Source organism: Tetrao urogallus (assembly GCF_951394365.1).
Source record: "Tetrao urogallus genome assembly, chromosome: 16".
NCBI lineage: Eukaryota > Metazoa > Chordata > Aves > Galliformes > Phasianidae > Tetrao > Tetrao urogallus.
In genome coordinates this window covers 11,422,560-11,486,920 of record NC_136829.1, presented here as the reverse complement: position 1 = coordinate 11,486,920, position 64,361 = coordinate 11,422,560, and the positions used below count along the sequence as shown (strand labels likewise).

The window sequence follows — 64,361 nt, the reverse complement described above, 5'->3', positions numbered from 1 at the left end:
TTACATGAACAGAATTGTTTAGGGGATGCGTTTTTTTAAGTGAGGAGAAAGGCAATTGTTTTGAATAGAGTTGAGTTGCACAAGTATGGAGTGTGTATGTGTCTTAATGTCTCAGTATTGCCTTTGTTAGTCTCTTTATTAGTCCATGCAGTTTGGTGGCCTGGTAAACGCAAGTCTTATTTTTAACAGCTTTTTTTTTTTTTTTTTTTTTTTAATTACAAAACCATAAAGCTTTAATGCTTGCTATTTAATAAGTTACTGTGTTTTCTTCTGTCTCTCTAATTTAGCGGCCATAATTTGCAGTTAATTGAACCATTCCAACCTAATGCTTACCCATATTTCCTAGTTTTGTTTTATTTATTTATTTGAACTTCTTGTTTTTATGATTGAGGACTTTCACTTCTGTCTCATTCATCTGTTTGGAAACTTCTGACCTTACAGCCAAAATTTTACTCATTCTACTCAGTATTCGTTGTGATGCTGAAGTGTAAGATACCTGCAAATGTAAACACTACCACTTTTATTAATAAAAGCAAATACAGTGTTTTAGGGCACATTTGCATCACTGTAGTTGAGGTTGTGTCAGTATTTCCATTATCAAGGGTCTATATCTTGGCACTAAATTGCCCTAAGCTAAATCTTTGCCATACAAGGCTACTGCTCTAGCATGATTCGGTGGGTTGGTTTTTAAGCAGTCTCCAACACAAACTCTTGTTTCTGTTTTAAGTTATTCAACTGTTCCGTTGGATGGGGGTTGGTTTAAAAAAAAAAAAAAAATACTGGTTCAAGATTGTTTTTGGCACTTCTGTAACTCAGAAATGGTTTTGATTTAAAAACATAACCTTTGGCAAGCCAGTAACCTACAATATGGTCTGATCACTTTGGGTATTTTGTAAAAAATAATAATAAATTGTAGAGATGTTGTGGTTTCAAAATCAGCTACTGTCCATTTGCAGTAACTTATTTCAATGCAAGAACTTTTAGCAATCTGTACATCAGTACCCACTCAGCAGCCACTGTGATGCAGCAGGTTAGTGATATCTCCTGAAGGTTCTTAATAATGTGGAGAGATAAATTGACTGCAGACTTATAAAGCAAACAAAAACATTCAGCAGCTTCTGAAAGCATCTCAAACTGGAGCTGTGTGAGTTGTTGGAAGCAGACTTTGATGCAAAAGCAGGACGGCGCATTGGGGCAGTTGCCAGATAGGAGCCCTGGGGCCTATCTTCGTTTGTCTGAGAAGTATTTTGAATCACAGCACTGAGGATAGGATTTAACCTAGAGAATGCCATTAGCTTTGGAGGAGCTGAAGCTAATTCTGTTTCAGTGTGTTGCACGCAATTGATACCGGCAGCATAATTTGCTTTTCCCAGTAAATCTATGCACAGGAATATTAACAACCATGCTTTAAAGTCCGAGCACCTTGTAATTAGTTGTGGCACAGCGCTCCTGTAAGTGATTGGGATGTTTTGTATTGTATTCCATTTTCAGGTGTCAAAAATGATGTACCAGGAAAAACAAAAGTTATAAATATGATTGTGGAGGAAATTGACCGCAGATGAGGAGATAGAACCCGTGCAGTCAGATACCATGCAGTGCCTTGGTGATCCCAGTACAGCTTGGGATTGGTGCTTCACAGTGTCCAAGATGAATAACGACGATGTTGCAGCTGTACAGTGATGTAAGCAAATTCTCTTCTTTCCCCCCAGCCAATCTCATGGGCTGTGTGTGTTCCTAACGGTGCCAGCACTTACAACACCTCTTCTGTGGAACTCAGTGATAGAATTCCCACTAACCACAAGCAGCAGCATCAGGGCTGCAGACTGCTGTCAGTGGAAACTGGAGCAGATCCTCATACCTAAAAAAAAAGGATAGTTTGTGTAACAATAAAAGTACTTACGAGCAAACGTCTGTTTGCAGTCCAAGAGAAGAAGTGAACCCTTCTCCTGCAGCTTGACGATTTCAAAAACTTGTCCACTGGGAAGAATTCTTTCTGAAGAACTTTGAAGTATCTTTGGAAATAAAATAAGCTGCAGAATGGGTTCTGAAGCTCTGCTGGTGAAAGCCTTTCACTGAGAAATCTGCTGACTGACGGGACGGATTCACAGAGGGGACGTGTTCTAATGCTGGTCGTAACCAGTGAGCTCAGTACTGTGAGCAGATGTGTTTTGGTGACTGGATAGAAGTGCTTCGGGTATTTCTGTATTGCAGTGACAGCTGAAATTCCAGCCCTTAGTACTGCCCATTAATTGTTTGCAGTTCTCATGTTATCAGAGGTTGAAGCTGTTTTTTACCCTGACTGTTTCTGTGCTGAGCTGAGCAAAGTGGGTGTAGTTTAATGCACATTTCTGCTGGGGAGAGCAGCTTGGTGAGGCGCTATGATCATTTCTCACTGCATTAAACACATAAAGATGGTAAGGTTTTTTAAAAATAAATTCTGAGTTCTATGAACCTGGCATGGTTCTGAGCAGAAACAGGGAGCTCTTCTGTAGGTTAACAGCACAAACAAGTGCTTATGGATACCTGTGCAACAAGGGTACCTGACCAAGCCCCTAATTTTTATTTCACAGAAAATGTTAAAGTAGGAACAACAGCTTTTCCCTTTTTTTTTTTTTTTTTTTTTTTCCTCTTGGGAATTCTGCCTCAGAAAGCTTTTAATGACAAGAAAAAATAAAGGCTTTAGGCATGGTCCTCAGCCCAGAGGGAACGGTAAAACTTGGAAGGAGAAGATGGGTGCTGGCTCCAGGATGCTTTTATGTAACATAACGTGCTGCCCGTGGTTGAGGTCCCACTAAATGAATGGGAACGAATTAAAATGTGAATGTTTCTCTTCACTTTAACTCACCCAGTTGTGATATTAAATCAGAGGGTAATGCTTTTGTTCATAATCAATTACTAGTCCAGTTTGGATGAAGAACAGGCTTAACCCAGAAGTAGTAAGGTCAGGACTTCCCTCCATGCCATCATTCTGGTGTGCAAACTAGGTAACATTTTAAGTTGTGAATTTTATGTGCATTATTAGCAGTGAAGAATAGTGTTTCTGTTTGTAGCTTTCCCTGTATTTGACATGAATTTGGAATGTTATCATTCTTACAACCTAAATGCTGGGGTGCCAGCAGAGATCATGCAGAGAAAAGAACTGCTGTGTAAGGGTTCTGGATCCCCTCATCAGGTGTGTGAATGGCAGGCTGCTTGGAGAGGGGCTCTGTTCCACTTCACATCTGGTATTTTATTGGTATTCTCATGGCAGTATCAGGAGAGGAGTGCTGTGTTAAAACCAAATGTGTGTCCATATAAAACTTGGAGGTATTAATGAAAGATGTTTTGTACTGACCTAGAGCACAGCATGTCTTTCCTGAAGTGTGTGTGATGATTCACATGTATCTCAGTAGTTTTAATTTTTGCTCACTTTTTACTTGTAGGCATAACATCCAAAATGAAGGTTTGGATGCTAACCTTGAGGTCTGTTTCCCACAGCTTTGCCAGCAGTGCTGGGCTACAAAGGTCCATCTGAAGGCCCAGTGCTGCTGCAGGCAGTGGCTGTTGTCATCTATCTGTGACTTAAAACTGGCGAGCCTGCAACCAATGGTTCTGTCCAACAGGGCACAAGAGTGCTCCCTTTGGATGCAGGGTGTCCCCAAGTAAGGAATGACAGAACGTGCACTTAGGGAACTGGGGGGAGCTGCAGTAGGTGCAGTTTAACGTGTCCATTGACCGGTACGCAAGTGAACAGTGGAACATGCTTTTGAACAGGAAAACATTTCCACTGTTGGCTTATCTTGAAAAGTACTCAGAGCACTGTAAAACTGCTCTCAAGCAGCCCTTGGGATATAAAGAGCTCTAATTTTTAAGCTGAAATTTGAAGGGTATTAGAATGATGTTATGTCTTCAACTTAGCTACCGTGTTCTGTCTCTGGATGCTTCTCTCTTACAGAACAGTTTTGTACTGTTCAGTTCCTGGAATAGCCCTGCTACCAGTGAGTCTCAAGGTCATGCTTGAAGTATCATGCTGCAGACAAAACTCACTGGCCTGACTTGATGCTGCTCTACTTTCCTCCTGAATGGGAAAGTTAATGCCTTATCTCATGTTAACTGTATTGTCTGATTTGCAGAGGGCTAATGCAAAATGCAAGTTCTTTTAGCACCAATCTGTAGGGGGCAAGGAGCAGAGAGAATGAGCATACAGAGAATTCCAGGATGGGTATTTTAAAAAATTGTGGCTATAAGGCAAACGTTTTTGTTGGAGGTCAGCCCTTCAGTCTGGGATATCTCTCTTGTTCCAGGCAGGAAACCAAATGAAATTTGGTGATTTCATACCTGTACCACATGAAGCACTTTAGGTTAGAAATCTCAAAGCCGTTCAGCAATTTGCTCAAAAGACCAGGAACAAAATTGGATAAACGGGTGGGTTCTAAACATCGCCATTAGGTACTTGGTGCACCTGTCAATCCTTCAGAGGAGCAGTTCCCATCCCCACCCCCCAAAAAAGGGTTTCCCCCATTCCTTCACCCACATCTCCCAGTTCCCTCCATGGCCGCAGTGCCGCACTGAGCGCTTATCCAGCTCAGACATCGGCGCTCCGTGCCCCACCGGACCCTCGCTCCTTGAGAACAGCAGCTGAAGGATTTTTCACACAGGAGCCACGGTCAGATGTGTGCTGGGTGGGAAATGCGCTGCGTTTTGCGTGCAGGACAACAAAAGCTGCCGGGGACACCTGGGCTAGCCTGAGTGCTGTTTCTTCTTTGTATGCTGTGGTGGACAGAAATGAGAGAAACACAGATGAGAGCGCACAGTCCAAACCAAGGGCCACTTGTTCCACTGAAGCTCTCAGACTGATTTTCATTATTTCCGAAGCCGTTCTCTCCGCTCCGGCTCTGCCTGCCGCCCGTCGATCCGCAGCACTCCGCCGCTCTCCCGCTCGTGTGGGCGCTGCGTTCCCGCGTGCCGCAGTCCCGCTCTCGGCCCGTTCTCCAGCTGACGGCCCACGCCTCGTCCCGCGGCCCCGACACGGCGACCTCCGCCCTGCAACGAACCGCAACGAACCGCAACGAACCGCTCCGAGCCCCGGCGCCGCCTCTCGGCCCCGCCCCGCAGCCCGGCCCGCCATTCCGCGTCGCTCCGCCCAGGGGCGGCCCGCGGCCTGGTTCCGGCTGTCGTCGCGGTTCTTTGGCCGCGGAGCCATGGAGGATGCGGATTACTTCGAGGGCGGCGCGGCGGAGTGGGGCAACGAAGCGGACGGAGGAGCGGTGAGCGCTGAGGGCGCGGGGCGGCCCGGCGGCGGGCATGAGGCGGCTGGGCGGGCGGAGCCTCGGTGCGGGCCGGGGGGCTCGGAGGGGCGTCGAAAGGAAGGGAACGGCAGCGAGGTGGGCTGGGTTGGTGCCTGCTGTGTTACAGCGTGTCTCTGGGGAACGGGTCGTGTGCTGCGGTGCTGCGTGTGAGCAAAAACGGCCTGCCTATGGAAATAGAGGGGGGGCACCAGAAATAGCGGAGGTGGCTGACGTGTTGTGTTTGCAACCAGCAAGATGATGAGGATGGGGAGGGAGAAGATGATGCTGAAGTCCAGCAGGAGTGCCTGAAGAAGTTTTCAACCCCTGACTACATCATGGAGCCGTCGATATTTAACACGCTGAAAAGGTGAGCGCAGCTCCCTGTGCGGTGCTGCTGTTTTATATGGAAATGTGAGTATTTTGCTTTTTTTTTTTTTTCCCTTTAAACGTAATTTTCTAGCAGCTCTTCTCTGATCTTTCCATCAGGTATTTCCAAGCAGGAGGTTCTCCAGAGAACGTGATCCAACTTCTGTCTGAAAACTACACGGCAGTGGCACAGACGGTGAACCTGCTGGCAGAGTGGCTCATTCAGACAGGTGCAGTGGGTGATGCTCTGTAACTGGGGTCTGTAGGCTGGCTTGCACCGAAAGAATGTGAATTGGTGGTAAACCCGAGACTGGATCGTGTTCCTGTTGTTGTCCTGTACACCACTAAATTCTTCATTACGTGAAAAATATCTTCAGGATGAGCATTACCATTCCTTCCCATCCTCGTGTAACTTCTCAGTGCTGCACCATCCTGGTAATTCCTTTTGTGTTTAGGGTATTTTCGTGTAACACCCAGTAACGACTGTGTGATTACTGGCATTGCTGTTATCCTGATTGCTGAAGCGAGAGAAGATGGATGGTGTAACCTGCTTGTGTTCCTCAGTGCAGACTGCATTTAGGAAAAATGAATGAGAATTTCTGAATCTGGACTTGTGTAACTTGTGGCTTGATAGTAGAGCTGATGGCTCTTTTCCCATCTTTTGCCTAACGATAAATTACTACTAAATTGTTGAGTGCTTCCTGTTCCCATAACAGAATGTTATTGGAAAATGTAAGAGGCTTAGTTGATTGCATCGACTAAGTTTTTTCTTTCCCCCTTCTCTACAGGTGTTGAGCCAGTGCAAGTTCAGGAGACCGTAGAAAACCACTTAAAGAGCTTACTGATCAAGCACTTTGACCCTCGGAAAGCAGATTCCATCTTTACAGAGGAAGGAGAGGTATGGATGAAAGCTGTGTCGTCATCTTTACATAAGTATCCACTTGTGCCTGGGCAGAAGTCTTTGTGTGGGTGGTGGGTAAAGGTGTCTCCCAAGCTCTTTAGTTAAGAAATAACCACGTTTGGAAAACCATCTGTATTTCAATGGACTCCTGAGAGGTTTTGATAATTTAGGAAACTTATAGGGATATGATAAAGTCCTTTATAGCAACTCATTGGATTCTTAAAAGTAAAATGCTTACTTTAACAATCTTCACAGGTTGAAATTCTTATCGTTTCTGTTGCTTTAATCTTTTCAGACTCCAGCTTGGCTTGAGCAAATGATAGCACATACAACATGGAGAGATCTCTTCTACAAGTTGGCAGAAGCCCATCCAGACTGCTTAATGCTTAATTTTACTGTGAAGGTAATTCACTGAAGTGCAATATGTAAGAATATCCTTAACAGATTTATTGTTCTGGCATCAAATGTGGGCTGTAGTGTTACCTGTAACTCATCTGTGTTCCTGTTGATGCTGCTTATTAAAATGTGGAAGAAATTGCCCTGCAAGTTGTGAATGTCATTTTCTAATTTGATGTTCTGCTTTTGGAGGTTTTTTTGCTCTGCCTGGGGTTTGAAAATTCTGCATCACCTGTTTTCTAAGCAACGTTTTTATATTTACTGGGTTGTAAATTTGCTTTCAGGTAAACCTTTGCTCTGATTTAACAGTGAAACTTTAGTATGCTGCTTAAGAGAAAAACAGCAAGCCTGTCTGTTTCCCTTACTTATTTTCTTTGCTTTTGTGCCATAACAACAGATTTATTTTGTATGTACTGGGAAATACTTGTTTGCAGGGTTTTTTCCCTACCTCTCCTGGACTTTTGCAGATGGCATATATGTGTGTGCATAAAGCCCTGTTACTGGTAATTGTATTTATTACATATGTACAGATCTGTATTTATGAGTACACAATACACCAGTTCTGATCTTGCCTTATGGATGTTGTTGGCACACACAAAGTAAAAGCACGAAATCTCATGTCAGAAGATGGTCTCACCTTATAGGAAGGTATTGTACCTTATGGAAGGTATAATTCCTGTATAATATACCTTATGGAAGGTATAATTCGTGTAGTTTCCTATGCAAACCACAAATATCTATCAATTTGTGCTTTAATGGAACACTTCAGCTTCTTATGTCTCTGAGATAGGGAATGGAAATATTAGAATGTATCTACTTCAGAACAAAGCATGATGGTTTACTTTTTTTTTGTGTGGTCTAAGTAATGAACATGAAGTGCAATAAATGTATGCAGGTGAAAATCTCATATTCTGTGTGTTCTAGACTTGCTGGGATATCTGAAATATTAAGTAATACATGTCTGCTGTGACTTTTTGTTGTTGTTTTGTTACAGCTTATATCTGACGCCGGTTATCAAGGAGAAATAACCAGTGTTTCAACAGCCTGTCAGCAACTGGAGGTGTTTTCCAGAGTTCTGCGTACATCTCTGGCAACAATTTTAGATGGAGGGGAAGAAAACCTTGAAAAGAACCTCCCAGAGTTTGCTGTAAGTCCTTTATTCCTTTTTATGTTTCAAAAAGTAGTTTTTGTTCCTTTCCAATTAGGATGTACAGATCTTTGTGGGATTGTAGGATATCTTGGCATCAAATGAAGTCATGCAGAATCTTACAAAGAACAGTTATATATGAATTCAAAAATAAAAATTGCTTTGGAACGTTTTGGGCTAGGTGTGTGACGTTTCCTATGTTTATCAAATAGATTGTGTAAAGTATGTAGGTCACTCTGAAAGTAACTCCTCTTATTTATTTCCATGGGAACTACCACAGGTACAAAAAGCACAACGACACAATTTGTTAGTGCAAATTCTCAGCCACAAAACACCAATTTTCAGTGCAGCTACCACCTTTAGCTGTGCATTTTTTGCCAGCAGTGACCCAGAGCTGCATGCTGCGCTCCTACAGAGCAGCACCAGCAGAGGTGGTCACTGTCAGCACTGCTGAAAGGCACCACCCACCACATCACTGTGCTCACAGCCCCTGTGTGGTCTCCATAAACATTCAGCAAGCATTGATGAACGCCAGTGGTTGCAGATTTTCCCACACCAAGAGTTCATGGGCACACTTTGCTCCTTACGCACTCCCATGTCAGATGCTGTTCTGTCAGTCTGCCCCTGTGCTGCCATCCATCACACAGCAACAGCATATTTCAGGACCTTGGTGGGAAGGTTCAACCTCACTGCCATGGCACCAACATCTGCCCCTGAGGTGGTGGGCCGACATCATACAGCCACAGAATCATAGGGGTTGGAAGGGACCTCCAGAGATGATGGAGTCCAGCCCCCCTGCCAAAGCAGGTTCCCTACACCAGGTCGCACTGGGGGCATTACTTTCGGAACAGCCCTCATAAAAGCAGTACTGTCTTCTTTTACATTAATGCAAGATCTCGAGGTCAGCCTAATCAGTTCCTTGGCTAATCAAAAGAATTGTTTTATCCTCCATGTCAGTGTGAAAGTTTCTAACTAAATTAACATAGCACGTGTTCTTGAATGTGAGATGGTGTGATGACTTAGATGGTTTCTATTTGGCTTACTTTTTAAATAGTACTGAAGGTTAGCAGGCTAGAATTTCCTCTGGCATCTAACAAATACAAGTTTTCAATGTAACCATGTCTTCTTGTATCAGTGCACAGCAGTAGACAGCTTTTCTGCACTTCCTTCTTGGCCATCGATTGCTTCCCCTTCTCCCTTTTCATTTGAGGAGATTTTGGTGAAAGCCTTGCTATTAAGGCAGCATAATCATAGAGACATATTTCTTGTCTGATAACGTTTTTGATGTGTGTGTTCACAGAAGATGGTGTGCCACGGAGAGCACACGTACCTTTTTGCTCAATCTATGATGTCCATATTGGCTCAAGAAGAGCAGGGAGGGTCTGCTGTCAGGCGGATCGCTCAGGAGGTTCAGCGATATGCTCATGAGAAGTAAGTGCCTGTTGTGTCCATTAGTCCAATATGAGTCACCACGATTTGTAGAACTGCTTCTTTTAGTCATTCACACTTACCTTAGGCCAGCAAAAGGAGAATTCTTAGCTTTTTATTCACGCTGTGGTAGAGTGAAATCACTTGGAATAGAGCACTTTTTTTCTGTAGACTTAAAATCCATAGAATGAGAGACGTTTCACATCAAGTACTGGGAGACCTGAAATGGAGTCATCAGCTCTTGGTGTCCTATTAAAAATAATCATTTTTGTTATCTGATGCACGTTTTAGAATCAAACATGGGAAATACAGGCCCGTTTCTGTAATCAGACACAGTAAAGGATGCGTTGCATCAGATGTGCTCTGTTGTTGAAGCTACAGCCAAGATGTCTAAATGAAAAAAATCAGCTGCTTTGTATGTTTGTGTTGCTCACCTAGAGGCCACGATGCCAGTCAGATCACTTTAGCACTGGGTACTGCAGCCTCCTACCCTCGTGCCTGCCAGGCTCTCGGTGCAATGCTGTCCAAAGGAGCTCTGAATCCAGCAGATATTACTGTCTTGTTCAAAATGTTTACCAGCATGGACCCACCTCCAGTAGAACTGGTCAGTAGCTGTCTCTTCATAACATCTGTAAACTTCTTCTATTACAGTAGCACACAAAATTCTGAGGTCTTGTTGTGCTAAATGTATCAGCACAGAACAGAAGTTACACTCTGGCTCATCCCTCTACCATTTTAAGTGATGTCAAAATGTGGGACTACTCTTTATACTGTATTTTGCATTGGCTCCTTGCATGGTTGTTTTTGTTTTGTTTTTATTTTTAATTATTTCAAGCTGTCTTTTTACATAGAATAAATTAATTTTTGAAACTTCCTGATAGGCTGGAGATAAGGAATTAAATTCCTTCCTTAGAACAAATGAACGACAAAAATCAGCTTTGCAGTTAGTTATGAGCAGTCCTAAATGGCGTGTTTCAGGTTTCTTGCTCCTTGTTCTCACATGAGTTCTGGTAATAAATGATGGTGTTTGGATACTTGAATAATAGTGTGCTTTCTGCAGTGTTTGTAACCTCCTGCTCTTTAGTTTGCTTTTTTTGAGTGTGGTTGTCAAAACTTCAGATCTCTTCAGAAAACCATCTGACTTCCTCTTGAGGAGGAATATTTTTATGTCTTGTTCTCTGGAAGGCGTATCAGATAAAAAATGTACTTTTTTCATAATTCTCAGACTCTGATGAACTGTTCATTTTCTTCAGATCCGAGTGCCTGCCTTTCTGGACCTCTTCATGCAGTCACTGTTTAAACCAGGTGCTAAGATCAACCAGGACCACAAGCATAAATACATTCACATACTGGCATATGCAGCCAGTGTAGTGGAGATGTGGAAAAAGGTAAAGTTCAGTCCTGGTCACGATGTGTTCTTTTCACCCTGCAGTCTAACTGTGCTGAATAAATGCATGGTCATTAACTTGGTCACTTCAAAATGGCTTGGTTTCTTTATTTTAATGAGAAATATTTCAGGATTCATAGGCAAGTTTTTAGAACAAAAATTATCAGTGACCTAGGAATTAAATAAATCAAATATCCTTTTATTTCAGCTCAGTGATACTTTTTTCTTCTAAAGCTTGCTTATGAATCCAACTTTTGAGAAATACAAAGTAATCGTAGGGTTATGGCAAGCTACGCTTCCTTTGCTTAAATAACCAGAAACTCCCTGTATGTTTGTGGGCTTTGTATTCAAACTTTGCATTTTTCAGAACAAGAGAGTGAGCATAAACAAGGATGAGCTGAAATCAACTTCAAAAGCCATTGAAACTGTTCACAATCTGTGTTGCAATGAGAACAAAGGAGCATCAGAGTTGGTTGCAGAGCTAAGCACCCTTTATCAGTGCATCAGGTGAGCAGAGAAACCAGTCCTAACTTCTCTTTGTTGGAAGGAAAGTACCATTTTATGACTAATGCTACAGGGAAGTGCCTTTGTGGGCAGCTCTGTAAGAACATCCTTACTTCAGAACAAGTGAGATGTGGTCTGAAAGCAGCTTTCAAGATTAGACACTGGACTTCTTGAAATCCTTCCTTCATGAAGACATAAATTCTGGCTGACTGACAAATTGCCCCTCTTGCATTGCAGAGCATGTTTGGCTCTGCCACTGGAAAAGGATGACAGACTGTTTTGTCTTCCCAATGAAGCCTTCTTAGCAATAGATACGGCTTCTTAACACTGAAATAGCAGATATTGAACAAACTGGAACAAACTTTGAGTGTATGTTAATTATGTTGACTGCTTTTAGCATTTTGTGCTGAGTAGGAAGTATCTTATAGAAAGAATTTTTCTCCAGCCATTTTTTTTTCCTTCTGTTTTGATGGGACTCATCTTGATGTGATGACAACTTTTCAATCAAAGCTTTTCAAATGTTATTAGTTCTGGCCTAAGGTAGACTATGACATTCTAGCAATCATTAGAATGTACTGGAACATCTTCCAGCGGTGGTTGGTTGTTTGGATGGCCCTTTTCTAAAGTGATCTCTTGCTCTGCAGGTTTCCAGTGGTGGCAATGGGTGTATTAAAGTGGGTGGATTGGACAGTGTCAGAGCCCCGGTACTTCCAGCTGCAGACTGATCACACTCCTGTTCATCTGGCATTATTGGATGAGGTACAAATGTACAAATAAGTCCTGTTGAGAGCAAAAGCAATTTTAATCCTTGTAACTAGAACTATATCCAATTCACGGTCAGTAAACATACAAAGATGGATCTGTTTCTCTTCAGTTATTTGGGTTTGTCAGCTCTGTGTAGTGGAATAATTTTTTATAAAAGAATTTTCCTCTGACAGTGAATATGAATGCAAACTTTTCTACCAGGCCCAGCACGTTGGTTTTTAAAGTGCAGTTTAAAGATGAATTTCTCATCTTGTTTGCAGATCAGTACGTGCCATCAGCTGCTTCATCCACAAGTTTTACAGCTTCTTGTCAAACTCTTTGAAACAGAACATTCACAGCTTGACGTAATGGAGCAGGTGATTCTCAGAGGATTCCTTTTTTATGTTCCTTCATATTATATATGCCTGCTTAGAATAAAGTTGTTATCACAGCAGCTTTAAGAGTTTAATTTAGCAATATGATCACGGTTAGCAAGCATCACAGTAGATATTGAATCCATGAAAAAAGCAATGAAAATAGTCCTGTTTTGAGAGTCCTGACCTGTTGGTTTTCTTCCCACCTCCAACCCTTCCCTCCTTATCAGCTGGAACTGAAGAAGACTCTCTTGGATAGAATGGTGCACTTGCTTAGTCGAGGATACGTCCTGCCTGTGGTCAGCTATATCCGCAAATGCCTGGAGAAGTTAGACACAGATATCTCTCTCATCAGATACTTTGTTACAGAGGTCAGCAGCAAAAACTGTTAACATATAGAAATAAGCTTTAATATTTGATGTATATGTCTGGATGGTAGGTCAGCTTGCCTCAAGTTCAGAAATTCTCAATGGGATGAAAGCAGATTCTGAGCAATACACGTCTACTGAATTCTGATTTCTGAAGGTATTAAAGTAATGGGTGGAGTACCACAAGAATATGTAGTTGGTAACTTGTGTGGAGGAAGAAAGGTCTCAAAAGTGCAGCTACTTGAGTGCCTATGAGAAGACTGTGAATTAAATACTGCCTCTACCACTTGTCTACCTGCAAGAATGATCCCGTTCTGTCTGCATTTCAGGTGCTGGATGTGATTGCTCCTCCTTATACCTCAGATTTCGTACAGCTTTTTCTTCCAATCTTGGAGAATGAAAGTATTGCAGGTACTATTAAAACAGAAGGTGAACATGATCCTGTCACTGAGTTTATAGGTAAGTCATGCTTCTTTGTGTATTTGTTACAATTTGTAAACGACTCTTAGGAGGAGGATTGCTAAAATAGGAATGCCTACCAGATATTTTAAGATTATTTTGTTTTTATGGACCTATGTTTAGCAATTTTCCTTTAATTAGGAATCTGAGTAGTAGTGAGGAGCTTAAAGACAAATGCTGTTTCTGAAGAGGTGCTACTGTCTTAGAGAAAATAAAGGAAGGAAGTGGTCTTTCATAGTACACCCATTTCCTGGACTAAAGTGATCTGGTTCTTAAAATCCTAATTAATAACATAATAGAGAAATCCACATGCAAGCAAATAAATCAGAGTAAAGTACTGAACACTTTATTCCATTTCTTCTTTTAAGCTCACTGCAAATCTAACTTTATCGTGATGAACTAAGCAGTGGAAAAGTCAAGAATGCAGAGCACGTGGTCACTGCTCTGACATATTCTCCACCAGTGAGGTTCTGTAACTGGGCAACCCAGCAACAAAAAAAAAAAAGGAAGAAAGGGCTGAAGGGCATTTGATTTGCGTGGTGACCTTAAGCCTTCTGTCAGAGGATTGTTAATGCAATTTGGAAGATGAAACAATACTGAAGGATTCTCTAATGTTAAATAGCATAAATCTGAATATTCTGAAGAGGGCAGCAGGCGGCAGACTTGTCTCAAAGAATGTTCTTTTCAGCTACTTGCAGAACTTGTCTCTGACTCTTTGTGTAATATATATAAAAACCTGAAGAACGGGGCAGGAAGTTCCACTAAAAACATTTTTCAGATGGTTCTCTGATGATTAAATCTTGAATGCTGTCAGCTTTCATCTTGTGAGCCTAAAAAAGGAAAAAATCTGTGTACTTAGTTCTGTGCTGCAGAGAATCCATAACGCCTCTCCCTCGCCTTTGTGTTATATTAGAATTCTAAATATGCTACACACATACTGCAATGAAAAAAACCCACATTTTAGGTAATACAGATGGAGTTGTAGCAATCAGGGTTAGTTTTGTATTAACACCTGAATCTGATGTGAGTGTGGTATCCTTCAGAATCTATTTTTTGTTAAATAGATGCATTAAATGTTACTGGTAAGTTTCATTACCACATCAGAATTCTGTTGCTGTCTGAAAAATAAGTGTGCAAAAACTTTGTTACTGTGATGTGGCTTGGTTTTTTTTAATATTTATCTCTACTCTGTCCTGGTCGATGCTGAACAGTGGGGGATTAGCCCAAGATTTTAATGTATCTTTAAATAAAGGTCTGTTCTTTTCCAGAGACTTCTTACAGTGTATCAGTCCATTCTTTGTTTCTGCTCATCAACCTGATTTCTCCTGTACATGTAAAGTATTTAAAAGGGGCACAAACAAGCCTGGATGTGCCTTACAAGCACATTTGCTTCCTGAGAAACCTGTTTTCTAAAAGACAAAGGTGAAAGTTTTAGGTCCAACTGTTTTATAAATTAAAAAACCAAATCGCTTTGCTCTTTTCTGCTGTCAGCGATTTATGAATGGAAACTCCAGGCTGCCACGACAGCTTGAGACAGAAGCTGGGTGCACAGATTCTTCACCCCTTTCTACAAGGAGTGCATCTTTCCTTTCTTCAGCTCTTGCCTTGCATCGCTGGCAGGTTTTCTAGGCACAGCTTCAAACCTTCCTTTCTGTGCCTATCTTTGAGTAGATATCTAAGCACTTAAGCTTGCATGAGATCTTCTCTTTCATACTATTTGTGTAGAATCATCATACATATTTGGTTCTTGACTTCCTCTTAGTTGAATTAACAGCTGCAGAACAACTTGCCCTACAAAACTTCATTTTAGACTGTAGCCCTGCCTCATGTATCAACTTAGTGATAACAGCAGTTTGTTCCTGCCTCCATTGCAAATTGGCCAGCTGTTCAAACAAACCATACTTCTTCACATTTCTCAGCCTTCAAGCTTATTATCCCTTCCTCTAAACACTTGAATTCTGCATTCACCTGATACTTGATTAGTTAATACTTAACAGTGCTATTGTCAGTACTGCTACACTCCCTTATTCTGCTGAATGAGACTTAACTTACAATAGGCAATGCAGTTTGGCAGAATTAGTCCTTAGTGGCACTGTGAAGTCACTTTCCTAAGGTAAAGCAAAGAGGCACATGGAACTAACCAGTACACTTCGTGAGATTCTTGGTTGTCTTTTTATCTGGAGTTAAAATGTCTATTCCAATTCTTTAATGCTTTCTGGAATGTGGCCTAACTAGTCTAAAACATGTTCTTAGAGAGAATCAGAACAGCACAACAATCTTAATTTCACCCTTGACTCTAGTAGCCTTATTCATTTGTGGGTCTTCACCACTCTGCCAGCCCTAACTTACCTTCTGGTGATGAACGGACTGCTCTTGCTTTGACAGATAAAGCCAAGGTAAGTTGCAGAAATTGCCCACCGAGAGACAACAGATAACAGAAACTGCTTTGCTTCTTGTCTACACCAGTGAGGTTTGAATGAGGCATAATTCACAGGTTAGTTTGATTTACAGTAGTTCTTGGAGATTGATTACTAAATTGTATTGTACACCATCGGAATGTTTCTTTGTTCCCTGCTATCCCTCAACAGTTTCCTCCTAAGTTGTAGCTCAGGCTCCAGTGTGTGTAATGGAACTTCACTTGAGGTTATTTAATAAAAAAAACCATCATAGTTGCTACATACTGTGGCACTGAGCAGCCCTCCCACAAGTTCAGTTACAGCAGTACTACCTCAGCTAACGACGCTGCCATGTGAGACTTCTTGTCAGGTACAGCAATAAACAAGTATTAATAAACTCTTAAAATTGCATACAATCACATAAGATAATGTTGTCAGTTTATTAAATACAATTAACAATGGCAGTTAGTGACACTTGCTATAGCACTGATTGCCACTTAGTAATTGACTCAGCTTTAGGGAAGAGAATTTTGCAGCCTTTCCTCATATTGGTGAGCAGGAGGAAAGCTCTGGCTTGTAGCAATTTATACTTTGCCTTTCTAGAAGCAAAATATCAAAGCTAGTCATAAATTAAAGCAAGGAATTGGAACAAATGAAAGATTTAAATCCTGCTATCGCTTTGGTTGGATAAAAACAGTAAGACTTACAGCAACATTTTTTTCACTAGTAGACTAAGGAGGATTTAGTTTTTGAGCCTATCATGTCCAGAGTTAAAAGTTTGTTTTTAAATCTCCGTAAAGTATTAAGCAAATATCATACAATTATTTGTTACTTTAGTATAAGCTCTAGATCCAAACACTGTGTGTACTTTTCCTGTCTTAGTACACTATATGTCTTTATAAAAAAGTATATATATATATATACACAGAAAGATTTGGAAGACAGTCTGATTAAAGTACTGTGCAACAAGGCAGACAACCGTTTTCATAGGTGAATTACTTCTTTAATTTTTAAATTCTAAATTATTATCTGAAGGCAGCTTTTATTTATTTTACTTTGAAGACTCAGTGTTGCATTATCTGGGCTAGTTTTGCACAACAGCATGATAGAGCTGCACTGTGAGAGTTTTAGGCTTTTCTTTAAACAGAACAAGGTTGTGCTGGGAAGATTCCAAAGTTACTAAAAAAAAGGTGTACAGTGTAGAGTCAAGGAAGGATAACATCTCCATATGCGCAGTCCTCTTCAACAGCAAGGTTGTACTCTGCTCCTCTTCCACCTTTATATGCACTTGTCACAATTCTGAGCCACCCTCTTTCACCCTGCAGAGAATTAATTTGCATCAGTATAAGCAGAGACATTGTGACTTTGAAAACATAATTATGCTACTGAATCTGTTCTGTTTTCTAAATGGGAATGATCTAGAAATGAATCTCGGAATTCAGTGAAGAAGCATTGCAGTAGGGTCACAGGACAATCCTGTTTGAAGGGGCAATTTGCCATGGTGAAGTTACATCCCCTTTAGATAAATATCCTACATCCCAGACTTGATTTTTACCTACAACCAACCTATTTGCAGCTGCCTGTACAGAAGGCGTGTGCCCAACAAAGGGCAGCATTTGAGATCAAGTAGATGTGAGCTAAGTGACTTTAGCCAAGTATCTCAGTCCTCAGCTTAGGCAGTTCCCATTTTTAATTAACTGAAAATCTAGTTCAGAGAAAGTTTTATTTTCCCTAGCTGCAAACTCCCCTTGCAAGTAGAAAAACTACCTCTCTGCAAGTGGAGAAAACTCCACTGTTCGTCTAAAGTAATTCTGTAAGCATCTTTCTTCCCATGCTTCCTTACCCAGGGTTCACCCCATGAGTTACGAACAATCCAGTATTCTGTTCCATTTTCTACTCCCCAGCCAGCCACAGATACAATGTGATTCACTGTGGGTGAGGGGTTGTACTCGGTATAGAGTCCTCCAGTGTAAGCATCCAGCTTCTCAGTAGCCATTATACCACAGCTGTAATGAAACAGAGCAAGCAGCTTTATACACAGGAATCAGGTTGGAGGCCTGGCTAAAAAACATAACAAAAAAAAAAAACAAAACAAAACCAACAAAAAACACCACCTTTTTTTTTTTTGCATTTTGACTTCAGAGCTCAGTTTATCTACAAACAAGCTGAAGTGTGCATTAGTGCAGAGCTGCTAACATCTGCTGGAGCACAGAAATTCAGTCATTAGACTGAGTTCCAGATATTTCAATCCAAACATTACTAGTACATAAACGTTTTCCTTTTTTCTACCTTTTGGTTTTAATATGTATTATTTATTTACCTAATGGGTCCATTAGCATAGATTTCTGCCATCATTTTTTCCCTTCCGCTGACAGCACCATAGTCAGCAACTTTCCAGAGGGTGTAGTTCTTAATCACGTGGCATTCTCCAAAAGTGACACATGTTCCACACTGGTTAAACTTCTTGCACTCTGCAAAGTGAAAGAAATTATCACAAGAGAATGCTTTTCTTCAAGTGAATTAATGATACCATGCTATTTTTTTTTTTTCTTTTACACTTAATTTGAGGAAGATCCTATAAGGAATAATTACTGATACATATCTCTAATGAACTAATTGTTTTTCTGGAAATTATACTTGGAGCTTCTATCATCACCAGTTACTGTTCTTTTCAGAATAGGCACAAGTGCTTGGATGATGAAGCGTGCTTCTCTACAAAAACAAAAGCCATTCCAGTAATACTAGAACAAACATTTCATTTCTTCTTTTTTTAGGTTGAGGAGATACTCCTAAGTATTTTGGTACATTAGAGATTATGTATCACAGACTTAAGAGATCAAATTTAGACAATTTAGGTGGTTTAGCTTGTTTGGACACGATTTGCGTTATGCTGTCTAGCTAGAGTGGAAGACCCACACAGAAACCTGTTCTGTTAGTCAGGCAGCAGGTACTACACTGAAAGGCAGCAACGAGTAAATGCAAAAGCCAGGAAGTGATCAAGATCTTCTGCATTTGGACAGAAACCCTACCGCAAAGCAAACAGGCATCATACTTTGGTTCTTAGCTTGGTAGTTGTTACAGGTCTCATCTGGAATCCCATGGTCGTGGGCATACATCCAAACACCCGTGTGGTCTCCACCTTCACAGGATCCTGCATTAGCACAGTCAATCACATTCTGCACGGAGAGATAGGCAGAAGGCCATGCACCTTTTCTCTTTATGTTGATTCGATCTGCAATATAAAAAAATAAAAGTATAAGTAAGTAGCAGCAAGTAGTTGTTACTGGAGCGCTTGGGCTTGGGCTGTTAAACACTGCATCCAATGTTAAAACAGCCTCCTTCAGTGAACCTGTAACTACGTGTAAGCAACAGTTTTTGTGGTTGGAAAAGCCTCTATTGCAGAAAGGCACATAGCACGAGGCAGGCTGAGTGGTTGTGGGTTTTCATTACGAGCCTTTTCCATTAAAAACTCAGCAAGAAGATGCAGATAATAAGATCTGTTCAAACCCTTGAAGTGCCCTTGAGCTCTTAATTCAAATCAAAATACAAATCATGAAACCAGCATGCTACTCATAAGCCCATGCAGCACAGCTGTCTGGCTCCAGGAACAGCAGTCACAAGCTTAAAGCAGTTAAAAAACTTTCAGAAGTATACCCACACTGCTGCGAAAACATCTCACCATCTGCTCTCAGGTGGGTATTGCCATCCTGCTGCCTTATTTTTTCTGAAACAGCTGCTTACCTGGCAGAAAGGGTTCCTAATTGATATTTACAAGGTGCTTCTCACAGGGCATTAACAATCTTAACTGACAGAACCGTTCTTCTAACCCTATTAGACATGTGACATTCAGCTACACTTTCACAGAGCTTTGTCTGTATGCTGTGGTAGTCAGTTCATTTGAATTAACAGGGCCCTTCCCATAAGTGGAAACTTTCATTTCCTCATGTCTCAGCACAGCAGGGCCTTTTGCTGCCTTAGCAGGGGGTGCAGCAGGCTGAGCTACCAACAAAGGGATGGGGACACACTGACTGCTTTTGTATTTGCTTCTACTCTCATTGCCCCTCCGAGAAGAATAATAGAATGGGTTGGGTTGGCAGGGACTTTAAAGCCCCAACCCCTGCCATGGGGAGGCTGCTCTCACCAGATCAGCCTGGCCCTGGGAGCCTCCAGGGATGGGGCACCCACAGCTCTGGGCAGCACTGTCACAGCCTCGCCGCTCTGAGTGAAAATTCTTCCCCTAACATCTAACCTGAATCTCCCCTCTTCTAGTTTAAAACCATTCCCCTTGTCCTGTCGCTGTCAGGCCACATAAAATGCAGTCTCCCTCCTGTTTATAAGCTTCCTTCACCAGAATGCTGAATTCCTGCTCTAGATAGCAGCTTGGCAGGCACTACAGATAGAATCCTTCTGCAAACAGCTTTTTAACCACCTCTGTACTCCCCCCTCACGTGATCTTTGGCTGCTCTTGTATCAGCTGTTTTCTAAGCTTAAACTGAACACCCTTTGCTCAGCAAAGAGCTACAGATCACCGAGGGCAAGAGGCTGGTGGTGAGAACACAGCTCTCAGTACCTGCCAGTGCACTGGTGCTGCCGTGGGCCCAGCAGGACCCGCAGTACTGAGGGATGTGCTGGTTGCGGGTGGTGCTGGCGTAGTTGACGCCATTGACGTTCCTCCAGTCCCAGCTCTGCGGGAGCTTGGCGATGTCCAGGTACTCGTGAGGCCGGGGGTAGGTTCTGTATGGAGACAAAGAAGAGCTCTGGTTGCCTGCATCTTCAGGCAAACTAGGGGAATTTTCATGGAAATTAAAGGAATTTAAAGACAAAAGGAAAAAAAAATTAAAACCACAACACGGGAGTTTCCAGCATTTCGTAACGCCCGGCCCGGGGCGCGGGTCACGTGACGGCGGAGCGGTGCCGACCTTTTCCCTCAGCCCCGTGACAGCCGCAGATCGGGCAGCGGATCCCGGAGCCGCGGGTTCGGGGCTGCCCGGAGCCGCTTCCCGACCGTGCCCGGACGATGTCCGCCTCGCCAAGCTGCCGGGCGCCAGGGCTGCGGCAAGACGGCGGCAAGAGGGACCGGGGCAGCTCGGACAGCCCGCAGCCGGGCGGCGGCCCGCGAGAGACGGGAGAACTCACCTCAGCCCCGGCGCCCTGCGCGGGGCCGGTTTGTAGCAGTGCTGCCCTTCCTTGACGTACAGACCGGCCCGGCAGGGGTAGAGGCAGCCGCAGAGCAGCAGCAGGAGGGCCGCGAGGCGCCGCGCCGGACCAGCCATGCCGAGCACCGCAGCACCTCCCTGCCCCGCGCGGCCGCGGCGCCGGCGTTGAAGGGCGGGGCGGAGACCCCAGCGATGGGCTGGGACCGGGCGGGGCGGCTCCGCTCGGCTCTGCGGGCGCGGCCCCGCGGGGAGCGCTTGGAGCGCTTGTGGAGGTGCGAGGGGGTTGTGAGCAGCGCGGCGGGTTGTGAGGCTGCGGCGCTGCGCCGCGCCGGGCCGGGGTAGAGAGTTCCCTCCGGGCTGCCGGGCCAGGCCGCCAGACCGCCCGCTCCGCTTTGTAAGCAGGTTTAGCAGCCCGCAGGCAGCTCCTCCCCGGCTCTCAGCGCGTTTTGTAAGAGGCGCGAGGACGGTGCCTTTAATGGTCAGAGAAACGGAGGCGCTGAGGAGGAAGGGAAAGAAGCCAACAGCGCGGCGAGAGCTGAGCGGGGCTGCGGCAGGACGGGCCGGGTGTCTGAAAGGCAGGTGTGTCTCAGACTGAGCGGTGGCTGCCTGCCCCTCGGCAGCGCAGAGCAGGTCTGAAAGAGCCATGGGAAGGACGGGCTGGCTGGGATAGGGATGAGGTGACTTACAGCGCTGAGGATGTTGTTCGTGGCTCTTCATTTCAAATTTAAAATATATTCTCCGCTACTGTGGAAAAACTGGTTCCTTCTAAGCAAAACTACGTTAAAAAAAAAACGTCCCTGAATGCCTCCCTGCATGTGTATATTTGTTGCTAATGTGTACTGGAGTGGTGAAAAGTGAAAAAATAAGGAAAAAGAAAAAAGAACAAATAAACAATCAAACAACCCAGTAACCACAAATGCAGGTTGCTTGTGGTCCTTCCTTACACCCATCACCAGACTTTGGTATCTCAGGCCCACTCTGATGATGGTGGAAGCAGCGGTCAGGCTGATAACAGGAGCTGTGGGACAGGCTGGTAACAGCTGGGCTCGGTGCCAGGCTGCCCCTAATCTCTGCTGTGCCAAAAGTTGCTCAGAGCCAACCCTTCCCCACGTCTCCTCTCTCCCTTGTGACACATGCTGCTAATCTGCAGCAGCAAATGTCTGTCCCTTAGGAAGTGTACTTGAGAAGCTAACAGGCTCGAGGTTTCTCAGCAATGAAGCATGACAGAGCTGCAAACAAAACCTAGAGAGAAACGTGCTTTTCATACAGGTTTGGTATGAAGGGAGATGTGAGGCCACATAGAAGCGCCGTTAGAGAGGGCCAGAAAAGAGGCATAAAAGCACTTCTACAAAGCACTGGGATTCCTTGTGTCACATGCAATAGTAATAAAGGCTGCATTAGGAATTGCTTCAGAGGAGGCATATGACTCCCAGGAGATATTTTTAGCAAGAGACAAAAAGGAAAGGAAATATGCGAAAACAATGTTTCGTGATTCTATATTGCATATTTCCTTCACTTCCCTTTTTTTTCTTTTTTTTCTTTTTTTTTTTTTTTCTTCTTTTTTTCCCCCTGCTTGTGAAATGCCCTGAAATGCCCTCAGTGAGTGCTGCTGAAATTATGTTGCCAAACATTTTGGACAAAAAATTGGGGTCTTTGGCTTCTCCATAAATCTTAGTTATTGTAAATTAACACATTGGATATGTTAAGTAACATTTATTTGCTGTTAGTTGCTGTCTGACACCTTGTGTCCTTGCAGCCCCCAATCAGAACCCAACAGAAGGGCTGTGGGGGGTCAGGTTCCATGTTGGGAAAAGGCTTCTGCACCAAAGGGTGGTGGGCACAGCCTTGACCTGTTGGAGTTCTTTACTTACAGATCTTTATTTACTTTACGTGTTACTTTATTATGGATCTTGCTTTTAATGACAGTTTATAGCTTGGCAGGGAGTGACAGAGTGTTTCCTAGCTCCTTTTTGTGATGCTGCTGCGTTACTAAACTTTGTCTTGGAAGAAGTTATCTGCTCCTGCATTGGCTGGTGGGAAAGTGGAAGTCATCTGTGGTAGGGAAGTCTGGAATAAGCTGATTTTTCTCTTGTAACAAAATGAAAGCTCATAGATTCCTTATCATTAGTCACCCATAATGTGGTAAAAGTTACTTTCAAAAAGCCTAGTCCTTGCAGTGCCATCTTTTCATGCAAAATAACCAAAAGTGCTTTCCTAATTATAGTTCTTTCTCCTATCCTTAAAAATAACACTAGCAAAGCAGTGTCAGTCATCTGACATAAACAAAGTACTCTGTTTCCAGAAGACAGTCCATCCTGGGCTTCTGTTGCTCAATGATATTGGCCCTGTTTATCAGCAGTCACGTTTCACTCAGGCTTGCATTATTTCCTTAAGTGCAGTGAAGCATTTCACGCTATGGGCGTTACAGCTAATTGCACCAGAACTGGGATTTCACTCCAGCATTTTCCTGGAGAATTCCAATGCTACGCCTCAGATACAAGAAAATAAGAAAAATAATATAAGAAATATTGTCTTTCTTAGTGGTGGGAGAGAGGAGTGGGGACAGAGAAGGCGTCTGTACAAGTTGGTCACTGGTTGACCCAGTTCTCAGATTGGCTGAAAATTATGGATTCCTATTAAATGTTTGAGCAGCACACAGGGAATTGGGAGTGCACGGTTATGTTCAGGTCTTACAAAGTATTTTTTCTTGCTGGCTGTGTCCCTCTTCTTCATGCAGTTGTACACTGCAAATGATGCTTAATAGTGAACTGCAAGTTTGCCAGGCAGCGTGCTAATGTTGTCATTATAGGGAATTATTGCTCAGAAGCTGTTATTGTTTTTATTATGGATGTTGCAGTGTGTGACTTTCATTACGAGTACAGTTTATGTGGTAGAAGCAGAGGTACTTAGTGCTGTTCATTTTTGCTTGTACTCTTCCTACATGAACATGTGTTTCTACATACGATATACATAAAATCATTAAGCACCAATGCGGTGCGCACAGTCTGGAGTCACACTGCTGCACAAAGAACTGGAATTAAGTGTTGTGTGTATGTGACAATTGTCTCTTCCAAACGGTGAGTAGATGCTTTGCCTCCTTGTGAAACATCTGATGAGCCACTTGTGAGGAGTCAGCTACTCCCCTTGCTGGCAGAGTGACAGTCCCAGCAGTATAAAAGGGCCCTGAGGGGCAGACTGTGCTGGGTGTAGCTGATACAGCAGCAGAGCGAGGGCTTCTCCTAGGGACTGCAGCTGGAAAAGCTGTGCTAGGTTGTAGCTACCAACACTTAAGATACACAAAATGCGTGAGATCGTGCACCTTCAGATTGGCCAGTGTGGAAACCAAATTGGAGCTAAGGTATGGTCTTTCAATATTACTTATTAGGAATAAGTGCTATCATTGCTACCGAGTCAAACATCGTTAACAGATGGGGATTTTGAAGGAGGGTCAATTGCTTTGTTGACTCGGGGATAGGATGAAGAAAATGTTAGCCATGAAAGTGAGTATATTGATGAGAACACAGTAAGATGGACCTGCTCTTCATGCGAAGGTTGAAACTCGAAGAGTGAAGCGTCTGCAATGACTGTAGTACAGTGTTTGTAAGCGCTCCAGAGTGTGCTGGGATTGTGTTCCCAGGGGCATTAATCCAGTCTACAAATTACCAGGACAAGTGAAGGAGCCAGTGACTTCAGGACTGCAAATTTGCCATGGCAGTACTTCAGTTCAGGTGCACAGCACCAACTGCCGCATAATGATCATTGGTATGGGATTGTGTTATTCTGCAGAACACCCTGTGCTATCAGTGAGCAATTAGGCTTTCCTAGTCCTGCCTACTAGCCTCCTATGAGAGACAGCTGTGTCATTTGGAGTCCATTTTTGTAGGTTAAACAGTGGTTTAGAGAGGTCAGTCACTGCTAACTTTATGTACCAGGAGGAAAAAAAACTCAAATGTTACTTTTTGCTGTGTGATGTCCTAAACATCCTTTTTTGTTCACTAGTAGGAAGTAATACCAAAAAATAAAAGTAAAAACTAGTGACTGGGGGTGTCTTTGAAGAAGCATGGTAGTTGAAGTGCTGTTCCCTTGTGTTCTTCCTCCATTTCTCGCTCTTGCAAATGTCACCTTGGTTTCTTTTATTCACACGTGAAGCTTGGATGGCCAGGAAATGTAATGCTAGACACAGTTTAAGTGCAACCATTCTGAAGGTTGAAAGGTGAATCATGTTTCTATTGTATTTGCCCTGGGAACCACTTAAGTCTAACAAGACCTATATAGTAGCACACATACATAAACATACCACGCACATGTTGGCAGTGTTGTGTTTGTACAGTTAAAATGAGACTGGATGTTAAACCAAAAGATCTTTAAAGTTAGAATAGCTGGGTCATTATAGTAGCTGGGTGGGTCTACATTGCCTCTATGGCAGCTCCAAGATAAGAGCCCCAGCACAGGACAGCCATATGAATGTCAAGATAAAACATACTTGCTGAGACAGCTTTGCCATGCCGCAGCCCCACTTGTCCATGACAGACACCCCTCCCTGCCCCAACACTGGGTTTTTGTTACGTTCATACCAAATACTGGTGCTATTTAAACTAATTCTGTGTTGCTTAAACTTACAATAGTTTATTGCTAAGGAATGAATTGAGGTCTCCACCTTAAAAGTGCATAGGCAATAATCCAACCAGCATAAATGGGCTACTAAGCATTTCTCCTGAACTTATTAGGTGCAGGGGGGTGATGAGGATCCCTGCTGTGATGGGTACTATTGCATTTCATTCATTTTTTGTACTCAGATTGTTCTTCCACCCTCTACAGCCTAATTAACAAATGGCAAAGCCTTCCTTGCTTCAGGCACAGTTCCCTCCTTGTGTGCAGCCACCGGCACAAGAGCAGCAGAGCTCATGCTGTACACATTGCACTGAAAAAATGAATTAATTATGACTTTGAACCTCTTTCTTTTTCCAGTTCTGGGAGGTGATAAGTGATGAACATGGAATTGATATTGCTGGAAACTACCATGGGAATGCATCGCTGCAGCTTGAGCGAATTAACGTGTACTTCAATGAGGCTTATTGTAAGTGCACAGCGCGCAGGGCGTCAGCAATTTGCAGGGCCAACAGGAAGGTTAAAAGAATCAATAGAATTAAAGAAATCCCCTCCCCAAGACCTGTAGGTGGGTTGAATTTTTTTGAATAGATTATAAGTCTGTCTCTTATTTCTAACAGTAGTTGTTCATTTCCTTTTGTCCTAGCCCATAAATATGTGCCCCGTTCTATCTTGGTGGACTTGGAGCCTGGTACAATGGACAGTGTACGATCTAGCAAAATTGGCCCACTATTTCGACCTGACAATTTTATTCATGGTATGTACATCTTGCTGTTAGCAAACCAACCAAGGCTAATGGTCCAAACTTGCCTTTACCTCTCCTAAAAAAAACCCTACTCTTGTTAATGTGGTTGTTCTTTCTGTAATTCTGCTTACAGGTAATTCAGGTGCTGGAAACAACTGGGCTAAGGGCCATTACACAGAAGGAGCTGAACTGATTGAAAATGTCATGGATGTGGTCAGGAACGAGTGTGAGAGCTGTGACTGCCTGCAGGGATTCCAGCTCATCCATTCTCTTGGTGGTGGTACGGGCTCAGGTATGGGCACACTCCTCATCAACAAAATCAGAGAAGAATATCCCGACAGAATTATGAACACTTTCAGCGTTGTTCCTTCACCCAAAGTATCTGACACAGTTGTAGAGCCCTATAATGCCATCCTCTCCATCCATCAACTAATAGAGAACACAGATGAAACCTTTTGCATCGACAACGAAGCACTATATGATATATGTTTTAGAACTTTAAAGCTCACCAATCCCACCTATGGTGACCTCAATCACTTGGTGTCCCTAACAATGAGCGGTGTTACAACCTCACTCCGTTTTCCTGGTCAGCTGAATGCAGATCTGAGGAAGCTGGCTGTTAACATGGTGCCCTTTCCTCGCCTGCATTTCTTTATGCCAGGCTTTGCTCCTCTAACAGCACGAGGTAGCCAGCAGTACAGAGCCCTCTCAGTGCCAGAGCTTACTCAACAGATGTTTGATGCACGCAACATGATGGCAGCCTGCGACCCCCGTCGTGGGCGTTATTTGACTGTGGCATGCATCTTCAGGGGCCGAATGTCTACCAGAGAAGTGGATGAACAGTTACTGTCTGTCCAGACCAAGAACAGCTCCTACTTTGTGGAGTGGATCCCTAATAATGTCAAAGTGGCTGTGTGTGACATACCACCGCGAGGACTGAAGATGGCAGCTACCTTCATTGGCAATAACACGGCCATTCAGGAGCTCTTCATCAGGGTTTCTGAACAGTTTTCAGCTATGTTCAGAAGAAAAGCGTTTCTCCATTGGTACACTGGAGAAGGCATGGATGAGATGGAGTTTTCTGAAGCAGAGGGAAACACCAATGACCTTGTTTCTGAGTACCAGCAGTACCAAGATGCCACTGCGGATGTTGAGGAATACGAAGAAGTGGAAGCTAGCCCAGAAAAGGAAGCATAAAAACAGTGGCAGTATAAAACATTCTCTAAGTAAGCCTGTTGTCATTCACTAAAGGAAAAGCACCAGCCACAAGCCACGTAACAAAAATAACACCTTCCTTAAGATTATTTTCCTCTCCAAAGTTACAATGCAGTGCTTTTGAAATTAACAGCAGGTATGCTCTACTTTCCTGTCTACACTAAATCACTCCCAGAAATGATCCACTATGAAGACAGGTTCCCTCCTAACAGTCTTGTAAATGTATTCCCTTCTGGAATATTATTGCTAGATATACAATATACAGCCTGTGTGTGTGTATTAGGATCACAAGCAATTGCAAAAGATGTTATAAACTTGTCAGATTTACTTATTTTCAGGTAACCACAGTCCATGTTTTGCTTGTGAACTTGCTGCTGTGTTGGGAACACAAACGTGTAGGGCCTATAAAGGCAGCATGCCATCATGCACTCTAGAGATGCATCTAGAGCTGCAGACAATTTCAGTTCCTTTAGCAGCAGAATGAAGGGGAAAAACAAATGACTAAATATTCACTTTTTTTTAAATTTTGATAAGAGGATATATTTTTATAGTTCTGTCACATTGCTGGCTTGCATTACTGCAGAGCTTGTACTCATTTTGTGGCTTATTTCAATTTCAAACTATAGCTTCAGTTACACTAGCATACCAAGTTGTAAACAGTTTAACAGTTTTGGTGTGGTGTTTTGTTTTTTGTTTCCCTCCTATGTAGTAACTATTGTAAATTTTCTTCCTATCACTCAGTACAGCAACAGATGGAATGGTTTGCAGCTAAATAAGAGAAGTAAGTTCAATGTCAATCACTAAATAAGAAAAATACCTTGAGGAAGAAAAATATGCCTTTCACAGCCATCTACTTAACACTGCATTTATAACATTCCTTGAAATAAAAATATACAGCATTCTGTAAAATAGTTTAACACTTGAAAAATTTAGTAGGCAAAAATCATGGTTTATAATGACTAACATGCACTTAAAAATTCTTACTTGAAAAAAAAAAGAAAAAACACCTTGTTGTTTTACTGTTCTCTCGGAAGAGATTTTGTTATACTCTGAAGAAAGCCATGCCTCATGTTTCAGTCTTTTGTATTATAGTCAGCAGTAGAAGCATCTCAGTAAACACAAATCTGAAGCCAGTCATGGAAGTACGTCATCTTCCTTCCTATGCACAGGGACAACGTTATACTTGCTGTTGAGATACACAGCAGCAGAAATATACTCCATCTTCACTTGGTTAGGGGAAATGACTGTGTTCCCCTCCATTCCTGCTGCTTCCTAGTGAATCCATGCCTGCTCCCTCACAGGGAAAGTGACCAAGTGCTAACAGGGACAGTAATACAGCCCAGAGCCTTCTGCACTTCCCACCCCATACAGGGAGCCACCTCCAACTCCTGATTCATTGATCATGCTTCAGTCTTGGAGATGGATCACATGCAGCACCTCCATGGAGAAGTATTCTACTTTGTTCTGCCTTTAATTTAAGTGACATCAAAATGTCTCCGGCTGAAAAAGTTTATTCTGAGCACAAAAGTATTCATTCATTATGGAAATGAAGTAGGCAAAAAAATGTTAAACAGCACTTACATCTCTCTCTTATTAATAGACCTGAAATATCAGCATGAAAGCCACAAAGAGATCTGCCTTGACAATAAACATCTGTTGCTAACAAATGGTAGAGTGTGATAAAAGTCATCCATTCTAACACACACGAAAGATAAGTGTCTCTGCAAAAGGGAGTACTTTGTTTCCAAAGGAACAACAGTTGCCACACATTCATTTGTTTATTCAGCACTGAAATTTATTAGCTGATTTATGTACATGGGCAAATTTTACTGTTAACGTGTTGATGTTATACTGCAGTCTTGCCTACAGCTTGCAGTTTGCTGTTCATGTTCACAGAGCAGTTCCTACGAGAGATTTAAAATACAAATTACTCGATTTAAGAGAACACATGCAGGCAGACTTCAAGCAGTGCAATGCTTATTCTCAGATCAAGAATAGATCTGTCCAACATTTATGTTATCACTACTTATTTTTTCTGGATGTGTAACGCAATCAATCACTCCTGATCATACTTACAACAACTTTTACAAAACCAAGCATGGCTCCTGCCAGCCTTGTGAGCTGCAGGCCTTGGTACAGAGATGTATTTTATGACACTCTTGTCAGTTACAAGCATCTTACAAAAAGACGTTTCAGCAACAATACTCTCTGCTAGCATAATTGCAGTAATGTTAAGGTACGAACACTGACTTTATGGGGACAGGCTGTTGTCCCATCAGTGTAACAGTCCCCAACACAAAACTGCCCTTGCAAATTACCTGTTATGTAGTGCTTCAGGCAGAGCCCAGAAGAGACCTGAGCTGCTGGCTGCACGTGCAGTGTCACACACAGAGATACAAGCAGCAGGTCTCTTCCACAGCTATCAAGCAGCCTTTGCACAGATAACTTCGAACAAAACCCAAACCTTTCAACGCAGAGCCTAAGTGGCGCACAGCCCCGCGCTCAGAGCGCAGCGATCCCCGCACTGCCACAGAGCAGCCCCAGCCCCGCACACGGAGCCCCGTGCCGCTCCTCCAACCGCGGCACGAGACACGCCGCGCTCACACCTATTGGCCCCGCTATTCCTTCTTGTTCTTCACAGTCTTCACGGTCGCCGTCGCCGCCCTCTCCGCCTCAGCTTTGTACTGAGGCTTCATCGCCGCTCTGACAACCTGAGCGCAGATCTGGGAGTACCGGATGTAGCTGAAAACAGAAGGAGAAAGGAGAGGAGAATCAAGTTGGGAACCTAACGGCACCGGCCCGCCCTCAGCCACCGCCGGCGCTACCTGAGCCCGGCCTGCCGCCAGTACGCCACCATGGCTGCGGATGAACGGACGCTCCGCTGCCCACAAGGTCAGCGCCCACCGGAAGAGGAAAGACCGCCCCGCTGCTTCCTAGGCAATCAGCAACCAAGAGTGATCTTTCTTCCAATCAGAATTCGACTTACCTTAGGAAAGCTGACCAATGGTAACCGGTCGGTTACACTGGTCCCAGTTACCGCTCTCCGGTAGCGACCAATCAGCAGGCTGAACGGGGCGCGCGACTTCCGCCTTTCTTCTCGAGGTGTCTCGCGAGAGGGAATCGACTTTCCGCGGCGGTTGCGCTGGGCGCTCAGCGTGGCTCCGCCCCGCGGTTCTCTGCGTGTTTTACCCGGGGCAGGGTGTGAGTCGGGGTGGCCTCGGCTTCAGCTCCAGATTCGGCCGGTTGGGCCCTGCTTCAGGGATCCAGAAAAGGTCTGCGCGTGGCCTGCAGTGGTTCAGAGCCGGTAACGTGCCGCATTACACGTGGCCGTAAAGTACGTATGTTGGTGACGTGTTAACTCTTCGCTAAGAAGCTCTCGTGTAATCCAAGAATTCAGGCAAGGGCTAAAGGCGTTTTGGGTTTTCTTTTCCCCAAGCTCTATCAGTTGTCTTTCCTTCTTTTTGCTATCACTTCCCAGCATTTTCAGTTTAAGAGTGTGAGGATGAAAGCGATCTGTAAACCTGTGCAGCTACTGATTGCTGCAGTGCAGGCTGCCTTTGTTTGGAGTTTAAGCTGTGCCTGTCCTGATCCGTGCCCTCAGTGTGGGATTCCTTTGGCTATAAGGTGCATTTATTTCACGCACCTGAAGTGCTATGAAATGCTTTCTCCAAACAGATTAACCACAGAAAATACGGCAAACTCGAGGCTATGATCCACTTTTCAGTAAATGATGGGAAAATAGACAATTCCCATATATAATATGCAGATGTTGAAGTAATTAGGGCTAAGGAGATCTTGGATTGTTTGTTTTATTAAATCCTTGTATTTAAGTATTCATACCTCTTCCCTGTGTCTTCTTTCCAAAACCAAACCAGCCTGTGGGACGCCCTGAGGAGCCATGCAGGTCCTGGGCTGACTTGGTTCCTCTTTGCTCACCTCCTTTGGGACCACGGAGTGCTGTCACGTCACTGTGCAGTGATGATTTAACTGATGATAGCAAAGCTTTAAAGCATAGAATAATGTTCTTTATTAGAGATCGCAGCTCAGAGCTGCTGTAATTAACAATCGCATAGTAGTGATAACAGGATAGATTTACAGGGGAAAAAAAAAAAACCAACAGTTTTTCACCAGGTACATTGTCATCTGTCTCCAGAATATCATAAGCCAGTACGAGAAGATGATTACCTTATTAGTGTAATTAATAGGCACAGCAACCAGGAAGGGAGAGTGGGAAGGCAGAACTTCCTGTCCTTACTTGCCAGTTGATGTCTCTGCTGAGATCACACTGCAGTTACACTGACATTCTGAAAGCAGGGTTTCCTTCTGTCTGGACCAACAGTTTAAGCCTTGTGAGCTGCCCAGGTCATAAACATGGCTCAGCAGAACAGAAGTTCTTGCAGCTGAAATGGACACCTGAGTTCCTGCTGTGTGTCCCTATGTTCTCTCTCCCCACCTGGCTGTCTCTCACCTGTTCCTCTTTTTATCAGCTGTTTTGCCCCCCACCTCATCTTCCCTTTCTGTATCTTCATGTGAAATGCCTCTGCAGTTCTGTGCAGTGCACTCAGATTTCAGTCTGTTTGGGAGATGCATGATGTGGGTGCAATTATTTACACATTTAGCTCTATTTACTATTTGTAGGTTTTGAAAGACAAACTGTCAGCGTGAATTAAATCTGTGGGAGAGGTACCATGCTGAGACAGAATGGAAATTACCTTAATGACTGAAATTAAACTCTACAAAAATTGCAGAGTATATATTGATATTTATAAACCTGTAAACAAGGCACCATTGTAGAGTTGTACAAACTGTTTTCAAGCCCTGTTCAAGTTTTGTTTAAATGCTAGAATGTATTTGTAAAGCCTGAATCTCCCTTCAGATAAAATCTTTTAGAGGCGTAGGAAACATAAGTTAAAAAGGAGCACACAAAGGAGGGAGGCTTATAAGGGTACAGTGAGTTTGCAGAGAGAAGAAAGGATATATTAAAAGAGTTAAATACAGAGATCAAGAGAAGCTGAAGAGGTGCGATTAGCAACATCTAGAAACGTGAGAGTGGATACATCAGTGGGAACTGAAGTTGTGAGGTTAGAAATGTCCAAAGGAATTGAGGAAGTGAGGGAAGAAGAATCCTGAAAGGAGACGCTGGAGACATCCGTGAAGGGTGCAGAGATGAGGTTGGAAACATCCTCAGCAGTCGATGAGGGTAACTCAGAGGAGCCCTGAAACATGAAGTAGTTAAAATCAGTGAGATCCAGTGATTCTGAAGAGGTTGAGGTTTGCTCTGAGATGCATGTTGGGGTCGAAAGGATTTCGCAGGAATCATCTAAGGAAGCTGAATGACTGGAGGCATCTAGGGAGGGTGAAGAAGTGAGGCTGGAGAGGTCTAAAGAGGATGAAGAAGTTGGACTGGAGAAGTCTGGAGAAGGTATCGAGGTGAGACTTGAGAGATCTAAGGAGAGTGAGGAACTGTCGCCAGAGAGATTCAGGGAGCCTGAGGAGGTGAGACTTGATAAGTCCAGTGAAATGGAGGAGGTAAAACTGGAGTGCTCCCAGGAATCTGAGGAGGTGATACTGGAGAGCTCTAAGGAGACTGAAGAGGATGTACTGGAGAAGTCTGAAGAGGTTGAAGACGTGAGACTGGAAAGGTCCAGAGAAGATGAAGAAGTGAGACTGGAAAATTCCACAGAGGATGAAGAGCTCAGACTGGAGAGATCCAAAGAATCTGAAAAGGGGATTTTTTTTAAGAGTTCCAAGGAGGCTGAAGTCTTTACACTGGAGGGGTCCAGGGAGGCCAAAAAGTGAGACCAGGAAGGTCCAGGTGAGAGACGAAACTGAAAAGCCAAGTAAATTCACAACATGACCAATTTTAAATTGGAAATATTTTTAACTGAAGATCTCTACTAACATCAGAACAACTTTAAAAGACACAATGAAACTCAAAAAGTATCAGTTTTGAAAATAACTAAACACACAATTCTAGTCCTTACCTCTCTTGATGTTGCTGATTTTGTACAGGAAAGTTGAGTAGTAAAAGCTCGTAGAATTATTTAGAATACTGCTCCTTCATAGGGGAGCAGTACAGAAGTACACATCCATAAGAGTATCTACAGTAGAAGCCATTTTTGTGTCTTGGCATGGCTCTCCCTGTTCAGTGAGATTTTAACATCTGTGACAGCCTGACAAAGAGTACCCTCTGAAGGTCTGCAATAAAACAGTGGCAATGCAATGTAATGGAAATGAAAATGTTTTTGTTTCTCTTTTCCAGATAGCAGAGGATATCCAGACACCGGGCTGCTTACTGCTTATGTACAGAGATGAAAATAAGAAGTGCACAGATGTACATGGTGGCTTCGAGTCAAACCCAGCCTCTCACTGTAAAGGTGTGACTGATTCCTTCCTTCTGATTCATAATGTCTAACTCAAAACTGTGGATCTTCCTGATGATGCTAACAAAGTAGCAAAGGAAGTAACTAATTTTTCTCCACAGCGAGTACAGGATTTATTTTTGAAAGCCAGCAGTATGCTAAACTGATGCTGTGGTAAAGAAATACGCAGTCGTATCAGTTCTGCTTGGTTTTAGGTAATGTGAGGTCTTATTTTATTATTTTAATTTTGTACCTCTGGGCATAAAACTTGAACTGTAACGAGAGTAATTTTTAGGTTGTGGTAAGCTTGAATTGATGAATAACATTACAGAGATAGAATGGAGGCATTAATTAAAAAGGAAATGGAACAGCTGATATTTTAGTTCAAAAAGGTACACCTAATTATAGTACGAGTGGATCAAGAGGCTGATCTGCAGCTGCTGCCTTCTCATGTCAAGACTGTTGTAAAACAGTAGTTGAACCCTGTTGTTTTTCCAGTCATAGGCAGAAGATGGCACAGAGTTCTTCAGAAAGTTATCCCAGGAGTATTTTATGGACCAAGGAAGTGGATATAGCAATAGGAGACTGCCTTTTCTCAGGTGAATACATCCAGGCTTTGCTGTGATTACACAACTGCTGCATGTATAATGGATTTAGCATAATCACCAGCACTCCCACTGAGGTCACCTTTTAGCGGCAGGTGTCTGCTGAACACAGACTGAAGGTGACAGGAATAATGTTTTGCTGTGTAAATATTAAAAGTGGGGGTTTAACACAAGACAAAAATTAACAGAGTTAAAAACAAAACAAAACAAAAAAAGCTGATATGTGCCAATGATGAGATCTGAAATAGTTCATGAATGCACCTGAATGTGTATTCATAGTGTATCTGTAACTTTAGAGCTCGTGCAGCGTGGTTGTAATTTTGTCAGTATCTGTAGATGAGAAGGCAGAGCACACAAATCTTTCCTGATGCATCTTTGTATGCTGTCCTCTGCTCACAGTAAGAAAATAAAACTAAGTAATTCCTTAAAAAAAAAAAAAAGCCCTTGTTGTTTAACAACTGCATTGCTTGGTGACTGACTTTAATCTTATAAAGTTTCTCAAGTACATTGTACAGGAAAGAAAAATAATTGCACAGAAGGAAAATTACAGTAGAAAGAAAAGCCAGTATCAACGTGATTTCCAACAGATTATAAGAGCCATTACCCCTTCACTGCATTCTTTATGCCTTAACTCCATAAGGTTATTGCCTATTTTTCTATGAAATAACACTGTCAAGAAACATGGAATTACGGTTACTATTGTATAAAATATACAGATCAGTAGTCATACTTCCTACCTTTGATAGCTGTGGATTTATCTCCTTTCTCTGCTTGTGTAAGCCGTATTGGGCTATGCTGCTAATGCTCTGCTGTTCTCTCTGCTGATGACCCTAATCTGCTCCACAGCTACTGGAAATCATGGCATGCTGATGACAATAAAGGTCATCTCCTATTAAATCTCCTCTTTGTTTAAGCACAGCACTAAGCACAGAGCACAGCAGAAAACATGCTCCAAAATCAGCTCTAATCTTAAAATAAAGTTGCACTTCTGTGTTGTTTTCTATTACATTTTGAAGGTTATTTGATGAAGCAGATGAGGAAACTTATTTTTAACTTCTGGACATCTGGATTCAAGTTGAAAATATTTTGCAGGGTCTGCCAAGTCTTAGCTGCCCATCTGGGAATAAATAGTCTGTGGAGGAGCCCAGGATCTGCAGAGAAGAATTCAGGTACGTTCAAGGTCTAAGAATGTTGTGCATGATTTTGTACATGTTTTGATGTGCTTGCTAGCTTTTTCTTGAATGTTACGATAAAATAGCACGATAACCTAAAACTTTCTGTCTAAGTCTGTTACAGTGCTGAATCAAACTTTAAAAAGCATGGAGGTGGCAGCCAGGGCTGGGGCGCTTTTTCAGAAGTTTTAAGTCTTACAGGTGCTTCTGTTTCTTTGAAAGGTTAGGCTGACTTAGGATCCTGCTGTAGGGAACCTGGACTCTATGATCTCTGGAGGTCCCTTCCAGCCCCTATGATTCTGTGATCCTAGTTAAATAAGCACCATTATTGCACTTCTCTTTACAGACTAGGAAATAACATCATCTGTGCAATACCACCCTGCTCCATTCCTCCCCTCCTTTCCTCTCCCCTGCCCAGAAGAAATAAGGGGAAATGGTGTAGCTTGCTGAATGTCTCTCAAAACTGAGGATTAAAAAGAGAGAAAATAAAATGGGCGGAATATCAGGCTAAGAAAGTTAAATGCTTTTACTACTTCAGCTAGGTAATTCAAAATACAAGGTGACTCTACAACATGACTGAGTCTCAAGTGCAGGTTCTGGCACACAGTTTTTATAGCAGCAATGCTGAGTCAACAAAAACTTTCAGTGCAGATGGGTGCATGGAAGCTGGGCAGCTACACAGCACAGAGCGGTTACAAACCCAACAGATCTTCTTAAAACACCTTGCAAGTAATATGAAACAAGTTGTTACTTTAGCTGTCTCCAGCATGTGTGAATGAAGAAGTGAAGAACAAGTTAGGTATAATTTACAGTAAAAATCCTTAGGACCAGAAAAGTGCAATTTTCTGTACTAAGTTAACACCAAAATTCCACTACTAGTATCACCAATTCTTATATCATATGTGAGCAAAAATCTTTTACACATTGTTTTTTCAAAACATTTAAAACAATGAATAGCAACAATAGCTAATGATTTCTAACTTAGTTAAAAATTCAAGTGAACAGTGTAATAAGTCATCTTATCATCTTCTCCAGGCCATGAGCTTTGGATCTAAAGCTTACTCACTTCTGTTTCTTAGAAAAGTTATTCAGTTGAGCTTGAAGTTTGTCCGGTTTAACAGCATCTGCAGGTGAGGTGAAGAATGAATCCACTTAGGTAAGCTGAAAGAAGTAAGGATCCAGACCCACTGCTGATTTCTCATCATATTCCTCTATCCCTCTCCCACCCCCTTTCTTTCTTTCTAGCCCTTAAATTTTGTCCCTCCAATTGTAATTCCATTTTCTTTCCCACCTGCCTCATTAGTTCTGACCAGCAGAATGCACAGCTGCTCTGCACAAGCAAACATCACATTCACTGCAGCATCAAAGCATTCAGCCACAGCACCCTGCAATCACCTGAGCATTGCCAGCCATGACACAGCTATGCAGGCAGCTAGCAAAGAAACCATCTGATAGCAGTGCTCACGCTTCCTTCTCTGATGGAACACACGGTGTGTAGTTGCTGCACAGCCCATCACACCAAATCAAACAAAGCTTCTTTAGGTGAAGTCTCCTCTTATGACCTTTGTGAGTAAACAACCAGACTGTCCCATGACTGTACAGACTCAAGCAACCTTCTGCTCTTAACAACAGTATGAAGTTCCATGTAGAGAGACATACTCCTTGACAGTTGAAGTGTACAGATCTCAGTCTAAGTAGAGCAAAAACCTTCCCCTGTGATCTAACAAACTGAAATTTGGTCACTAGTTAATGTGTAAGATTGGTGGAAAAAAAGTGGTTAGTTATAAAAGAGCAAGAAAGACCACAGCAGCTGCAAACAGGTTTGATTTATTGCCACTTACAAATGTATACTGTAAGATACACATCTGAATAAAATAAGCTATTAACCCTGGACCATTCCTTCAGCTCCATGCCCCAACCAGATTAATACTCTAGCAATTAAAAGAAATGAATAGAACACAGTTTGAGGAACGAGGCAGAACGCAGCTAACATTTTATTTAAAATAAAAAACCAAGCACGTACAGAAAGCAATATCCCTTGGAATAATGAGTGCAGGCATATAAATAAAAAAGCATAAAATAAATCATGATCTTCCAAGAAGTTGTTGAATGCTTGCAAAAATTAAGTAGTCTGAAGTTCTTTTTCAGTGCAAGGACAAACTGAATTCGTACTGTGTAGGCCCTTAGTGCACAAAAACTAGGAAAAGATAAAACCGACTTTAAAATGGCAAGTGATGCTGAAGGCTGAACAAATACTTGAAGTCACTTTTAAGCACTGCATTTTTTAATCAGAAGTTACAGTACAGTTTTGCAGAAGTTTCAAACACACTTAAGTTGAAATGCTATTTCAGCTGCAATAATCTTCTGTAAAAGCACAAGAAACCACAATTATTTCAGTTTATAAAGGTATTTTCAAATCATTTGTTTTAGAAAAATATTTAGAATAGTTAAACTTTTAAAAGGTGTATACATACATACCTCTTTTTTTCCCCCCAAACTCATTATTTTGCGTCCCCCTCTAAGTTTCCCACTTAAAATAAGCTGTTTACATAGCAGATACTATTCAATGGGCAGTTGCACATAACAGAAATGGCATGCAACATGAAATATGCTGGAACAGGTGACATTACAGTTCTTAAAGGTTAAGAGAGTATTGAGATTACTTGTAAGCTTAGAATCAAAATTGCAGGAAATGTCACTGGCACCAGAATGAAGCTGACTTGGGGCTGTGTTTTCCCATTATTTTTTCACACCAAAGGAGTCAGATGGGACAGGCAGCCTCTACTGAAGTCAATAGGACCACCAGCAAACTGTGTATTATTTAAGTACAAATGTCAGGGTCTGAGCTTGAAATTCCCACAGCTAATCACTGAAGTCAGTACCGAGAATCTGTAATAAGTACCAGGAAAGAAAAGTGTAGAAAACCTGAGGTTTTCCCTCAAAGAGCCTTATTTTATGAGCAAATAAGCCTAAAATGTAAAGGACCTTCTGGAACTCAGAACACAGTGTTTAAAGGACAAGAAATTGTTGCCCTTTGTTGTGTAACAAGTTACTTCCAGAGCATGATCAAGTTAATGAGTATATTGTTAGTGTTCTTAATATTACTTCCTTCCATGCTCAGGTATCTCTACCCAGCTTCAACACCTTTTAGTCCTTTACACGATGCTTTGAAATTCTGGAGTGAACAGCTGCTATTCTCAGAAGCGCCATCAGCTTATGAAATTTGTAAGGCTCAGTGCATATTGTACCCCTTTGTTTAGTGGGCTCCTAGAAATGGAGTTATTCCATAAGTTTTATCTTAAACTCTATCTCAGATTTCTGCATTTCCAGCCCAGCAGCGTCAAACTTAGGAACAGAATTTAGGTGTTAGCAGATAAGAGACACTTCTGAATGTTTTACCTCTACTGACTGAAAAATAATAGAGTACCAGGTTAGCTCAACTAGTTAAACTAGTTAAAAAGCATATAAAAATATTTTCTACATTCTTTTGTTTTTCAAGCTTCAAGTAATAAACTTTCTGTTAAACCGAGTTGTATCACACAACTGTCAATGCTTAACAAATAGGACAATGCTGGAACAAACCTTCTGTTAATGTTGGGCTTGGTCCCAAGAGGTAGTCCATAAGTCACACAAAAACAAAAGTTCCACAGAAGTCAACCAAACATGCCAGTCTCCTTCAACATATACAGCCTCACCTCTAAACGAGGCCATTTCAGGTCTGAAGTATTATAAGTTAGTGTTCATGTAAATACAGGAATACTAAAAATTATTTCTTCATCTGCAATTGAAGTTCGGTCCAGCTGAACCAATATATTAATTAAGCTTTGCCAATCAGCCTCATTAGTAAGAACTTAGCTTTTCTCCAAATTAAAACTTGAAACATACCTAATACATAGGTATGCCCTTAAATAATATATATTTATGTTTGGAGAGAAGCTTTAGATTGCTAAACCTTGTTAATAACACAAATATATTTACTATCATTTCTCTACAAATGCTGCTGCTGCCATTGAATTCCTCATCGTTCCTCTTGCTGAAGCTGTGAACTCCTCAATTTCAGCATTGAGTCTATTTATTACCCATTCCAATGCTTCACGGCCCTACAGGTTAGAAAAAATAGGTTTTAGTGCATGAATCCTAGCAACGATCCAAGCAAAGGTAAAGAAATACAGAGTTTTGTGACATTCTTTACTTCAGAAACCTGACTAACACAGAAAGATGTGCTGGCTCAAACCAAGAATATTCCTTATGTCAGCAGTGCTGTGTTATGAAGCACAAAGTGGCTTTTTATTCAGTTTGTGTTTTATCATTCTTGAAGCTGAACTCAAAGGGTAAACTCTGAAAAGATTCACAAAGAACAATCCTTCAAACACCACTTCATTGCTCCACATCACTGCTGCAGATGAGTTTTGATGCGTTCCTTCTCAACAGCAAACCTCACAGATGGCATCAGGAGGGCAGCCAAAGAGTGACAGGCTTAAGTGAATGGAAATGCTTTTCCAATGAAGATTCAGAGCACTCGCCAATAGGATTTATTATCCACATTCACAAGGAGAAAAAAAGAGCGAGTTCAAAAGGCTGAGCATTCAGGAATCTACAGTACAGACAGTAGAACTACTTGTATCCTAAGACTGCTGACAAAGCCAAAAAGTAATAGAGAGATTTGTACTGCCATTTAGCCAGTGGTCACACATTACACAGAGGTCATACTTACTTTATTAGCATTGGAAGAAATCGTGTTCGCCATTAATCCCTCTAGGTAACTGCTAAGACTGACACCTTTCACAGATATTATTGCTTCTTGTGTCAAAATGGTTCTGAAATAGAACAGAAAGTGAATTGTGCAGAGTAGTTTAAAGCAGTGCATTGCCCGAAGGCTTCCTGCTCTGCCCCAACAAGGACACTGCCATTGCCTTTGCTGGTAGCACAACAACCCCCTCTCAGTTGCTTCAGTGCACTTAGTTCTACCGTGAAACAAAAGCCAAGAGTCCCCACTAAGTCCAAGTGACTCTTTGTAGCACTCATCTATTTCCAACCCCACTAAGTCCAAGTGACTCTTTGTAGTACTCAGCTATTTCAAACGTCAGCAGCCTGCAGTTAGAGCACACAGAGCAAATGGGAAGATATACTGGAAAAAAACAGTATTAACATATCTCCTGTAACAGTGGGTTTTAGCCTTTCCCATGGCCATAGGCAAAAAGTCTTCACTAATTCTAGAAGTACAGATTCAGCACTCTTTGAAGTTGCCTTAAATAGATAAACAGATAAATAATTGTATGGGAGCTACTGAGTCACGGCCTGAACCTCTGATTGATCACGTGGGGCGAGCCATGAGCCAGCCAGAGGAGCACAGGTGAAGGCAATTCTCCTGTGCTGCTGGAAGGGGTGGAGCCTGGCTGCACCCCTCCTAGACCTATTTAAGAGCTGGCTACCAGTGGGGAAGGATCTCTTCTGGAGATCGCCTCTATTGGTGCTTCGTGGTGAGCCCAGCATAAGGGTAAGCCTTCCATTTTATTCTCTTTTGTTATCATTGTCCACTTTGCCCAACTCTCTTGATTATATTGTGATTGTAACATCTTGATATGCATTGATTATACAATAATGTTCTCCAAAATGATAAAATAGAGGCAGATAAATATGCAGTGTGCAGTTTTGTGCTTGGGCTGATGAAGGGATCAAAACTCAGAGCTGTTAAGTGAAGACACACAGATATGCTCAGCTACATGCAGGACGCAGCAGAACTCCTTGAACAACTGAGCTGAACTGGGCTCCACTGTGCCATGACATTCACGTTCCCCGTAGTGCTCTGCAGAAGCAGTGTAGCTAAAGTGACAGTGTATTATCTCTTTTCAGCCAAGACAGCACAACAGAAGTCACACAAACCCCACTGCATCATCCTCTATAAGGAAGACCAAAGCAATTTACAGAGCCAAAGTCTGCTCTCCCTCGGGCAGTCTCAGAAGGAAGAGGTACTCACTTGTCTGGTTCGTGAGGGTGTGGTTTATAGACAAGCCTCTCATCTACTGACACGAGGTTTGTAAATGAAATCTGCAGAACATAGAACAAGATTACCCCTCAGTAAAAGTATTACAGAAATACTATATAAAACTGCAGATGGAATACCAACACAGATCTGATTTAAACAAGGTTCTTCTTGCAAGTATTAGCATTAAGGTTGTAGAACTCGATAAATAAATCTCCAAGTTCAGCACTTGCTGATCTCATTGTCTTTTCCTGGATTGTTTGGATCATTTATCAGCTACCAACATTTAGCATGCACAAATACCACGTTTATGTCAAGGAATCAGAAAGGTGTGGCAAATGAAATGTAAAGCAGATGTTAAACCATCGGGAAACTGGGACACTGTGCACCAAAGGGCTTGGAGAAAAACATTCCAGAAGAGCAAACAAAACCAAGAGTGGCAGTCTGCTCATCAGTGTGTTCTGTATGCCTTGTGGTTGGACTTGATGACCTTAAAGGTCTTTTCCAACCTGCGTGATTCTAGAATTCTACGATTCAGGTGCTTCACATCTGAGCAGTGCCAAAAACACAGCAGCTCTTTTCTGAGAAAAAGAACTGGTCAGCTATAAGCACATCACTTACACATGTAACACACCGTTCTAATGCAGCTTGCAAATCATTTTAAGGTGCCTTTCGTCTTCAAACTTCTAAGGCACAACTATAAGCTGCAATCTACTTGAACTGCAAAACCAGAGTACTCACGTTACTGGATTTAAGCTCCATTGTTTTTTTCAGTGGGTCAACGATGGAGTGCTCCTGAACGTAGGTCTTCGTTCTAGATGTGCCAATGAGCTGGGAGATGGGCACGAATACACACAATTAATTATGCTGCCATTATTTTTAGTGCTTTTAAATGCACAGGAAGTGGTTACTGTATTAAACAGACACCGATGACTGAGGTTTAGTTAAAAATAAAAGCACTCAGTGAGGCAGATCTCATTTTTACAACTGGAAGCAATGTAAGAGCTTGCCAATTTTTGTCTGTCTGGAATTCAGTACATGTAACACTGTTAAAAACTTCCTCGTGCACAACTGCCTGGACTCGTTACGAGCTCACACAGCTCCATTACAACATCCTCACAGACTTCCCCTCCCTGCGGTCCCTTCCCAGCTGTGCCGCCGCACACGCACCGATTTCACAATGGCTGGGATTCCCCACTCCGTGCTCAGCAGTCTGTGGCTGTGCAGCTTCCCGCTGCTGTCAATGTGTCTGTCCAGGACGTCCACTCCGACCACGCTGGGGTTCATTGGGTTTGGGTATTTCTGCATGGCAGCTGTTGTTACAGTTTCCCAGGGATGACTGCCAAAACACAACCAAAGCACGAGGCTGAGCACCGCAGCGTTGTAACCGGAGTTCTATGCAAGCTGAACCCAACGCAGCAGTCGGGTCGTGCTTTTAAAGCAGTTCAATTTACGTCTCTTAACCGCAAACGTCCTTCTCTAGCAGGAAGCAGCGGTACCGCGGCGGGGCAGCGGCAGGTGGTGCGAACTGAGCACAGGGCACCTGGCTAACGGGGATCCTGAGACCCGTTACCTCCCGGTTTTAACGTGATAAGAACGCGTTCGCCGTGACATAACGCCGGCAGACTTAAACTTCTCGGGTACTTTCCCTAAGAAACGCGGGCTCAGCTGCCGCCAATCGGAGCGGTTTTTAAGCCCCGGATCTCCCGGGAGCGGCCCCAGCACACAGCCCACGAGGGGCACGGAGCGGCCCCTGGAGGAGAGGCGGAGCTGGGACCGGCATCGAGCCGGCCGGGGCAGAGCGGCCCGGAGGCGGGGAAGCTCCTCCAATCCCCGACCGACGGAAAACGACGAAGAGGAGAAAAAGGAGGAAGAAGCCGCCGCCCCGCTCCCTCAGCCACCCGCGCCGGGCACTCACTCGAATACGTGCTCCGAGGTCCAGATCTTCATGGCGGCGGGCGCGGGGCGGCAGTGCCGCGGCTCTCCAGGAGCGGAGCCCCTCCGTCACCCCGCGGTGCCGGGCCGCCGGCGGCAACAGCGCCTGCGCAGCGTGGCCGGGTCGCGGCGGCGCCCAATCCCCGCGCGGCGCAGCGGTGACGCCGAGGTCGCGGAGCCCTTGGAGTCGCGCGGAGGGCGTCGGGCACCTCCCCGCGTCCCGCTCGGTGCGCATGCGCGTGGCACGGCCGCGTCCCGAGCCTCGCCCAGCGGGCGCCGCCGGCACCACGTGGCACCGCGGGGCGCCGCGGGCGTTGCGCTTCCAGCAGCTTCGAAGTGACTTCTCCCGTATCGCCAACCGCAGCGGGCGGGGCGGCAGCTGCCGCGTTTCTTGAGCCGCTTCCACCGGCGATCGGCGGCGTGGCTCAAGAGTACAACGCGGTGCCGTTCGTTAACCGAGAACTGACTTCTGGACGCATCTTAAAGCATTTCAGATCGTGCCGCTGCAGCTCGCTACGGCGCGTGTTTCACAGGCGCTGCCGTTTCCGCCCGGCCGGAATTCAGCAGTTGAAGGCGGCCCCCGCCCCGCGCTCAGTGCCGCCGCCAGAGGGCGCAGCGGAGCCGCGCGGCAGCGCTGTTAGGTAACGGCGCGCGGCCGCCCCGTTTTGTAAGCGCGCGTGCCGCCCGCGAGCGCTTTCATAACGCCGGTACAGAAAGGTCTCTTCAGTGCTTTATGAATCAGCTCCTCAATGCCTTGCAAGTCATCTGTACATCTCTGTCTGGACGAGTTGTACAAATTCTTATAAGTCCCAATCTTTGCAGAAGGGAAGCACAGCAGCATCTCAGTGTGGGTTGGAACCAATTCCAGTTCCAATTCTGAGTTCTGTTCGAGTCGTTTTGGTCGTTCTGGATTTCTGATTGGGATTACAAGGAGACAGGAATGGGGAAATGTTACCATTCCATTATGTGTAACACTCTGCAAGCGTTGTTGCAAATGAGGACACATAGCCAGGTGAGAACTGAGCTCTAAGTACGCCACAAATTAGCATTCAGGTGATTCAGTGGAAAGCAGCCACCTTTTTTTTCTCTTCAGAGAAACCATGGGGTGATGGTTTCTTTTTTCACCTGACATTCCACAGTATTCCAGTGACATTTGTTCTTCCTCCACCGGCACTGACTCAGTATCTGTTAGTATCATGCAATTCAGTTCAACCCAAAATAAAACGCAGACCACTGTAAGACAACCAGGTGTCTGCATTTGTTTCCATATTTTCGCAATTAACCTGGAGTCTTCTTTTACCCTGTAGGATATTCTGTCTGCTCTTTTTCTCTCATGTGAAGAAAAATTGGACGATAGAAATAGCCAACAAATCTCTTTCACTCCCCACGTTCTGGTAAAAATGGCGCCACGCTGCCTATGAAATACAAATCAGAATTGTTACAGGTTATCATTTTACACATTTTCATTATGCTGAGATTAATCAGCACCTAAGAAGAGATGGAACAGCAGTAAGCATGCTAGCTGTCAAGGAAAACAAACAGGAATATATGTTATTATCCAGAAGAAAGGTTGATCTGATTTGTACATTCTGTGTGGAAAATCCACAAGAGGGGGCTCAATTTCCGTAAGGTTCTCCACAGGAAGAATTCATCAGAGGAAAGGACTCACCTCCTCACAAGCAAACTCACCTCCACGTGCCTGCATCCCTAAGCACTGCCCTGAGGAAGGAGGCAGATCTCTGATTCTCACCCCAAGCCCTCTCAGAAGGCTCCCCAGCCTCAAATCCAAAGAATGATTTTCTGCAGAAATAAACTGTTCCCCTGCATCCATATTAAAATGAATGTAACAGAAATTCCTTGCTGGTAACAAAACAGAAAGATACATTCAGTGCTTTTCCAGTACTTCAAAACTATGAGTGAAAACGTAACAGCAATAAAACATCCCCGGATAATAATAAGAGAGATTCCTTTTATATCCTCTGGATAAAGCCTGGTTCATTAGGCAGAAAGTTAAACCTACAAAGAAGAGCCAACTTTCTGCAGGAGCAGTTTGCTGATATTGCTTGTTATAGCAGCATAACTGATAGCCAAAAAATGGAGGAGACAGACACATACAGCCACAAACACTCCCTCTGACAACAGAGTGATCTTAGGCTAGTTTAAATCATTTTGGAAAGTACAGCCCAAGTACCCTGCAGCTGTTCAGCAGGGTTTTACACCACAGAAACCTGCTGCCCCTTCAACACTGGTGTTCCATGCTGCCAAAGAAAGGTGAAAGGAAGGCAATGGGCAGTCTGATTTCTGACACAGGAAACATGAAAGAGCAGTAAACAGACGTGTTTACACATCCAGATCTCCATTGTATCATCAGTGCAGTAGCAAGAGAAGAAGGAGAAGAAACAAGTTTTCAGATAGCATGTATGTAGATAACAATCTTCCAGCATCTTTGCGCATGTTCAGTATCTTCCTTGACCACAAGGACAAGCAGAGATGTGAGACAGGCTGCAGGAATCCTGTCAGACTCCCAAGATTCAGAACCTCTTGTTGCCTGGCCAGAAAGTTTCCAAAGCACCTTTTTATGCCATGATTTTCAATCACATGTAAACCTATTCGATGGAAAGAAAGGACAGAAAAGTGCATTGCTCACTCAGCAGCATCAAACCCAGACGCATGCAATGTCATTCTCTGTGCTCTGTATATGGAGACATGTATACATATTTTTGCAGAAATGAAATGCACTGAAGCACAAACCACAACACACAAGTGTGTCTCACACAGCTTTTCTTGTCTTTTGGGGAAATAAAAGATGACACAACAGGAAGAGTGTCTATAACATAAAAAAGGGAGAAAGAAACTTTGCTTTTGTGACTGAAACCAACAAGGAACTCTGTTCCACAGATTCATATGCAGATCCAGAAATTGTTTTCCAATAGGGATTGTATTACAAGGGTTATTTCTGGTGTTTCTTAATATGTATTATTTGTCTGTAACATCAAGCTTTGTATGACTTATGTAGTAAAATTGTGGCCCTGTTCTGAAGTGTGGTGATACAGGCAGGGTCAGAAAGAGGGATGCAGTTTCTTAACAATACCATTGTACGTTTATTTCCTGTTTCGAAAAGGCCTTCATTTCCTTCTCAGACACATTTATTCTGGTTCCAAAAATCATTTCTAGGCTCTGAAATAGCATATGATCTTGTGAAAGCCATCTGAGATTTATTTGTGGGAAGGAGGGAGTTTGGATCTGGACCGCCTCCATACTGATGTTTCCATTTACTCAAGAAAACAGTCAAATTACTAACACATCAACATTATTTACTAGATGACATAAATTACTTCAACACGTTTTGCAGAGAGTCATTTAATCCCTCTGTATGGCTGACATCAAAGGAGCAGAACAGCAGCACATCCTCTCCCAAGGCAGCAGACCTCTGTCCGTTGTCCATCGCTTACAATGACTGTCAGCATTCTGAAGAGGTGCCTGGCCTGCAGAACAGCCGAGCTCAGCAGTAAGTCACACTGCTTCCCGTGCTCACTTTTTGCACACTAACAAACACTTCTGCTCTGCTCACCTCCTACACAAGCACAACTCACAGCACTGCTGCCTGTGCCAGTGAGTTTATGTCAGGAAACCTAGAAAGGCTAAAAATGATATTTCACTAACACCAAATTTTTATCAAAAAAAAAAATTTAGGTGCTGGGAACATAGTATGAGAAATATGTGACACATACCTATGAAACAACAGCTTCTCTGACTTGCTTAGATCAAAGAATTTGTTTCTGGCTATAGAAACAGTTGCATCCCGTCCGTATCATCAGTGGGAGCAGCAGCTGCCACCAGGTGTTTGACTGAAGAGCAGATACACAGCAGTGCACAGTTTGTGGATGTACCACAGCTCTCCTGTTGTCTAGGAAACAGTCTCTTGGAATCTGTGTAATATGACAATTACCAGCTAGACAATGTTTCTTCTTGCAAGCATCACAAATGTGCATGTGATCAAGTAGGCAGATGATAATCACGTTATCACCCACAACTCATGAGCAAGCACAATAACAGCACAATTAAAGATAGAACGTTTTAAAGTACTTTAAAACTTCAGATTGTTTGGAAATAATCGTGCTTCTTCCCTATATCTCATCCTTGTTTAATTCTAAAGACCACAACATCTCTCATAAAAGCACACCAGGCTATTAAATGTGTGATGAATGCAAACGTCCAATGTGAAACCTCAAAGAACCAGTAGTGATCATGACATATTACATGTTAAATCACAAATATGGAGCTATACGTGTACTGACGGTCTTCAGACGATGCTCTTTTATCCAAAGTCCATATAAAACTCTGGCTCAGACATCTTGTACACGATCAGGTTTAAAGAAACCACAACCTGAAATAAAAGCTGAGAATTCTTCGTACGCTTTCAGTTATACTGAAATGAAGCTGTCCAGGAAGCTGACTGCAACTTAATGCTTCAGCAAAGGCAACAATTAAAGGAATAAATAAGAAATGTAAATGAAACAAGAAGTTAAATCCAAAGCACAAAGCAGCAAACTTACTTTTGTGTGAATGAGCCAACTTCAATGAACGCCATTCACCTCCCAGGAATGTTAAGTTCTCTGTTATCTGCAGTGAGTCCAAGACATAATAACCACAGAGTGAAAAATATAAAGGAATTGCATAAATATTTGTACAAAGCAGGCACAGCAATGACTAGTATTCTCACAGAGCAATCATTTAATTTTTTTTCAAATCTAGTTCTTGCATTGCATTCATTTATATATTTTCTTACTAGCTGCCTCCATTTATTATTTTGCTCTAAACTGAAGATTCTATTAAGAAATCTTTTACATTGCTGCACAAGTAGTTAATGTCCACTTCAGTTCTACAGCACTAAGTCAGTAGGAAATACATTGTTGTCAGCAAGATGATGACAGATAAGGCAAAACTGGAGTTCTTGGCTGATGTCAGTGTGTGGTTTTAATGCTCAGAAAGAAGAATTGCTCTATTATATATTTGGTGGCTAATTCAGGGGATGCAGTACTCTGCAATACATTAAATACTGAAAATCAATAATTACTAGGAACTGAAGTCTATAAACAGGTAAAATGAAGCAAGAAGGAGCTACAGTTGCTTTTCTTTTTAATCAAGATATGAATACCATGTGCCTTCTAAATAAGGGACTCCCAAATGTGCGATGGTATGGGTGCCATAGGAACAGAAAAAACAAATACTGCCTGAACAGCTGAATGCTTCCCTGTGCATATGGGCCCAAACAACCAGCGATGGGATCAGCAGGCTCTGAGTAAAAAATGATATTAATAAGAAACACAAAGCTTCAGTAAACACAGAACCTTGAGACATGCTGAGATAAAGAAGTAAAGACAAAAACAACACACCATAATTCAGTTATTTCCAAATCAGTGTTTGTTGCTGTTATAAACATGTATTTCAGTGTACCACACAGATCTGACTCCCTGCTGAAATGCTCAGAATTTAAGGAGTACTTTCAAAAGGATATGGACACACACATAAGGGATCTGAACAGATTTAAACAAAAACAAGATAACTACAAGTGCCTGAAAGAGAGCCCCTTCTTCAGGAAAGTGAGGGCGAATATTCTTTTCAGTTCAATAGTTACTCCCATGATTATTCAAATAATCATGAGGAACACAGACATGAAAAATGTTCACAATTAGGACTCAGGCAAACCTCAGCTGCTGGATCCCTTCATTTTTCAGAGCCAGAAAGGAATTCCTACCTCACTAGCTGCAGGCCTCAATAGGGCTTTCTGGAACACTTTCACATCTCCCAGGAGGGGATGTTATCAGCGCATGAAACTGGAAGCACAGAGCAAAGACAAGCACTCCACATCTGCTTCTTTCTGTACAACATTTAGTGCTCACTCAGTGCATTACCACTGGTGGGACTGGGTGGTGGCATCCTCCCACCAGGCACTTCCCACATGCTGAGACAAGGGTTGCTTTGCCCTGACCTGCAAGTCCTTGATAAGGGATCAGGATTTACATCTCCTGTGGAAAATGACGTTCTGAGCCAGGAGCCAGGAGCATCAACCAGCTCTACACAGGGCTGAAGCCTATGGAGATCACTGCAGGCCTCTGCACGTCTCAGAGATGGAAGTAACCAGGTGTCTTGTCCCACTCAGCACGGTGTGACATGAAGGTCTTGGTCTTGTAGTTGCGACAGTAGTTGTAACATTCATTAAATAAATTACAGGACTTCTGTTAGTTAATCAGAATAAGTAACATGGAGATCTCCGAGATTGCTTTGTTTTTTGTGGTAAGCAGAGAGATTTAATAAGGAGCAGTTTTTGCAAGATATTGTAGCCCTGAAGGTGCAACATATATGATTTTTTAAAAAATTATTTACATTTTTAAAATTTGCAATGTTATGGACAGTATGGAGTGAAACAGCTGGGGATTTTTTTGGTTTTTTTTTTGGAGGGTGTATGGGAACCACTGAGTCACGGCCTGAACCTCTGATTGATCACCTGAGGCGAGCCATGAGCCAGCCAGAGGAGCACAGGTGAAGGCAATTCTCCTGTGCTGCAGGAAGGGATGGAGTCTGGCTGCACCCCTCCTAGACCTATTTAAGAGCTGGCTGCCAGTGGGGAAGGATCTCTTCTGGAGATTGCCTCTATTGGTGTTTTGTGGTGAGCCCAGCATAAGGGTAAGCCTTCTACTTTATTCTCTTTTGTTATCATAGTCCACTTTGCCCAACTCTCTTGATTATATTGTGATTGTAACATCTTGATATCCATTGATTATACAGGGGGGGGAGGGAAAGTGAGAGGAATACAAGAAATGAACTCACAGTTCCAGTTTGCAAGCCTTTTTTGGGGGAGTTTTGATGGACTGTTTTAACACTTTTTTTTTTTTTTTTTTTTTTTTTAAGCTGAATTCAAGAACACCATCTTCCCTAGTTTGGTTTAGGGACGCAAAAGTGTGTAAGGAGTCAAACTGATGCCAAATTAGAAGTGCTTCATAAAGCATTGCTCCAATTAAATGATATGAATATTGTTGAGGCATCATTGCATCATTGGCCTTGTGAGAAAAATCAGATGAATTTCAAAACCGACATTTTCCATGTTGCTTTTCTGCTTCCCTTGAAGCTCAGCAGAGGCACCTGAATTTTACCAAAGAATTCATTACGGTTACCTGTTTTCATTATATGTGTTCAAATCCTATCTGTAGTTGGTATCTTTTCAGTTTCTCAGTGTTAGGAAATATTCCCATTACAAGCTGTAATAACTGCAAGGAAAAGAGGCAGTATATCACCTTCCTGGTACAGATAATTATGATTAAAGTCAGATAAAAGATAAAGAGATGAAAGATGAAGTTAAAGAAGGGCACACTTAGGCTTCTTGAATTACAGTAATTAAAAAGTATAATTAATATAATTGGCCAGGAAGCTATTTACAACTGACAAGTGAAATGATGAATGACCACAAACTCAAGTAAAAACTTATAATTGTGTCACAGATTTTTAAATGGTTTTATTCCAAAAATTAAGAAATAATGATGCTTGCAGAACACTAGTGAAATATGCAGTATGTATGTGTATATATATGAAGTATGTCAGATGTTATGAATACAGAAAGGTTGAGATTTTCTCAGAGCTCTCTAAGGACTCAAAACCCATTAGGAATAAACCTAAGATCAGGATCTAAGATGGCTTTCCCAAGACAAAAGAATGGTTCAGCAGGGATTAACATTTCAGAATTCACAGTTCCCAGTTCAGCCAACTAAGTCACATTTTCTCACTGGATTTTCCACCTTTCATTTCCATGCACACACACAGGAAGGATGTGTCCTTGCACTCATCATATAGCTTAAGAATCTGCTTTCCCAAAGTAGTGTTACAAATATTGGAAGGCTGGACAGTCCATCTTATTCCAATTTTTTGCACATGCTAAGATTTGGACAGGTTGGTTACTGCCTCAAGGGCACTGTTCATACATTTTGTTTTAATGCTGTTTTTAACATGGGGCAACCTTGAGGTGTTCAGTAAATTGCTGAACACTTCAGAGACTTCGTTGTTACTAAAATTAATCCTGAAATTATAGTTTAATAACATATCTTTACAAACACAATAATTGAAATGTGTAACGTGGACAGCAGCTCAGATGTCTGTTTCCATAACAGCACACAGCACCAGAAAGGCCTGCAATGACACAGGATACTGTTTCTATGGTAATACTGTTTCTTTGCCTCAAGGATGCAAGAAAATCCATGATGAAAAGCAGGAACTTTCTAGGTTAATGGGAATTCCTTGTTTATAGTGATCAGCATCTAGCTCCTTTCTGTCACATCTTTCTTATATCAGCTTGTAACTACTTTTAGGTTGGAGACCCTCTTTAGCTTGTTTTCTTAAAAAGATTCAGGAACATGGGAAAAGCACACAGAATTGAGAGTCCCAGTGTAGCTAGGAACTGCTATTACTTAGAAGGGCACAACTCACTTTTTCTGAAGACTGAAACTCCTAGATAGTCTGCCTGTGTGTACATTCCTACCATGCTGAAATTGTTACCATGCCGCCTTCTCACACTTTTTATGTATTTGTTACACTCTACCTACCTGTCTGAAGTGGTTACAATGCACCATAAATGTGTATTCTGTACCTTTGCCTTTCTTACTTTCCAGCATCAAGTTCCTCCCATCTTCAGCCTCAGCACACCTTGTCCTGTATCCCCTCACCAGGAGGCATCCCCACTCGCACTGACTGGCTGGGCACCAGGCCGAACAGAACTGAATCCATCACAACAGCTCCTACCAGCAGTGCCACCACTCTGGGTTTCTGCACTCTCAGAGTGGATGTGGTGGATCATCTCCCCCGACCTGCTGGCCACTCTTATTAATGAGCCCCGATGGCCTTCTTAGCCACAAGGGCACACTGCTGGCTCGTGCTGCTGGTATCCCAGGTATGTTAGATATTTGCATGTAAAATTTCTCCCAGTTTATTCTTCTGGTGGTCAAATTTACAGAAGTTCAGAAATATGTGAAATGTTGGGGTCAACACCTTGAAAATTCACAATAGAACTTCTATCAGAAGGCTCCTATCAGAAATCAGAGCAACTGGAAAGACTATTTTCAGTAATTTCAGCTCGTATTTTGTGCCAAACAGGTGTTTGGAAATTCAGCCAGTGCCAGATAGATGGTCATTAGACATGATCAGGGAAACTTCAATTAAATTATAATGGTTGCATTTCAATATAGTTATGGAGGGAATATTAAGCAACTAGTAACAAAATAAGCAAAACCTCCACAGTTTTGCATATACCTTATTAGTGTATGTAGAAAACTACATTTAAATATAACAAGAGATTGCCCATCCCTGTTGAGAACTCAATGACTTAAACTGGAGTACCACGTGTAGAGCCTGAGGTTGGATGCTGGAGAGTTTTCTCAGCATGTATCCAGTATTTCAGGACAAGGGGACGCTCAGCATTAGTAGCTGAAGAACTGCTGATACAGTTTTGATGTCTGCTGTTGAAAATTGGAGCCATTAATGGTGCCAACAAATTAAAAAAAAATTAAGGTAATCCAATTACCGCTATTTTAAAACACTAAGGTTCCTTTGTAGCTATGGAAACAAAAATGCAGACATTAATGAGTCAGGGGGAAAAAAACTGGTGTTTCCTTGACAACAGAAAAAAAGCATAGCTCCATGAAACCCAACGGGGACAATGACAGGAATACCTTTAACCACGATCCACAAGCGAAATGCGCGTTCATTGCGACGACATGCACCACTGGGAAGGGTGGAAGTACTCTGCCAGGAAGACACAACTAAGAAAGAACGGCTTGGACAGCAGTCAGGTCATGTCAGCAGGAAGTGCCAAACCTGAGACAGATCAGCTCTTTGCAGTGTGGATGTGACTACTGCACTCTAGAGAAAGGTAGCCCTGGGCTGAGCAGGCACTGATTCACATTTGAGTGCTGAAGAACCTGGAGTTCCTTGGAGTGCATCATAAATTCTGTGTGTATATAGTACCTCCTATCCCAACAAAAAGGCATATAAAAATTATAAAGAAAGGTAAGTTTATGGCACAGGAAGGGATACAAGTAGTGTCAAACCTTATTATCACTGGTAGCCTCCCAGATTTTTGCTAGAGGAACATAGAATTGCTCAAAGACAACAAAATATAAGAGGAATTGTGACAGAGGTAAATAAAAGGTCAAGATCAAGGCAAACCCTGATATTTTGGTAGAAACAAACCTTTAAAAAGAGGTTTTTCTCTGAACCTATCAAATTTATATTACAGAAGAATCATTTCATACTGGAAAGTACATCAATCAATCCAACATCCTAAACTGTTCTGTGTTTATAGCAATAAAGAGCTGGATACTGAGCTACAAGAACGTAGGGCTTCCTTGACAACACGCTGAGAAAAAACACAACTACATAAAAGCTTATGGAGAAAATAAGAAAAAATGTAGTTGAGTTGGCTGAATGGTGTGGAACGTGGATTTAGCCATGTGAGTGGTACTGGGCTGGAATCAGTGATGTGCCTCTACAGTTCTGGTTACTGATGTTCTCCTTCATTGTTTCTGACATTGATCTGAAAGTTGATTTTAGTGATGAATGACCCTGTCAAATTCCAATCTCGTTTTCTGCAAAGTACATTTAAGTTAATGTAGCTGTTGGTTTTTAGAACATTTCTGAATACCATCAGCAGTTCTGAAGTTATCTGTTTTCTATGACAAACAAGAAACAGATGGAGGAATTGGTATGAGTAGTCTGTGCATATGTAAAAAAAAAAAAAACTAACCTTCCTGACTTTCTGAGTTGAAGCAACTGTTCCTCTGAAAGCTACATGGCTTTTAAGCACATCATAATTATAATTAATCATTTTTATGATGTGATATGCCTGAAAATACTGTAGCTCATTATTCCAGCAATCTGAAAAACCTGGAAAGATTCTTCATACTCCTCCTGCAAGACATTTATTTTGTAGAAGATGCAGCTTTAATGTCCTCCTCCTTTTACCCTTTCAGCTCTCAGCGAAAGAATGACTTGAGCACAGAGGAGTAAACGAAGCTCTCTTCATTCCCACCCTGTCTCCAGGTGTGTTAGGACCAATTCTCAACTCACTGACCTGTTGTCTCTCAGTTTTAAGTTTTGTTTTGGGGTTGTGGAATATCCTTATGAATTAATGCCTAAATCAATCATTTGCCAGAACTGCTCATGCTGAATTAATACTAAAATATATATAAACCAAGTGGAGCCCCAGATCAGCCCTGTATGATGATTCAGCACTTACAACCTTAGCTAGAGCACATTACATATAATTTTATACAAAATAAGGTCTAACTTTTAATGGGAGACAGCTTGAGGCTACAACTAGCCTGTGTATGTATGCACTCAAGTGAGTGTCTACATGCACAACCCTGCTGTTGAGGTATGGAAAAACTATGAATACTTTAAAGCAGAAATTCAATAGCAAAACACTTTGGTTACATGAATAGTCAGCTACGCTTTGGTCCTGATTGCCTCAGCGTTTTCTCAGCAGCCCTTGACTCTCTTCCCTATGGGACCTATTACTTATGCCTTGTGTTTTAGTTCTTTTCCCTGTACTGGCATTTCTTTGGCAAGTAGAGCCACGTTTGCTTCTAATGAAAGTGCCTCTCCCTTTTGCTGTTCAAGCACATTTTTGTCTTCTAGCTCTTTTCTCCTGGACTTCTATTTTTTTTTTTTTGGCCTGACATATGTGAGGGATACACTTGTGTTTAGGGTGGCAGCTTTTGCTGTCCAGCAAAGACATACAAAAGTGCCACACGACCACCAGTAGCTGTTAGTCATTACTGACATTAGAGTCATAATTAGCTCTCCAATTTACTGGAATGCCCTGATTGATCTTGCTTTCAATTTTTTTTATGATCTAATGTTTCCAAATTTTTAATACTTGCTTTAAGAGATTCTATCAATTTATAGAGCTGTGTTCTGTGGGGAAATATATCACGTTAAGTACCTAACTGTACTCTAAGTGTACCTGTGGTCAAATGGAAGCTATGTAGGCAGTCATGTTCTGTACATTCAAACTTAAGAGTTCACACGTATAAACACTGCTGTATGTGCTAACTGATAGAATCATTATGTAATAACTGTTCATGTGGGTTAGTCCCGAGAAGAGGACTAGGTCCATTCAGACATTTGAGATGTCACTTTATCTGCAGCACAGTGGCTGATGATACCATGGCAGAAAAGATAAATGCCACAGTGGCATGGAAATAGAAGCACTACAGCTGACAGCCAGCACAGTGTCCATGACATACGAAGTGAGCAGTGTGTACCTGTCAGAGATACTGCTTTAAGCACTGCATTTTGTTGCTACTCTTTCAAACTGCTGTGAAAGTTGCAATCAATGCTTTTTTTATTTAAAAAAAGCAAGACTTAAAGGACTCGTGAATAATGCACCCCGTATGTCTGACCACAAGTGTTCTCATGGAGCATGCAGTGCACATAATTAACTTACAGTTTAGAGGAAGTCACCAAAACTGAAGGAGATAAAAACCTGTCTTTTACTTATTTGCACACAAAAAATCACAGTGCTAGGAAAATTACCAGTCTTACTGAATTGATTCAAGCAATTTCAGTCAGCATTCTACATCGTGCTGTACAGTTATATTCAGTCTGCATGGCTGTAACACTGCTAGCAGCCATATTTCTATTCCCCCTAACCATGTGCTTTTTGAGACCACAGACATTTCTCTAGCAAAATTTACTGGAGCTGACCTCAGCCTGTAGTTTATACAAGAAGAAAAAGACTCAAGCTCCTACTATGGCTAGTGTCCAGACCCCACTTAATACCCCATCAGCCTGTACTTGTGTGGATTAGCAGTAACATCCCTCTGACAGTTTTACCAGATAGATTTAGAAACGAAGATCTTTTTTTCATTCACTGTAGTGTGATTCATTGTTTAACTACCTTCTACTTGTTAAAGGTTGGAATTAGTAGCCTGAAGTGCTCGAGTTCAGTCGTGCTGTCTCTACTCACACACTGAATTCTGCTGATTTGGTATTCAGCTCTGGATCCTCTGTGACCAGGATGGGGTGAAGAACTGCCGGTGACACTACGCACTATATAGCACTGTGGGGATCCCCTCCTTGCCATCCTGCTTTGCCCAGGTGTCTGGTTGTCTTGCGCTTTAATGGCAACAAAATACCCAAATGCACCCGTTTGATTTGGGATTCATTTGAATATTAAAACAATACACATCTGAAACACTGCACTGAAGAATGCGTATGTTCTGGGTACAAGCACACAATTTCCAGTCTAGATGCCTTCTCCCATACATACATGAAGAAATGCATTTAAGGAGTTCTAGTCCCTTACTGCCACGAAGCTGATGAGTCACAGAGGTTCCCTGAAATTTTCAAACTCCTTTCTAAAACTGCTCTGTTTCTGTTTCATTTTTGGGGGGTCAACAATGCTCCTGTTAATTGCTCTCACTCATCTCACAGAAAATTTCCCCATCCTTCCCAACAATGGTTTGTTCATACCCACTTATATTCATTCCCACTGGTGCCAGCAATTGTGTTTTAGCTTAAATAGCATTTTCCTCTACTTCCCCATGGTATTATAGAGAACAATCCCTTTGCCTCCTTGCTGTTGGCCTCCTTTTTGTTCTGTACTTACACCAAACATTCAAATTGTTTTCTGTCTGATTTGGATTTGGGTCAGCAAGCCTGATACACTGCAAGAGTACTGAACAAAAACGGGTTGCCAGAACATCCCTTTTTGTCTTGGCTCTGTTTTGTGGAACATTCAAGGCAATAATCATGGCTTAAAACACCCTGCCTTTCTGGCTGTGGGGCAGCTGCTATGTCTATTGCCCCATTCTGCTTGGTGCTACCAGGATCCAGCAGAGGCAGAAATACAGGCATGCTTTGGAGACCTTTACTGTGGGACCTCAGACACCTTTTGGAATACGGACTCTTCTTGGTTAATCAAAATTCAGCAGCAAAAATGATAACAAAATGTTCACGCTACTTTAAACAAAAAAGCCTTCTTTAAATACTTAATTTACCTTTTTTTATTTTAAAGGTCGAGGAGAAAACCTGACTGGGTTAAATCTATTCAATTAAAAAAAAAAAAACAAAAACACAAAAACCAACAACTCCAACTCAGAAGAAGAGAAATAAAGTAACCATTTTTCATTTGTGCCTGATGGGTTTGTGCACGGGTTTTTTTTTTTTTAACTGTTTGCAAATCTTCAGTGTAATGGTTTGAAACCCAGTCGTGTCATTTCTTTACGCCCACACACAGAGCTGCAGTAGTGCAGACACTGTAGCAGGCAAACCATATTTCCAGCATCGGCCATTAAAACTCTTCCCACCCCAGGCTGGGCTGCCTTCACCCCCTCCCCAGCAGCCACCCTTCCATTTTCAAATGCATAAAAAAAAAAAGAGAAGAGAGAGACACTGAAAAAAGGAAACAGGATGCTGCTTTTGTTCCAACGCTATTCCAGGGAGACCTGAACCTCTCCACCTGCCTGTGAATTGGCCACCTAAAGGTTAGCAAGTGTTTTGTTATCGTTCTGTATCGACAGAGATTAATTAAGTTCTGGGTGTTGTGAGATATATTTTTAAGTTATTAATGTAATGGTTCTTTCACTTAGGAACGAGGAGGATTTTTTACTAAAGCAGAAAGCCTTTCATTTTAGTCCTGGCCCCACTTCTGTTTTTAAGGGGGTTTAATCAGTATTTTTTTTATCATTTAGTCCAACCTTCTAAACTTTAAAAGATGGATAGGGGTTATTATTTTTCTGTTAGAACAACCTGTTGATTACAGACTGCTGGCTGGAGGTTAACTCTTTATTCACCAGAGAAATAATGCAGAGGAGCAAATGTGATAAAAGGATGAAAGAATGAAAACCCTCTGAGGTTTTAGGGCTTTTTTTTTAAGCACTAACAATTATTTTTTTTTTTTCCATTGTGAAGTCACCAACAGTGTTACAAAACCAACAGATGGCTTAGATTTGATTGCTTACTTTTAAGCAAGCAGTGGTACAGATTTGAAATAAAGACATAATAAACTGGAAAGCGTTTCTTGTTACTGGAACTGGGCAGAGTAGAAACATGAGAAGTAGAACAGGAAATATTCACTGATACTAATTGTATGGAGAGCTCAAAAGGGCCAGAATAACGTCTAGTTAACATCTATACATTAAAATTCTAGCTGACTGTTATTATCAATGTCAGCCTTTTGAAATATAGAAAACCATGTATTTAATAATGATCAGAACAGTCAGTGCTATTTCAGAATGAAGAAAAGGTGCTGCAGATCACATTCTTCTTAAAAGGCTTCAACACCATATTCTGTGTTTAACAAAACATGTAAAAAGCTGATTTAAGATAGTGGAGTAAAGTATCAAAAATGTTTGTCCACAAGAAATAGCACCAGACCTTCAAAGTTCAATGAGTGTGTTCTCTAGGTGCTTTGTACTCTTATAGCAGACAAAGCAGGGCAAAACTTCAGGAATAATTATTTCTTAATGAGCAGCAAGATTTCCAAAAGTCAGAATTTGAGTAAGAATTGATTTAAGATTATGGCAGTTTCAGAATATCAGGAAATTACACATTTTCATCCTAATTCTGCATGGAACTGAGGCTCCCTACTTTGTCAATAAAGTTATACACAGCTTGCATGCTGCTGGTACAGCTTGCAGTCCTGTGAGATCAGAGACATCCCTTAAAAACAAGTGAAAAGGTGAAGTCAGAACTCCTGTTATGAGACACTCTGAGGTATGAAGTCAAACTGAGAAAAGAATAAAGGCAGGAAGCAGTTTTCAAGTGAGCCAAACAGGATTTCATTTCTGTGCTAATCAGAAAAGGTATCAGTTCCATTTGCAAATCTGAATTGAGATCTAGAAAGCTCCAGCATTAGGGTGAACTCATAAACATTTATTTTCCATTAAAGTAGCAGTGTTTGACGTACCTGCATGAAGTTTCTTTCTGGCTCTGTAGTTCACTATTCATTATATTTGTATTTAAATAGTTTGCCTAGTCAACTACAAGAGCTCTTCATCAACACTGACACCTCCTGCTAGCCATCAGTGGTCACCTAGCAGCTGGAAATGATAATAACAGTATCTGTATCTTATACACAGATACCTGTGCTGTTCTCAGCATTATTGTCTTCACAAAGAAAATTAACAATTTTTAAGACACTTTGTTTCTTTTAACCTTTAAAACATGGCTGATAGGGTCTTTGTAGCCTATTAGCTCATTGCTGTAGGAAGCAGGCTTACCGCCACTTCCACTCCATCACAGCTCTGACCAAAATCCTGCAGGTGTCTTTAACTGGTGCAGGGTATAAATGGCTGGGAAGAAGCCCCTTTCCACACATTCTTGGAACTTTAAACAGATGGCAACGGTATGTGGATTTATCTCATCCATTCCTGATTAAGACTAGAATTAAGCATGAAATGAGTTTGTGAGCACCACATACACCCTGCCCTGTCCCTGACAGCAGGCTTATCCTTGTACAGAGCTGAACTAGCTGCTTTGCTGTATTTTGGCAAGTGAAATTAACTGGGTTTCCTTGAGCAGGTTAACAGTTTGAACTTAAATGAACAGAAGTGACCTTGCACAGAGATTCTGAGTTAGTAACGCCTACAGAGAGTGGCTAAAATAGAAAACAGAAATAATTAGTTTCAAATTAATTTCAAATAGAATTAATGTAGTACAATACAAGTTGTCAGCAAGCATTCAGTTGACACTTGTAGCCATCAGAACAGTCTGTTCACTCATACACATGGGGATCATCACACTGGTGGCATCACTCTGATTCCAGGCTCAGTACAAGGGTTAGGAATATCAGACCAAGCTTCAAAAGTCTCTGCTAAGCCCTGAAACCATATGATAGGTTCTGAATTCAGTCAGCCACTTGCTTTAGTTGTAACTTGCTGCACTTAACTATTTCTTTTTGGACACAGGATAACAAGTTTTCAAGTTTACCATTTAGAATTTGATACTCTACTGAGTGTGCAAAATAATTAATTTTAAGAGCTTTTATGTTTTAGAGTCCTTACGAATTCCAGCACATTGCTCGAATTATTAGCACTGTCTAAAATAAGCTTCCTTTTTAAGTAAGTTCACCTCAGCTTAAAGTGACAGGCAGATTCACAGTGGAATAGAATATAACTGGCTCCATATATGCGATAAAACTGAAGAGATGTTTTATAAAAAACGCCCGTGATCAATTATTTGTATACATTCCTGCCAAGGTTCTGTTGTAAGAAGTGCAATGTTTTGACTCTGATGGTTTGTTGGCAGTAGCAGGCAGTAACCCTCCTGTGTGAGAATCCATTGCTTTAGCAACATGTCTCCCAGCAGAGCTGACAGCAGTTGCTGCACGCAGTCCCCTCTATCCGTATGGACAGTGTGGGTCTTTGTAAAGCAGTGCACAATGCCAAGTAGTTTTATAGAGTCACTGATTTTAAGCATTTACATTAGCATGGCCAGGACCAATGATGGAAACAAGTAGGCTCTTAGGCAACAATACTAGGCCCTGCTAACCACATAACTAAAAGGCAGGCAAGAAAGATAGGAAGGATAAGACAGACATATTTTTCTGCCATCAGTGTTGGAGGTCTATTAAAATAGAATCCAGAAAAGAACCAAAAATACCCAAACAACAGGCAAAACTTCCTGAGATCAATAGAGCTGTGTAGAATTAAAATCCATTTACATCTCCAGCATTGGCCTATTAAGCAAATTACTAAAGGAAAGAGCTTCTGCTAGAATGGATGTTGGATAAACAATCATAAATATTACAGTTTCGCCCCTGTCCAATCCACACCAGTAGGCTGTGGCTATTTGGATTTGGTGCATGCTTACTAAGTTATGAACAGATTAAACACCACATCTTCCAAAAGAGCTCCTAATGGAATTTTACAGGTCAGATATGGCTATGTTGTAAAATTATTGGGCACGAATCTTGCCTGTTGTAGACTGGGCTTTACTCAGTGTAACAGCAGCAGAAGCTGTAGCCATTCCAATGCGTGCAGGTAAGGAACAGTTCTCCTCCTCGCTGGTCACCCTGGCTGACCGTTTTGTTTGAGGACTTTTACCAAAGTTAACCCACAGACAGTTTAAATTCTCTAGACGATCTTTTCATTTCTCTTGACTGCATCCTATCCTTCTTTCACTACAGCTTTTCACAGGTTTTGGACAGGCATACTGAGAAAGCCCCAAACACTTCTAACGTCCTTGCAGCTTTTGCCTGCTGGTTACCACCCTGCTGCAGGCACCGCTGGGAGCTGCTGGGATAATGCCCTCCCTGATGGGTTTAGCTTTTCCTGAACAGAAAGTAGCTTCTCTCCTCCATTGCTTCCTTTTCCAACACATTTTGAGATATCTTTACTTTAAAGTTACAGGCAAATTATCTTTAGGGAGACAAAGAAAAATTTCTACCTTTGTGCCAGCCTATTTCACTGAGTGCTGCCACTGAAAGCAGTATACCAAATGCCTGTGCTCAGAGGCAGCTGCTTCTGTTTATGGGCTTCTGTGTGAATAAAGGATAAGAGCAGATTGAAACGCTACTTCATTTTCTTTTGCTTCATCTCTTCCTGTTTTGTGAAGGTTGTTTCTGTGACACCGATGTGAAAAAAATACTTCCTACTTCTAATCTGTTTCAAGTCTTTGTCCTTGTTTCTCTCTGCTTGTCTGAAGTACTGACAGATGTGAGACTTCTTTTGCTGAAATGTGAGCCTCAATAACAGGTATGTAAACTAAAATTATTTACAAACTAAAGAGGATTCGTCTTCTGTATGCCGTATGATATAATATTTAAAGTAGGGATCACCAGAAGTTCTAAAAAATGCAAAGATTCCTAGGGTAGTGCAGTGCATTGTTTGTTCAGGGAGTTGAAAAGCTACATCTGTATGGTAAAAAAATAACCTGACTATTACACCTACAGACTGTACCTGCAGACCGAGCCCAGGGAGTAGCACTGCATCTGGATTTAAGGATTATAATGTTCCTCTCAATGGAATGCCAAGAAGTGACATACAGACACAGGAAATAAGCAGTTACAAGTTCATTTAATGTTCCTGACTCTGACGGACAACTGGCAGTGCGTGTGTGCCATGCAGATAAGAAACATCACTTGGTTGCACAATCCAAGATTATTATAACACTGCTGATAAAAAGAACCAAGTTTTATCAACTATGTTTGGAATTAGGAAAAAAAAATACAGAAATAGGGAACACATATATTTAGTCTTTTTTTTCTACCAGTTAGCAGAATAAAACAGGTTCTGTTCTGCTGATTTGTCATATGAAAATACTCCAGTTTTTGGCTTTGTAGTGTTCCAGGCCCACCTACAGTGCATACCTGAAAGTACAGTTCAAACTAGAGACAAAGTAATTGCATTTAATTGAGTTTTCTTGACAAGTTTTGATAGCTCAAGAAATTAATTTTTTCAATTTTGGGCATACCAAATCCTACACTTAGTTTTGCTTATTGAAAACATTTATTTATCTCAGGATGATCAGGATTTGGTACTGGTAGCTCCACGCTACAAGCCACAAATGGAGCTCAGATGGTTGTGTAGGAGCCGCCCAGTAACAGTCTGGAGGATAATCAGCAAAGGAAGTTTTCCTGCTTTAAGCAAGGAGTGTTGAGAATCAGTGCTGAGGTATAATTAAGTTGAGATAAGCTATTTTTATCAGTGTACAAAGAAATGCAGTAACTTCTGCATATAAACAACAGATGTGAAAAATGCCATTTTTCAGAATACAGATTGCTACAGAGAATATGTTTGTAGGGAGTACAAGCCACAGAGGTATATTTTGTTTGCTGTAGACTGCAGCAAACTTCCATAGCTGGTTGAAATGTATTATAAAACTGTATTATAAATGTATTATAAAACTCTTAAAACTATTCTGCAAGCACTTGGGTATTTTCCTCATAGAATATTACAGAACACTGAAAAGATTTATGGGATTACACTGTTTTTGGAGCTTCAGAAAACTTAACAGTTTGAGTGAAATTATACAGATTCTGATACTTGGAACTAGAGGAAAAATACTAAAAACAACTTTCCATTACAAGTCCTACTAATTTCCAGTCTGGCCTCACAGTGACCATCAGCTGTGCAGGCACAGGAGGATATTCAAAGAGGGATAAGTTTGTGGCTCTGGAGGAGGCTTAATGGGGTGGAAACATGAATTCCAGACTTTCACACTTCTCCAGGGGAGCACAAACACAATGATCTGTTTTGTCTGATGTGGTTTACTTGTTAGATCTTCTAGCTATACATTATTCACTTTTCTTCGAGTCCTGTCTATATAACATCCTTGGCAGAACTACTGCAGGCCTAGTTTATGACTGCCAATGACTCATGTTGTATTACTTGCTGCTGTCTTTGTTAAGTACAGTTGCAATTTATCTGCACTGAGCAGATAAAGCCTGCATACTATTATACATTTTGCAGCAAATATTAGACTTTATTTCTATACAGTACTGGTATTTCATGGGTTGTGCCATCACAGCTCCTACCAATCAGCCAAGTTCACAGTGTGTAAGTGCCTACATATGAAAGCAGCTTAGGAACCTAGAAGGGATGTGAAATGTCTACCGCCTCATTTTGCAAATTAGAGCAATCTATTGTAGGGTTAACTGCAGTGCAGAATATGGATAATAAATTAATTCCACTAATAAGCCATAATCTTGTAACATCCTTATGAATACAGTCAACAACTTTATTATAAAGCAGCTATGTGGACAAGAATATTATTTATTATGTTTTATTACAAAGCAGCAGGGAGCGGACAAGAAAACTGCAGACCTGATATGTTGAATTTGATTCACAAAA

The 64,361-nt window shown here is 42.1% G+C and overlaps 5 protein-coding genes across 6 annotated transcripts; 2 read left to right on the top strand and 3 right to left on the bottom strand.

Annotated features, from left to right (window-relative positions):
* Window positions 1-5,180: 5,180 nt before the first annotated feature.
* NELFCD (negative elongation factor complex member C/D) lies at window positions 5,181-13,744 on the top strand (the record flags this gene model as incomplete). Its single annotated transcript, XM_079543300.1, has 15 exons — window positions 5,181-5,246; window positions 5,519-5,634; window positions 5,754-5,863; window positions 6,422-6,531; window positions 6,830-6,937; window positions 7,925-8,077; window positions 9,378-9,508; window positions 9,944-10,109; window positions 10,759-10,893; window positions 11,260-11,399; window positions 12,041-12,155; window positions 12,422-12,517; window positions 12,745-12,885; window positions 13,212-13,341; window positions 13,710-13,744. 15 exons carry the CDS (start codon window positions 5,181-5,183, stop codon window positions 13,742-13,744), a joined length of 1,752 nt encoding a protein of 583 aa, XP_079399426.1.
* A 3,198-nt stretch (window positions 13,745-16,942) lies between these two features.
* Window positions 16,943-21,010, bottom strand: CTSZ (cathepsin Z; the record flags this gene model as incomplete). The annotated part of the gene is made up of 6 exons (XM_079543339.1): window positions 16,943-17,056; window positions 17,581-17,743; window positions 18,058-18,208; window positions 18,790-18,969; window positions 20,308-20,471; window positions 20,874-21,010. The coding sequence occupies 6 exons, from the start codon at window positions 21,008-21,010 to the stop codon at window positions 16,943-16,945; spliced, it is 909 nt and encodes a 302-aa protein (XP_079399465.1).
* Window positions 21,011-24,194: 3,184 nt separating this feature from the next.
* TUBB1 (tubulin beta 1 class VI) lies at window positions 24,195-27,443 on the top strand (the record flags this gene model as incomplete). The annotated part of the gene is made up of 4 exons (XM_079543326.1): window positions 24,195-24,251; window positions 25,862-25,970; window positions 26,148-26,258; window positions 26,380-27,443. The coding sequence occupies 4 exons, from the start codon at window positions 24,195-24,197 to the stop codon at window positions 27,441-27,443; spliced, it is 1,341 nt and encodes a 446-aa protein (XP_079399452.1).
* Window positions 27,444-32,449: 5,006 nt separating this feature from the next.
* LOC306952548 (uncharacterized protein) lies at window positions 32,450-33,801 on the bottom strand (the record flags this gene model as incomplete). The annotated part of the gene is given in 3 exon segments (XM_079543263.1): window positions 32,450-33,252; window positions 33,255-33,289; window positions 33,758-33,801. Coding segments are annotated over 3 exon segments (882 nt in total).
* Window positions 33,802-39,580: 5,779 nt separating this feature from the next.
* PRELID3B (PRELI domain containing 3B) lies at window positions 39,581-43,533 on the bottom strand (the record flags this gene model as incomplete). Of its 2 annotated transcripts, XM_079543489.1 has the most annotated exons (6): window positions 39,581-39,700; window positions 40,315-40,417; window positions 41,578-41,648; window positions 42,325-42,414; window positions 42,754-42,922; window positions 43,502-43,533. In XM_079543489.1, 6 exons carry the CDS (start codon window positions 43,531-43,533, stop codon window positions 39,581-39,583), a joined length of 585 nt encoding a protein of 194 aa, XP_079399615.1. The 2 variants fall into 2 exon arrangements, with proteins under 2 accessions (XP_079399615.1, XP_079399616.1); XM_079543490.1 differs by lacking the exon at window positions 42,325-42,414.
* Window positions 43,534-64,361: the final 20,828 nt, after the last annotated feature.